The sequence below is a fragment of the Parasteatoda tepidariorum genome, chromosome 11 (assembly GCF_982258835.1).
Source record: "Parasteatoda tepidariorum strain Cologne lab strain chromosome 11, Ptep-v5.0, whole genome shotgun sequence".
Taxonomy (NCBI): domain Eukaryota; kingdom Metazoa; phylum Arthropoda; class Arachnida; order Araneae; family Theridiidae; genus Parasteatoda; species Parasteatoda tepidariorum.
The window spans coordinates 47,428,306-47,489,253 of NC_141765.1; the positions used below are offsets into that span (position 1 = coordinate 47,428,306).

The window sequence follows — 60,948 nt, forward strand, 5'->3', positions numbered from 1 at the left end:
AAAACAAAATTTCATATTCTTATTGTGCTCTTCAGAGCACGAAGCTATACTTGAATTCTGTTCCATTGCACTGTTCTGCTTTCCTTTTAAAACTCTGAAAAGAAATAAAATTCGGAAAAGCGATCAACATTGTTTCGAAAGACTTCAAGCATATCAACCCTTTTAACTAATCCATTTATAAACAAGACATTTACCATAAGAGTATAAAGAACCTATATCTGGTATTTTCAAGTGAATCGTTTCCTTGAAGCATCATTCTGAAGAGAATATTTATTGATGAGTTATGATTCTTAAACTGTATTGAATTGAAGCAAAAAGAAAACTTATATTGTTGTTATAAACGGCACTAGGCCCAATACCAGTTTTTAATTCTTGAAAGCCAGCTTTTAATTCTTGTAAAGATTAAAACTCTTAAGGTGAGTACCCTACTGTTATTAATGAATTTTGATATAAACATGTGTAATACAATATTAAAAAAAAAAACGTTTTCTTACTTTTCTTTTATTGAAAATCCGTTGTATAGTCAAAAATAGTTCTAATTACCAAATTTTCCTAAGGTTTAATTCATACATAGACCTTCACATTAAATTACGTTGTCATTTTAAGAGTGGTCTAAAGGGTTTTTCTAACAGAATTTTTAAGTTTTTGACGACAAAAAATGTATGTTACAACATCTTTCTAAACTGGAATCGTCTACAAACTCAAGTATTTTGATTAAATTTGTTAATTCAAATGTTCTAAATGTTTCTGAATTCAAAGAATTTCTAATTAATGATCTCATGTTTATATTTAGAAGCTTTGTCAAAAAATAAAAAAATACAAACATTTCTAGTGTTACTTAAAAGGATAAATAAAACTAGTTTTTGTTTATTATTTGTTTTGTTTATTTTGTTTTAGTTCATTTCCACTTCAGAGGGACAATCTGATCATATTATATTTTATATATTATATTATGATAGATAGATCGATAAAATCAATTTTATGTTTTCACATCTGCTACTAAAGAATTGGATTAAATGCCGTGTTTGATGGCCCAATATCCAAAAAGCACACGCTGCGCAAAACAAATGGTTTTAAAACAAACCAAATGGTTAAATGCATACTAAAAATTCAACGTATTGAAATACATGAAATTGATAGAACGGTACATAGCTAAACAAGTGCATTCGAAATTTAATAAAATCAGATATAGTTGTAGCATGATAAACCGTCAACATACAATTCAAAATTAATATACAATTGCGCATAAATGCACTAATGTTAGAATGATGGGTTTCATTCATTCATTCATACATAAAATAGAGTTAATGAAAAAGGTAAGACCTATTTGGTAATGACATATTTCAGGCGTAGACACATTTTAGAAATGTTTTCAGAAAAATATATTAATTTCAATCGTCACGTGCAAGGCTAAACCATGGAATCACGATACACCAAAAATTAAATAAATTTGATAATCTACTTACGTTGTTACTGTAACATATAATTGCATAAACAATGATTTATAAGACGTCATTCCATTTAATCAGCACATATTTCCAGTACGAGTGTTAAGTGAATTGAATTCTTAACTTAATGTCACAAGGAACAATAAAAAAAAACATGTTACGCCAAACAATTGATTTTGTAATGTAAGTAAATAAAAATAAATAAGTCTATTTCCAAATAAACATTGTACAACTTTCCTTCTATCATTTTCAAAAATTGATAATTTCTTTATCGAGACTAAAGATTATTAACCTTTATCTAATTATACTAATGGTAACGTCCACTTGATGAATAAGTTAGTAATAGCTGATTTATTATAAGAATCAAATCTAGCTAACAGCTGGTTAGACTTGAGTAGATTAAAATTAAATGAAGAAAAAACTAAATACCCTAAGTACGAGTTTTTTCCGAATAAGCCAAAAAATGTAAAGATTTAAGATTGATATAAGATAAGTCTTCAAGTATAACTGATAAATGAGAAAAAAAATAACTAAATTTAGGTTTTTAAAAAGTAATAAAATTTATTTAAGGTAATAACCAAACCTATGCAATGAGGTAAAATTATTATTATTAATATTTATAATTGAATGGGGGTTTAATTGCAAAGTCTAAGTGGGTAGTACTAAACAAAATTTATTATCAAGAATAAATATTTAATGATATATACTACCAGTTGTTTTAGGTTATTGATTTCTGGCACAAGAGCTACCTAAATCTTTTAAGCTAAGAATAAAATTTCTTAATTTAAAACTGAGAAATTATAATTTTTAATCTTTTTAAACTGTGAATATGGAATATTTCCCTATATCTTTAATGACACGTTGACTCGTCATTACACCAAAATTTTCAAAATACTTAAACCTCTTTAAATTAAAATTAGCCTACATCATGTTCTCTGGAAATTACGTACAATCTGTCGATAATAATAAGTGAAGCGAAATAGTTATTCTCCTTATCATACCAGTTTATCGACTTAAAGATAATGTGGATTACGTTTGAATGTGAGACAAGTGTAGCATTTCTCAGTTATCATAAACCGAAAATACTTTGTTAATGTTTTGACTCTCAACGGGATGTCAGTTTGATCTCCTTGTCTCAACCACATGTTCGATAAGTTTCGAAAGCTTGTCACAACATGTCTCTAGAGTTGCTAAAAGCCTGTAAGCTTCATTCGTTAATTTAATAAATACGATATGTTTGGTTTTTATATTTATTCTCATTATCGTATTCAATTCAACATTGTGAAATTAAATTTTTATGACCATTATACAGGGCAACGTGTATTAAATAACTAAAGCTTGAGCATAAAATAATTTATGCATTCATTGTCATGTGTACAGTTATATTTATCAAATAACCTTTATTTATTGAGTGATAAATATTGAAATATAAATAAAGATTTGCAACAAAAGTAACAAATTAGAAAACTAAAAAAAAAAGGTAAATATTGAACAAAAATCTGAAAATCGTAAATTATAGCCAGTTCGAATTCACTGTGTAATTAAATTAAATCAATTAATTAATTTTCATTGCATTTTTTAAAAAGCTATTATAGATATAACAATCAACGTGATGACTGACTATTTATTACAATACAAATGTCAAACTCATTAATTCACTTTCGCGACTAAATCGAAATCTAATTATAGCTCGTTTTTTTCTTTATTTCTTACCACAGAAATATTTCGATTGCATGGTTATACTAAATCTCAGTCGTTTTGGCGATTCGCCAAATTATTTTCAAATTTATTATTGATTATGAGGGGTTGGCTTTATTTTGGCTATGTTATCGTTCGATAAATCACCAACCATGGATCGCTTCGCATGCTCCTAACTGTCCGTTGGGAACAATTCACTTACTTTTAACTTCGAATTATTGGCGAGCAAACAAGGGAGCTTCGGCCTCTTAGATCCAACCGTTGAATTTTTATCTTTACAGAAATTCTTGTTAAGAGAATCCCTTTATCCCTTTGAGGGACTTCCTTTCTTTATTTCATTTTCCTAAGTATGACCTTATTCTCTAAATAATAAATCTATTTTTCTCAAATGAATTTGTTTATTCTTCTGGAACAAATATCAATTCATGACAAAATTAGAATGTATCTCACACGGCCTAAAATTATACTTAAATTCTACAAAGAAACTACTTCCACTGTACAGCAAAGAATTTGGACTAAACTGCTATTAAAGTTACTTTGTAAACCTACTTAATTTAAATTTAAAATACTGGACAAAAATGTTGGCACCGTTGTAAATGCATTATTTTTAGAATAACTTTTTCTCACTAAGTTTTAAATTTTTTCCCACTATTTTAGATTCTTGAAACTACTTTTTACCCATTGACTTTTCTTAACAAATAATTTTAGAAATGAAAAGCAAGAGAAAACAGAAATAAACAATTTTTAAAACTAATTTTCTACAAAAAGGGAGAAAAACTTCAATTTGATGTCCAAAAACAACAAGCAATCTGACAGTAGTGAACTTTTTCAATTGTAAAACTTTTTTCTATGCGGGAACATTGGTTGGTTTTTCAGTAAAATTGCAACCCTCGTTTTAATATGTACTACATTTTTTTGCATTTTGAGAATAGAAACAAACCTTTAATGATTTTTCGAAAACCTGAAACATTTCTTATCTGATGTTGTTGAGCGAAAAAGATGAAACAAGAAGGGAGAAAGAACTAATCTTATTTTATGTGTTCTGCTTGCATATAAATGTTTAACTAATAAATTGAAAGCCTCTCTTGGAGCATTTCGAATCCGGTTTAAGAGTTTTTTTTCTTCTTCTTTTGAATAAACTTTATATCAAATTTATTCCTTCGCACGAATTTCTTTTTTGACATAGTAAAGAGAAAAAAATAGTATAGGTTTTTTTTTTCAGCGAAAAAAAAAGTTATTAATTTTCTCATTTAAAAGAAATCTCAGTAAGTTTTTTTATAGGAATCCGTGACTTTTAATGAAATCCGATGTATGACTAATAGAATATATGTAAAACAATTCTTAAAATTTTAAATTTTTTTTTATTTGAATATAAAAAACATACCTCTCCTTACATCATAGAAGCTGATTTTTATTGGTTAAAGTATTAGCAGAGTACGATGCATTTAACTTATACATTTATTTCGTCTTTTCATTAAATATGCTGGTTGGTTGCTTAGAGCTTATTGGCACCAAAGCTATCTCCAAAGAATCTTGTTGCACTTGCTACTGAGTGTTATGTTAGGAAATAAATCTGGCATTACAAAAGTTGGAAAAGTATCCTAAGAGAATTCTTTGAAGCTGCATGAAATGTTATAATAACTAACAAAACTAATAGCAACTAACTGAAAGGTACTGCATTTCAGCCAAACTGATTTTCAGCCAAATACAGTTAGAAACAGGAGATTATATAATACTTCTATATGTTCTTTAAGAAATGTATACATCAGTTGGAATTTTCATCGTTCCCCCACAGAAAAATTTGCTCTACAACACAGGTCAAAAGTTAAGGTGCAATCTATTTTCAGTTTACAACTTGAAAACAAAAACCAAAAAATTTAGAGGAAATGTACACTAACTGCTCTTTCTTAATTGCCATATAAAAATTTACAAACGATTTATTATTTCCATGATTTGAAAAAAAAATAAAACTTGGTTACTTTTCAGAGACATCGCCGTTTTATGCGGAAACTACTCCATGAAACTTTAAGAAATGTATCCTTTTCTAACTGCAATGCATTGATTTTCTTTATGTAACCAATTAAACTATTAGGGGGGGGCTAGGAAACTAATATATAAAGTCACCCTCAATCAAGCTCATGAAACGATCGTGTTGGATGATTCATAGCAGCAGCTTTTCGCTGAGGTAATTGCAAACAGTCTTTATCGTATTCAGGCGCGGAGATCTGGTTGGCCAATCTCTCCCCCCCCCCGGGCGAATATTTTCACATTTCAGAGAATCTTCGGCGTAATGAAGTCAGTGTGACTGCGTGCGAAGTCATCTATTTAAATCAAATTAGAAACAACTAAATATTTAAAAATGTAAACAAAATCTCTAAGAACACATTTCTGTATCATACCTGCCAAATCTAACTGTTCCCAAAGATTACTTTCCTAAATGATCGTGAAACGGTAACCAAATTACAATTATTATAGAAACATTTTTATATTGTGCCATTACTTGAACAGTCCATCGAAAGATTAATGCGTGATATCTGCATATATATATGGGTGTGTGTTTAATTTTTAATGATCGATGATTTAAGTATTGATCAATATCACTTCACTATAAATCGGATCCATTAAACGAAAAATTAAAAGGAAAAACAAATTTTTCTAAATCTTTAAATATAAAGTTAAAATCTTCTGGAAAATCAGGGAGAATCGGTATGCTATACTCATAGAATTAACGGTGTTTCTTCAAAGGGGCTAATAATTTGGGTTCATGCTGTCATCCATCATGTTTTCAAACTTTCATTTTCCTTTCTTGGACAGTGGAGATAAAGGAAACCTGGCTCTACCAATTTCAAAGCATCAACAAGCGATTCTATGTCAAGGAGAAGGGGAATTAGCAATTAGAATTTAAAATAGTTATTTTATGATCAAAATTATTTTTATGAATTGACATTTGGTGCTCAGAATTCTCAAAAATTAATATGTATTTGCGTTTTTTGTTTGAAAATTTAACAAAAATCTCATACGTCACGTGCCGAAAAAAAAAACACTTCTACCAAAATTACACATTTAAAATACATATAATAACGAATTGCGAAAAAAAAAAAATTTTTTTTTTATTTATTTAAACATACGGGAGAAACTATGAAAAAGGCCCGAAAGAAACAAATTTAAAAAGATCATTTGCTTTTAAATTTTTTTTGGAACGAAATGTTTTAGAGAATAATTTCTCTAAGATAAACTATTACCCAATTATGCGATTTCAAAACACAAATGCATCTATTGAAAACATAGGCATAGTGCTGCCATCTATTAACTCTAAAATAATGTAATAATAATTTAAGCATAAATTTTTATTCCTTAAAAAAAGGACTTTTTTTTTAAAGTATAAAATTAGTGAATCTGACAAAATGAATATTTTTTTTAACTGATAAAAGAAATAAAATTATTAAGACTTAGGTAGAGATTTTTGACAATTTAGTACCACAATCTGAGCTTTTTCACGTGCTATACCTCATTTATGAAACTAGTATTCGAGCTAATAATAATTTATAAAAGGGGGTAAGAACTTAAGTTTAAAGTTTTAGAAAATTTAACATTTTGTTTAATTAGTCTAATTGAAAAAGATAATAACTACTCATACTCTTGGTAATTTTAAACTCATATACCTATAAATAAAAAGTTTGAAAACCATTTGAAGCAGTTTTCAGTGTTTATGAAATATTGTAATCATATTTTTTAATAAGTAATAATTGAAATCTATAGCAAAATTTAGATAAATATTTCGTAGATTGAAAGGACTATTCCAGTAAATTTTTGAACACTTAACTAATACATTTATCATTATAATTTAAAAAGAATGATTTTGTAACTAAATTTATCATTGGTACATATTTGCTGGATTCATGCGTCAATCAATAATCTTTACTTCAATAATAGTACAATTGGGTCAAGAGATTTCAGTGCAAAGAACGCTCACTATTGACATTGAGCTGATATGCTCCTTGGTATTGTTTCCAGATAGATACTAAAGAAGTTCCAGGAATTTCTACTGTATTAAAAGCACAACACACAGAAATATCTAATTTCCAAAACTACATCAACTAACCATCCAATATTTAAATAATACAAACAAGGCAGCATAATTCACAAGTTCTTAGTTATAAAATAGAGGACACATAGCTTGTAATCAAATTTTAAGTTACTAGAAAAGAAATTGTAAATCTGGAACGCTAATATAAAAGAAATGCATAAAATAATTAAATTCGTAATAATAATTATCAACTTTTGAGTGAGGTATCTAAATATGATACTGTCTTCTGTAATTTTCAAATACATATAGACAACAAAAATATTCGGAAGCAACACTTGCCAACTAGTGAGCCAAGCTAATTTTTCTTTTATCTGTAAAGGACACATTATCTAACCAGCTCACATTTTTAATTTTTCCCACATAAATTAAAAAAAGATTTTAATGTTCCGATAAAATTCATTAATATCAGTAGTATGCTTTTATTTTCTCGCATTTTAATAAGTTTATTGTCATCAATGTCGGAGATGGAACAGCAGCGTGACCATTTAGGAGTAAGAAAAGAGCAAGTAAATTTGGTTTTTGGAGCAAATGATTTTTATATTCAGTACAATAAATAGAGTGTTTGTAAAAATACACCTTCAAGCATTTAAATTTAACAGAGATCTGAAGAAAAAAAATTAAACATAAAGGATGTAACAGAAACACAAAAAAAGAATTATTTAAAATATATAACTGAAAAATTTACTCAACCGCTTTTCAGAAAATCTGGGAAAAACTACCGGTATAAAAAAAATTATACCGGCTTATGAAACACCGATTTCGGTATGATACTGGGTATGAGGAGTCAACCCCAATGGACCAAAATTGTGATGGCATGTCTTCGGTTCATCCTCGGAGATGCTTCCCATTGTGCAGTACCTACCTTCATAATACATATATATATATATACATATACATATATATATACATATACATATATATACATATATACATATACATATATACATATACATATATATACATATACATATATATACATATACATATATATACATATACATATATATACATACATATATATACATACATATACATACATATATGTATGTATATGTATGTATATATATGTATGTATATATATATATACATACATATATACAGTGGTGGCCAAAAGTGTGGACACTTTTTGAAAGTTTCATGTTTATCAACTTTGTGTGCTTGTAGAATATATTAATTTTCACTTAAATACAAACGTTTATGTATCAAATTGAAGGTAATTTAATGTAGAATTTAATAATAAATACAGTATTACAATATCTGCATTACAAAAAAGGTTATGCAACAAATAGTCAGATCTATCTTAGATTTGTATTTCTTTAAAGTGATACTTACACATGTCAATACTTAGTAGGATAACTCTTATTTTTTATGACAGCTTCACAGCGTCTTTTCATCGAGTGAACGAGTGTTTGGAGTTCATCTTTCGTAATCACATGGTGCCAAGAATCAATTATAGCTTCAATAAGTTGTCTTTTATTGGATGGACGTTTTTTTCGTACAAGAATTTTCAAACATAGCCACAAATTTTCAATTGGATTGAGATCAGGGCTGCTTCCTGGCCATGGTAATATATCTATGCCTTTATTTTGAAAGCATGCTTCGCATACTTTTGCTGTGTGGCATGGAGCTGAATCCTGCTGAAAAATAAATGGTGCGTTATTGGAGAAGATATCCCTGATTGAAGGTATCAATTTTGGTTTCAGGGCAGTTTCGATATATTTTTTGGCATTCAGGATGCCATCAATCACTTGAATTCGGCCCACACCATCTGCAGACATACATGCCAAAATCATGACATTTGTTGGATTTTTTGTAGTTGCTTCAATGCAATCAGGATGAAGCGCTTCGCCTACTCTACGTCTCATGTATTTTCTACCATCACTTCCAAAGGGCGATATTTTACTCTCATCACTCCAGATTACTTGCTTCCATTGATTTTCTGACCATTTAATGTGTTCTTTTGCCGACTTAACTCGTTTTTCGCGTTGCTTTTGATTTAAATATGGTTTTTTCCTTGGAATTCTAGCTTGTAGTCCAAATCCTGATAACCTTCTTCTTATTGTTTTTGAACTTACTGCAATACCAGCTGCATTCATTTCACATCTAATGGCATCTGATGACATTTTTCTATTTTGAAAGCATAGCCATTTAACTTTTCTATCGGTAGTAGCACTTGTGCATTTTTTCGGCCTGATTTGGCATCCTGAATGCCAAAAAATACATCGAAACTGTCCTGAAACCAAAATTTATACCTTCCATCAGGGATCTCTTCCCCAACAACGCACCATTTATTTTTCAGCAGGATTCAGCTCCATGCCACACAGCAAAAGTATGCAAAGTATGCTTACAAAATAAAGGCATAGATATATTACCATGGCCAGGAAACAGCCCTGATCTCAATCCAATTGAAAATTTGTGGCTATGTTTGAAAATTCTTGTACGAAAAGAACGTCCATCCAATAAAAGACAACTTATTGAAGCTATAATTGATTCTTGGCACCATGTGATTACGAAAGATGAACTCCAAACACTCGTTCACTCGATGAAAAGACGCTGTGAGGCTGTCTTAAAAAATAAGGGTTATCCTACTAAGTATTGATTGTGTAAGTATCACTTTAAAAAAATACAAATCTATGATAGATCTTACTATTAATTGCATAACTTTTCTTGTAATACAGATATTGAAATACTGTATTCATTATTAAATTCTACATTAAATTACCTTCAATTTGATATATAAACGTTTATATTTAAGTGAAAATTAATATATTCTACAAGCACACAAAGTTGAAAAACATGAAACTTTCAAAAAGTGTCCACACTTTTGGCCACCACTGTATATACATACATATATATACATACATATATATATATATATATGATACTGGAATATATTATATATATATATATATATATATATATATATATATATATATATATATATATATATATATATATATATATATATATATATATATATATATATATATATATATATATATATATATTTATATATATATATATATATATATTACCACAGTGGACTGATCGTAAATACGTACATATTATCGTAAGCGTATTACATTATACGATACGTTAATTATATTGCTACGATAAACGTATACGTATTATCGCGTCACTGGCTGCGGTCAAAAATCGGGTGGGTGACCACTTGGATCAGTCTGCGCAGGGACCGAGGGTGTGCGGAATCGGTCCTCGTTAAACTGCTCAACCGTAAAGTGCTCTACTTCGAATGCAGGTCACCGGGCTATCAAATCAGAGGAGCCATCCCCTCTGCTGAGGATCAAAATTGCTGATCTTCGAATCATCCTCAGAGAAATCACCAATAATCCATTTTGCAACTCTGTAACGCAAGTTGTGTTACAACTTGCGTTGTAAATAAAGTTCTATTATCGTTTTAATTTTTTTAATGATCCTTACACTATTGTATTGATATATTTTTACTTCCTGGCTTTTTAATGTAAACTATTTTCTTTTTAAAAAAATTTTACAAGTTTTAATATTTTTTAAAAAAAATATTTTAGGTTAATAATTTTTCTTATTTTCATTAATCTTTAGTATTTTCCATGTTTTAATTTATTACCTTGAGTCTGCCTTTTCATCGCAATTACGATTTTCATTATCTTAAATTAAAGTTAATGACTATGAATATCTCTTCACCACAGTGATTATATGATTTATAATTTTTTGTAATAAGTTTAACACCAGGCGAACTTATGTATTTTCCTAGGGAGTAAAAGTGATAGATGAAAATGCTACAAGAAACAAGATTTTCGTACAAAGTACCTAGCAAAGCATCAATAGCAAATCTAATATATAATTTGTAAATATATTGTTTATGCTTAAAAAAAACTGTGGAAGGAATCGAAAATTTGCAGAAGAAATCGAAAATTTGCAGTAGGAATCGAAAATCTGCTGAAGGAATCGAAAATCTGCTGAAGGAATCGAAAATCTCGTAAAATCTGTGTAATTGAAAGTACTGTGGTTGATCGCTGACCAAAATCATAGATACAGTGATCTCACGCAAACTTAAATGTCCTTTAGACCTATGTCTAAATTGAGGAAGTGCCTCATCGATGATATACCTCAACAGAGGTTCAAAATTTTAATGGCTGGCATGTTTTCGAATTGTTTAAGGAGCATTAGTTTTCGAGTAGAAAATTGATTTTTCTCCCCTAGTTTCAGGATCTGTCCCTTAGTAGACTGATCGTATAGAACACAGAAGTTAAGCATCACTTCCTAGGATCTGTAAGAGAGTGGGTGACCCTTTGATCAGTCTGCGTAGGGACCGAGAATGCACGGTATCGATAAACTGTTCTACTTTAAAGTGTCCGACTTTATGCTCTGGTCGTCAGGCTACCAAAGTGGAGGAGACATCTCCTCTACTGAGGATCAAAATTCTGATATCCTCAGATGAACTATAAATATGTTTCCCGGGAAGACAGTTGCCTTTACTGCAGTGTGCGTTATAGTCTAGCGCGACGTAAATAAAGTAGCTATCTACTACTGTTTGAGGAAAAACGGAGTCTGACATCACACCATGGTCAAAAGAGCGAAGTGAAGTGAACAAAATTGTTCCAAAACCAAAACAATTATTGTTTTGATTTATAGAGGATTAAAAGGAATGCTATTGTACCTTTAATCTTATTCAATCGAATCTACACGAATTACTGTTTTTTTATTATTTGTTTTGATTAGTAAAACAGCTTAATTATGAGTGAAAAACAACATTTGGTTAAGATTGGTTGGTTAGTTGGATTTTATTGGCACAAGAGCCAGAAATGGCTATACTGTGCCAGGCACTAGGTTAAAAGTAGGTCTCTAGGTCAGACTACTGTATTATTTTAAAGCAGAGAATATAATCCAATAGTTTTGATAAACTTTACTTGGTGACCCTATACATCACAACCTTTTAAAGATTGAAGATTAGGATAAAAGCTGCCAAATAGTTTGTTCCTCAAATGTTTGAATCGTTCGCAGTCGGTTAAAATATGTTTAATAGTAATGTCAACATGACATAGAGAACAACTAGGTGCAGGTTCAGATTTTAGTAAATGCATGTGAGTAAAACGAGAATGATCAATGCGCAGTCTATTGATAATAACCTGGGTTTTGCGATCAATATGTATTGTTTTGAAATTCTCGAGATTAGGGCAAATTTCGTGCAGTTCATTATTCGCTTGTTTGCACCAATATTCTTTCCAGGCCTGTTATATTGTGGATTTGCATATACGTTTGAAATCAAGAGATGTTATAAGGTTATTGCTTACATTTTGAGTGGTTTTAGCCGTAATATCGGCAAGGTCATTCCCCCTTATGCCAACATGTGATGGTATCCAACAAAAGTAGATATGGAAACCTTGACCACACAATTCTGTAAAACAACTTTGGATTTTACATATCATGGGGTTTCCCCCGGTGTGAGGAACACTTGATATAAAACTGCGAGAATCAGTATAAATTATCCACTTGCGGTAAGTTTGGTCAGAGATAAAATTTAGAGCTAGTAAAATAGCGTAGCATTCTGCAGTGAAAATTGATGCGTCTTGGTGCTATTGTTCAGATATAGTAAAATTTTCAATAACCGCACCACAACCAACATGGCGATCATGTTTTGAACCATCAATAAAAATTGGTTTAAAATCATTATAACTATTACGATGTTCATAAAATTTTTAGCTAAAAACACTAGAGTTGGTGTCAGACTTCTTGAAATTTCTAAAAATATCTAAGACACACATCGAGAGATTAACCCAAGGTGGGATAGTCTCTATATTAGCAAAAGCTTCGAAATTGAAAATGTTAAAATTATTTCAAATTTTTATGATTCTTAACCCAAATGAAGGGATGTAAGATGGACGTGAAGAGAAATGAGTGGTAAATTGCGGATTGATGACACCTGAATACAACGGATGACGTGGATTTGATTTAATTTTGAAATAATAATCTATAGTCTGTTCAACGAGAACTGATAGTGAAAGTAAACAAAGCGGCGTGCTATTTGGCGCAATACAGTTGTCTACTTGGCACCGGAATAATGACAAATAGCGCCAACAGTCAAGCAAAAACTTATTTTTTAGAGGGTTGTTTGTTTTGCCGTGGTGTCTTTTTGCAGGTGTTTCATGAGCAATATGGAAAATAAAGTTATGGATTCAAGTCCTCCTAAAAATCGGCAGAAGAAATCTTCCATAAGTAAAGCTGAGAAGGAAATAGTATTGAACATTTATAAAACAGAAGTGCTTTCAAAACCAGATGTTCCAATCATTGATGTGTCTGACCATGCGGCTTCTGCATCGGGAGTTAGCACAGCTTCTGTTTTCAGAATTATTAAAGAATATAAAAGGGATGGTATATTACATTCACTGAAGAGGACTAAACCACGTAAAAATTTTTGGATGACATTGACGATTTCGACAAAAATGCTGTAAGAAGAAAAGTTCACGATTTTTTCCGCCGCAACGAAATTCCGACAATAAACAAAGTTCTCAAAGCTGTGAACGATGATTCTGATTTACCAAACTTTAAAAGAACGACATTTTATTCCGCGTTAAAAAATTAGGCTTCAAACTTAGGCTATTTAACTTTTAATAATTTTTTTAAAAAAAATATAATTATGAAACTAAAGAGTATTTTTTTAACATATTACTTCAATTCTATACGACTTTTACGATGGAACTATAAAAGTTATGTTTTGCATAGATATTTATGCAAAATATATTTAAACTAATTTAATCTACACTTTAAAAAAAATGCATTAAAACTATTCTTAAAACAAAATTATGTGTTTACTGAAACAATTAGAAACGTATTTTCATGCAAATATTTTAATTTTGCACTTTCTTATCTAATTTTAAGGTATCAAAAACCAAACATCGTTTTTGTTTTTCTATAAAAGCAAAAGCTCTGTCGATTCAAATGAAAACGCCCATTCAGTGAAGAAACCGTTGAAGTGGCAAACGTTGGCGATCAAACAGCAACCCTTACGTTTACTTCCTCAATCAGTTCTCGTTGAACGGACTATACGGACAATTTAGAGCGACGAAAATAAAGAGATGGCTCGGAACATAACGCATACAGACTCTCAATTGGTGAAGTTCGAAACGCCCCAGACGACATTCTAAGACCTTGATGATGGATTGTGTCTAGATATTTTAAAACAGATGAACGAGAGGATGAATATACGGGAATGCCATAGTCTAGTTTTGAACGTATAACAGCACGATATATTTTAATCATTGCGTCCATGTCAAGCCCCCCCCCCCCACGAACAATTAGTAAGAACTTTTAAAATATTTAATGAATTTTTTTGAGTAGATAATGTAAAACCATTTTCTGTCGTCCATACTAAAATTGTATTGACAGCTAATTGCATTTGTCGTTCAATAAGTGACATATTAGTAGATCGGCATGATATCCCAAAGTCATCAACAAACAATTCACCATAAACTGATGCAGGAAGTTGAAGTAAAATGCCGTTTATTTTTAAAATGAAAAGTGTCACACTTAAAACGCTACCTTGAGGAACACCCTCTTCCTGGATAAAAATATCAGATAAAACGGAATTAATTTTAACTCTAAATGTTCTGTCTGATAAAAAACTTTTGATAAAATAGAACATGCTGCCACCGATTCCGCAATTAATAAGGTCCCTAAGTATACCATACCGACTTGTTCTGTCATATGCCTTCTCCATAGCGAAAAAAATTGAAACTAAATGTTGATTTTTAAAAAAGGCATGACGGACGTCTGTTTCAAGTCTTAGTAAATTGTCAAGAGTGCTTCGACCTTTACGGAAACCACTTTGGTATTCAGAAAGTTGATGTTGGGTTTCAAGTAGAAACATAAGGCGTCGATTCACCATTTTTTCAAGAAGCTTGCAAAGACAGCTGGTCAATGCAATAGGTCTATAGCTAGTAGTTTCTTCGGGGTTTTTTCCTGGCTTTAAAATGGGGATAACATAAGCAGGTGACCAGTTTTTTGGAAAAACTCTTTCGATCCAAATGCGATTATAAAGTTTTAGGAGAAGACTTAAAATTTTATCCGGAAGGTTTTGAATCATAGAGCAGTGAATATCATCAGGACCAGGTGTTGTTGGATGAATATTTTTTAGAGCTATTTGAATTTCGTTGAATGTAAAGGGTTCATTATATTTGTTATTTGTATTCTTAGGCTTTAGTTTAATTTTTTCTTCATTTCTTTTAAATGAAGCAAATGGTTCTGGGTAGCTGGAAACTTGAGCCAAAGCACCGGCAAGGGCGTTCGTAACATTGTATATATGTGAGATTAGGGATATTATGTGCTGTATATTTACCAGAAATCGTCCTTATTATATTTGATGGTGTGTCATACTTTATGAAAGAGATATAATTTTGCCAGAAATTTCTTTGAGCGTTTCGTCGAGTTTTTCGGGCCACTGATCGGACTTTTTTGAAAGCAATCAGGTTATCAGTGGTTGGACGTTTACGAAAAATCTGCCATTAATGTTTTTGCTCTTTTTTGAAATTCATCGTTCCACCAAGGTTTAGGATGTTTTGGTAATTTTGTGGATGACAATTTTGAACTATGTTTGGTTGCTTCTAGTATCATATCTGGGAAAAGATCAACTGCAAGATTTTTATACAATATTGAAGTATAAAATATTTTGTTTTTAGAAAATTATAAGCATCAGGATTTTGCAATTTTCTAGCATTTTTTTTTCATTTGTCAGAAGAGTTTTAAAATTTTAATTAAATTTAATTAAAAAATTAGATTTTCAAATTTATTTAAGTTCCTCTTTATTATACTTAAAGTTATTGAATTTAATTTCATAAAACCTGAGTTTTAATTTATTATTATGGTTTTATGCTGAAAAGTTAATTATTTTATTATGATGTTATATTTCTGGAAATGTATATTTGTGTTTATGAATGTTCACAATTTTGTTATTTACCTACTTCAGGTAACTTATCTCGTGGCAAAGATGTTTATTTGCACAATTTAATGCTGTGGAATAATGAATGGGAAAGAACTTTTTTGTAGAGTAGTTATTTTTAAAAAAATTGCCTTATCTGAAGTGTGAGATGTTGGCAATTTTTAGAAGGGAAAAACATTGATTCGATTTTAAATTTGATTTCTTAATCTTGACTTGATTTGTGGAAAAGATATTTCAAAGAATATCTCACATTTCTCAATCTACTAATGAATATATTTCTGAATGGTAATACATTTAGAGCATAACATATAAATTAAATTTAGGCTTATAGTCTGGAAATTTTTAAATAATAATTTTTCATTGCTTGCAGTTCTATTGTTAATGCATTTTCCAGCACATTCATGAAAAAAGGTGCTTTTTTTTCTGTAGTTGCAGAAACAGAAATCGTTTCTTTTTAGTAAACTTTACACATCATTTAAGAGTGTCTTATTTTTTGTAGATGGAACTTGCGCCTGGAATTTTTGTAACTAAAGAAAAATGGGAAAAAGTCATTGCTGGAAAAAATATGAATGTATCCAGGGTGGCCAGAAACCTTGCAGTTAGTCTCTGGGGTTCAGACACCCTATTAGAAAGAAGTGTTATAGGTTCTGCCTGCAGGCGTTTCAAAAAGGATGGCGTTGAGGCCAAGCAGGCCTTAACGCCCATCAGAGTGGATGCTTTACAAAGTTAGTTTAGTTTTAAATATTCTTATTTAGAAAACATTTCTAAAGACATTAATTGTAGTTTTCTTCATATTAATCTCAGTCCTCTGTTTCCTAGCTATTAAAGATTATTTTTTTACTTGTGACTTTCACTTATTATAATGCAATCCAAGGTTTGAAAACAACCTTTGTTCTTTGTATTTTATCTCAGTGCTTAATTATTATTATTTTTTATTTATATTAATTTTTTTTGCACCATTCCCAACATAAAAATTATTGTTGATAAATAACACTTTCCTTGATGTTGCAAATTTAAATTAAAAAATTCTCTTTAGTGTAGATTACTATTTACATGGTGCGTAGCGTTTTTAAAAAGTACTTATTTTTGATTTTCGTTATTTTACATATTTGATGAAAGTACTTGTGAGTTGGTATGTGCGTCCACTGAGCTTGGTCCCGTGAGATTATTGCCCTCCCATGTGCAACACTGCTGCATTTTGCAGGATATTCTCAATTTCATACTTCATTTTCCACCCTCTGATATTGAACAGAAAAATCTCTCGATCGTTTTATAACGGCTAATATAATCAAAAAAAAGAGTTCTTTGTCAGGAACTAGTTATTTTCGCATAATCATCTAAAGTCCTTAAAAACTATTTTGCATTTTGTTTGCTTAAAAGTATATAGTTCTTAAAAATATTTTTTGAGTTCTTCAAAAGTACTTAAAAGGTGCTTATTTTTTGTTGAAGGATTTAGCTACGCACCCTGATTTAGAATTGCGTTAATATTTAGTTGTGTCCTTCATTTTCGTTAGCTTTTTACAAGAAAACGCTTCGTTTTACTGCCTAGATTATGACTGATAAAATGTTTAAAAATAGATTTTGCATTGTTCTTACTGAGCTTCTTTGGAATCATTTAAAATTCTGTACATTATTATTCCTGCTTCCAGATCTATTTGACAATTAAGATTTGACGCTTTATTAAAAGTTCTTTTCCTGTTTCAGACGGATTACGATACTGGATTCTAAACAATCTGAATAAAGAAGAGGAAGAAGCAGTTAAGTTGTCATCAGCTACTGCAATCAGGAAGATGCTCTCTGACAAAATAATGGACTTGGCTAAACAAAAGAAAAAAAATTTAACCCAATCTTTACAAGAACCCATTGAATAAAATTCATTCTTTTTTAATTTTTATGTTTCCTACTTTCAGTTAAAATTTTCTAGCAAATCCTATTTTCCGTAAATATATCTACTTTATGCATAAGTAATCAGTATTGTAGCATAGTTTATTATAGTTCCAGTTTAAGGGTGTAGATGGTATTGTAGCTATTTCGGTAATAACTATTATGGTTTGGGTCTATGAAACACTGATTTTGATATAATTCTGGATGTGCTTCTGAAGTATTGTATACATACACTGCTATTTTATGAAACATAAGTTCTAGTATGAAATTAGATTTTGTGTCATAGTGGAGTCAGTATGCAATATTGTTTCATGAAATGCTGATTCTTGTATAATAAATAGATCTGATATCATACTGGAGCCAATATGCGATCCTAGCCTATGAGAAACCCTTGCCGGTATGATACCGGGTCTGGGATCATACTGTAATAAATTTGATACCTGCTTATGAAACACCGGTTCCGGTATGATACTGGAATGATCCTGATACCGGCTTATGAAACACCGGTTCCGGTATGATACTGGAATGATCCTGATACCGGCTTATGAAACACCGGTTCCGGTATGATACTGGGTCTGGTACAATACCGGACCCAGTATCATACCGGAATCGGTGTTTCATGAGCCGGTATCATTTTTTTAATACTGGTAATTTTTTCCAATATGGAATATATATATATACACAGTCAGACCTCGATATACGGTCATCCGCTTATAAGGTCACTTTTCCAAAGTCCCGGCTCACTGAATAGGAATTTTTTGTTACAGATTATCGGATATATGGTAAAGTTTTAAAAATCGTTATCGCTTATAAGGTCATTTTTATCTGAGGCGTAACATGGTGTTCACCACATGCATAGCAAATTGTTTTCGCCATGCTGGTTTTGTGAGTTCTCTGAATATCGTGGATGACGAGACCGAAGAAGGAGACGATATTCCTCTATCTGTTCTGATGGAAGATTTTGAAAATCGTGGCCATGCCATTGAAGGGGAGGCTGAATATGGTTTGATTGATGAGGAAATAGCCACCACTTCTGAAGCTACAATTTCTGAAATTGTTTCACAAGTTGTGGACAATGACAGTGATCCTGAGACTGTAGTTGTATCCCAAAGGAAAGCCTTCAATGCAATAAATATCGTATGAAATTTTTTTACAAACCATGAGGGAGAGGAACATTTTGAGAAGTTACAAAATCTAGAAAACATTGTTCGAAAAATGAAACCGAAAACGAGATGGACCTGCATAAACGATTATTTTAAATAAGGTTAGATGTAATGTATGTATGTACACTTTGAGGAAATTTGTAAACAGCTTTATTTGAAATCAAAATTTTTTTCAGAAATCTAACTTTCTTTAATTCTTTATTAATTCTGTTAAAATTTATTGACTCAAATAATTAATTTATGGCTGATCGTTTGTATTACCATTTTTAAAATATCATAATGTGTACTATTTACGTGCTTAGTTATGAACTGCTAATGAATCGGTTAAAAGGTTACCCCGCTTATAAGGTCACTTTTGCGATGTCCCTTAGGGTGACCTTATATCGAGGTCTGACTGTATTACCACAGTGGACTAATCGTAAATACACGATTACAAAGATGCGTACCGTAAATACGAACATATTAATGTAAGTGTGAATACATTATACGATACGTTAATGATATTGCTACGATAAACGTATACGTATTATCGAATACGAACACCGAAGTCAAGCGTCACTGGTTGCGGTCAGAAAGCGGGTAGGTGACCACTTTGATCAGTCAGTCTGCGCAGGGACCGAGGGTGTGCGGAATTTATGTAATAAGTTTAAGACTAGGCGAACTTAGAAATTTTCGAAGGGAGTAAAAGTGATAGATAAAAATGCTACAAGGAACAAGATTTTCGAACTAAGTACCTAGAGAAGCATCAATAGCAATCTAATATAAAATTTGTAACTATATTGTTTATGCTTAAAAAAATCTGTGGAAGGAATCGAATATTTGCAGAAGGAATCGAAAATCTCGTAAAATCTGTGGAATTGAAAGTACGGTGGTTGGTCACTGACCAAAATCATAGATACAGTGATCTCACTCAAACTTCCATCTCCTTTAGACCTATGTCTAAATTGAGGAAGTGGCCTCATCGATGATATACCTCTGAAGAGGTTCAAAATTTTGATGGTTGGCATGTTTTCAAATTGTTTAAGGAGCATTAGTTTTCGAGTAGAAAATTGATTTTTCTCCCCTATTTACAGAATTTGTCCCTTAGTAGACTGATCGTAAGGATCCGTTTCCTTATAGAACACAGAAGTCAAACATCACTTCCTCGGATCTGTAAACGAGTGGGTGACCCTTTGATCAGTCTGAGTAGGGACCGAAAGTGCACGGTATCGGTCTTCATTAAACTATTCTACTCTAAAGTGTCCGACTTTATGCGCGGGTCGTTAGACTACCAAATTGGAGGAGCCATCTCCTCTACTGAGGATCAAAATTCTGATATCCTCAGATGAACTATAAAGATGTTTCCCGGGAAGACAGTTGCCTTTACTGCAGTGTGCGTTATAGTCTAGCGCGACGTAAATAAAGTAGCTATCTACTACTGTTTGAGGAAAAACGGAGTCTGACATCACACCATGGCCAAAAGAGCGAAGTGAAGTGAACGAAATTGTTCCAAAACCAAAACAATCATTGTTTTGATTTATAGAGGATTAAAAGGAATGCTATTGTACCTTTAATCTTATTCAATCGAATCTACGCGAATTAAAGTTTTTTGATTATTTGTTTTGATTATTAAAACAGCTTAATTATGAGTGAAAATAAACATCTGGTTAAGAAGAGGAAAAAATATTTGGAGACTGATGCTACGGACCAGAAAGCGATTGTGCCTCGAACATCTGTATGGCGAGGTCAGTCATTGATTGTACCTAACAAAGTGCTAAATTTAGCCGAAGAGACTATGCAATAGGAATTGGAAAATGTTCTTGAAACGGTCGGACAGGCTTTCGGCAATTTTAGACCGGAGAACGAGCAGAATCTAGATCTCCAATTGTCTGACGATGACTATTTAAATGTTGACGATCCCTGTTGCTTCGATGGTGAATGGATGCATTCGGAAGACGAATACGCTGAAACACATGAAGAGGATGATTTCTATAATGATCGCACGTTTAGATCTGATCACTTGGCGAAAAATTTGAAGAGTTTTGAGAAGCCTTTGTTTCCAAATTCATCGTCTAGTACTGCCGAAACTCTATTAATGATATGGTCTATGCAATGAAGCACAAATTATCTTGAACTGCAGTTGAAGATTTGTTGAAACTATTCAATACAATTTTCGGCAAATTTGTGCTTCTCGAGACAAAGCAGTCCTTCAACAAAATCTTAGGGACTGCAGATTCTATGACATTTCATTTCTATTGCAATAATTATTAGGGGAAATTTGAAGGTTAACTTACCGAAGAATTTAATGACCCTATGGTTTGCCCCAATGTTTTGTGCAAGAAAGTTCACAGTTGAAGCTTCCTCGCACACTTTTCGACGTCCGACGTTCTCGGTAAGTTGTTGACATTGGATAAACAAAACACACTCTGAGATTGTTTTAAAATTCGAAAAAAAATTTGTAGTAATAGAAGAGACTTCTATCTTCAAATTCCACACATTTTAACGTGAAAAAAAGCATAATACTGAATAGCAGCACTTGAAAAGTGCCTAATTCGAATTTGCACAAAGTAGCCCCACATGACGGTAGTGTTTCCTGTTCATTATTTTCACTGTTTATCAATTATGATATTGGTTTCCTTTTGGTCTATTCATTATGGGACCTCGGGGCACTGTCAGTTTTGGTTATTCCACTGACAACAGAAAGGCTCCAGTGTGTCCCCTGAAGAAGTGCTGTCTTACAAACACACATGTATATTTTAATTTTTACAGATTTTATGTATGTCTGAATTTCTAAATTATAAGAAGTAAATTTGGTTTTAGCTGCTTTTCCAATTTGATTTAATAGTTTATTTACTTTGTCTCATTTTTTGCTTTTGTAAATTGAATTCATTTTCTGATTAGATTTCTTATTTTCATACGTATGTGGATTTGCTGCATTTGCGCAATCTTGTTTGGAAATTATTATGTTTTTAAACTTCATAAATTGTGTTTTTCATGATTTAGTAATTTTTATGGAGTTTCTGGTCCTGTTCCCGTAATGGTTAGTTTTATTTCATGTATTGGATCATTTTATCTTGATATGAATAGTAAAATTACTGATATTTTTATAACATATGACCCGTCGCATGGGTTAACAAGGGGTCCTGCAGATAAACTTGTTCAGGGATCTACTGTGGTTAACAGGCTACCTGATCAATTGTTTTGTTACCATTCAGACCAAATTTCAGATTCTAGGAAATTTCTTTTTTGCAAACAGAAAAATATCCATCTTATTGAATGTAGAACGTGCTCACTTAAATGTATTGGACAAACAGGTACTGAGTTAAATAAACGAATTAATAGTCATAGATCAGTCATAAAAAAACTTTCAAAAACATAATTCTGATATTGAAATTGTTCATTTTCAAAAGCATTTGTCGGCGCCACTCTCGGCTTTGGCTTCATTTTATCTATTTAATTTGGCGAAAAGATCTCTTGTTGTTTTATTGTTCTGTTATAGTCAGACGTCTGCAGTATGGCGTCATTCATTGTTTCGTTAATAAACATTTTTAAATAGTTATCGTTTATCCTTAAATTATTCGTAATACAGTCCGTTGATCGTGAAGGATTACAACGAAAAAGACGTGTTCAATGCGGATGAAACGACTTTTTTTTTAAAATGCACTCCAGACAAAACTATGAACGTAAAGGGTGAAGCATGTAATGGAGGCAAGAGAAGTAAAGAGAGATTAACTGTATTGTTTTGCGCAAATATGAATGGAACAGAAAAGTTAGAACCGTTGATGATAGGGAAATCGAGAAAACCAAGTTGTTTCAGGGGCATAAAATCATTTCCTTTAGAATATGAAACTAATCGAAAAGCTTGGATAATATCAAAACTTTTTGAAGGCTGGCTTAAAAATTTAAATAAGAAAATGAAAACAGGAGAACGGAAAATTGTGCTTTTCGTCGATAACTGTACGGGGCACAATACCATACCAAAAATGGAAAGCGAAAAAATTGAATTTATCCCCCCCAAACACTACCTCAAGCCTTCAACAACTTGATCAGGACATCATCCAAAGTTTTAAAGTACAGTAGTGTACAAGTGGTTAAAAAAATGTTGTCCGAAATGGAAGATGGGGTTTCACTATCCGGTGTTAGTGTTCTACAAGCTATGCGAATGGCTAACAAGGCATGGAATGATGTGTCTTCCTCTACGATAATGAATGGCTTCAAAAAGGTTGGATTCGTTAAAGATCACGAAAGTAGTCAAACAATCAATATCGTTAATTCTGCTGAAAACTACACCGAAAATGATTGGGACAGATTGACCTGACTCATGAAGCTTGATGGCATAGAATTTCATGACTTTGTAAACGTAGATGATGCAGTAACAGTGTGTGGTCAGTGGGATGACAATGATATCATCGCTCAAACGAAAGCTTCTTGTGAACTATCAGAAGAGGACGAAGAAATCGAAGACTTACCACCTAATGTTACTAACAAACAAGCACTTTCTGCAGTGGACACTGTGATGAGATTTATTGAGAGGCAGCCGAATATGACAGAGGAGACATTTAAAGCTACAGTCCACTTAGAAAGTGTTATAGACAAACTTACTTACACATCTCTAAATCAAACAACAATTGAAAAGTGTAAAAAGTGATTTTAGAATAAATATGGAATAGTAAATAAGGTATGTAAAGAGCATTTTTCTTTATTCTAACATGCGATTTTCGATAATTCGACTTTTCGGTATCTTGAATTTTTTCTCCTCTCCCTTCAAATTCGGCAATTTAAATTTTATTTCATTTTAATTTGATGTGATTTATCTAACTGTAACTGTTACTATATTTATATTCAGAATGAGGCGTTCCTATTGTAAGTCTCACTTTATGTATTTTAAGTAATGTTTCCTGTTTATTATTTACAGTGCTTTTCAATTATGATAATGATATCCTTTTTGTCTATTCATTATGGGGCCTCGAGGCACTGTCAGTTTTGGTTATTCCACTGACAACAGAAAGGCTCCTGTGTGTTTGTAGACAATGTGTCCCCTGAAGAAGTGCTGTCTTACAAACACATTTATATTTTAATTTTTACAGATTTTATTATGTCTGAATGCCCAACAGCATGAGGCTAAAAGAAATATGTTTAAAGATTCAGATATCATTTTAATAATGAACAGGGATGGAATTCCTGTTTTTAAATCATCGCGAGCCAGTATGTGGCTAATTCAGGCTCTCATCAATGAACTCCCTCCTCATCTAAGATGGGCACATTGTATCGTTGGTTTGGAAAAGGCCATCCAAACATGAAATTATTCATGGAAATATACATAAAGAAACTCACTGATCTCTCTGAACAAGGCATTCGATGGAAAAATGGAGACAAATATGTCGAATCTATGTATACAAAGTATGTGGATGTTTTGATTCTCCGGCCAGATGTGCAGTTCAGAATATGAACCAATTTAATTGTTATTTTGGCTGCTCCTGGTCTTTACATCCTGGAACATTGATAGAAGAAGTAATGAAATATAACACCTTAGAGGAAAATCCAGAATTGAGGACAGAGCAGACCGTAGAGATCATGAGCAGAGTTCTGGATGAAGATAAAGGCAATATAAACGGTGTTAAAGGGTCTTCACCTTTGATTCTTGCTGAAGGTTTGGACTTAATTCGTGGAATTTGACTGGAGTATATGCACGCAGTTTTGCTTGGTGTGACACGGCAGATCACGGAAATATATTTATCAAGTGTAGGCGGCAATTTTACGTAGGATCTCCCACTGATTTGCGGCGTATTGATAGACGCTTGCTAAAAATCCAACCACCTCATGTAATGAAACACTCGACTGCCAAGGTCTATCACGGAAAGGAAATATTGGAAAGCTAATGAGTGGAAAACGCGACTCCTTTTCTATGCTTTACCATGCCTCCGTCGTATCCTTCCGGGCAAATACATGCAATATCTTCTTGCTCTTAAAAGAGTTAGTTTCTATCGATGACATTAGAAGTTAGAAACCTGTTAGCCTTTGTGCACCCACAACAAAAGGTCAAGTTCCTCCCCCAATGCTCAAAATTTTTCAGTATAAAAAGGAAGTGGAAAGGTCAAACAGAGTGCGATGAACACCTGTTTTCTCACTTATGGAACAGCTTCTGAGTCTTCATTGTGTTAAATCTTCCCCCTACCCTCCCCCCCTTCTTTTTTGAAAGTGCAGGTGTTTGGAATTCCTGAAATCTTATCTTTTAGTTAAAGAATTGGACACACCTGTTTAGATTTATGGCCTTTATGAGAAGAAAAATGTAAAAAAATGGCCTTTATTGGAGGTAGTCAGGAAAATGTGGCCCTTTAATGGGAGGAAAATTAGCATTATGTCTATGGGGAAAATTTTCGTTCCTCAAAATATTGGCCCTTAATAGAGGTGGCCTTTAGGAGAAGTTTCACTGTATTTTAAAGACAACGGGGAAAAAAATACTAGATTTTCTTTTCTACAGAAGTGAAATTTCATCAAAGTTACTGTACAGGGAAACACAGTCTGGAGGCCTACCATAGGGCCCTTTCAATTGTAAGAAATATTTGGCAATACACATAGAAATTCTATACCTATCAGAAAAAGTTCATAAGAATGCCACTGTAACCATGTGCATCATAAGTGTATAAGAAACCATCAAATGCTATAGTAATGCGATTCAGTTTTGCTTTGAAAATAGGAGTATTTTGAGGGAGGAAAAACACCCAATTGCCAGATAGTTGCAAAGATGAAGAGTTAACTAAGATTACTATACAGTTTTAATACACATATAATTCTAATTACTTCATATGTTTATCAATTTTGGAAATATAAAAGAAAAAAATTAGTAAACTAAAAAGTTTCATAACTTCTACTCACTCTGATGGTAATGCATTTGAATCTGATAAAATTATTCACCACTAGGTGGCATCGTAAAATGAAATTTAGAGCCACTAGTTGGCGTCTTATAATGTAAATGTAATATAGATTGGTTTAAGAAATCAAAGCTCATCTTTGAATTTTACAATGCAGATCATTATAGTAAAGTGTTATACTACACAAAGTGTATATCGTATATGTATTTAAAGTACCAAAAAAAAGGTGTTATAAATTAAGCTTTACACAAAAGTGTAAGAGGAGAGATCACTAAGGTACCTCGGAGTTGTGAATCCCGTATTTACCTAAAAAGGTAAATACCCTGAGTATAAATATATACGAGGGCTGCTTAATAAGTATTAAGACTAATTTTAATATAAAATTCAGAGCCATTAAATGAAATATTATAATGCAAATGTAATAGATTGTTTTAAGAATTCAATGAAGGCAGGTGCAAGACTAATGTACCAAAATACATTTTTGTTATTGGTTGAAATGAGAGCTTATCTTTGAATTTTACAATGCTGATCATTATAGTAAAGTGTTATATTGCATAAAGTGTATTTTAAATTTAAGTAAATTTAGACGATTGGTTGGTTGGTTGTTTGGGTTTTTGGCGCAAGAGCCAGTTTTGGCTATATCGCGCCTCCAACTAGGTAGATATTCTACAGCTAGGTTCACAATTCTGTTTTGGTTTAAAAACTAGATAGATGTATAAATGCCAATATCCTTAAGGTATGAGAAAATGTTAGAGTGAAAATCATCTCCAATTAGTGAAACCAATGACGGATGGAAGGTACCAAAATGACGCAGTCTCTGGTTTTTAAATTTACTGCATTCTATCAAAAAATGTATAACAGTTAAAGGTTCTTTACAATTTGTGCATTCTGGTTCTGGTTCGCTTAGAAAAAGGTGTTTATGAGTTATTCGTGTGTGGCCAATACGCAAGCGGTTTAAAAGCACTTCAAGTCTTCGACTGATGTTTAACTGTTTATAAGGCTGTATGTAAGTTTTAATGGCGTGTAGTTTGTTATTAGTTTCATTGTTCCAACAGTTTTGCCATTGTAATTCGAGAATATTTTGAATTGATTTTTTTACGTCAGAATAAGTCAGTGGATTGTTCGATAGATTGTTTGTTGATTTTGCTATTGAGTCAGCAACTTCGTTTCCTGTTATATTTGTATGACCTGGGATCCAGCAAAAAGTTATTTTATGTCCATCCTGTAACAAATTATCATAAGTGTCTAAAATTTTATTGAAAATGGAGTGAGGATTAGGAGATCGGTTATGTAGCGCTGCAATGCAACTTTTTGAATCAGAATATATAAACCATTTCGCGCGTTTCTGGGTTAATATGTACTGAAGAGCTAAGAGTATGGCATGAGATTCAGCAGTAAATACTGAGCAGTTTGGATGAAGTTTTTCTGAAATGGTACAATCAGGAAATTTAACTCCGCTTGCCGTGTGACCTGCACTTTTAGACCCATCGGTATAGATAGATTTATAGTCAGAATATTCTTCTCTATGAGATTTAAAAGTCTGTTGATAAATGACATCTGTAGTTTGTCCTTTTGTCAAATTGTTAAAAACGTCTAGGGTTTGAACCTGGGTCAATTTCCAAGGAGGTTTTGGCGGAAAAGTCGGTAAGATACTAAAATCCTCCAGATTAAGGTCAGCTAGAAGTTTTTTCATCCTCAAACCGAAAGTTGGTATTGAAGATGGTCTGTTCATAAAAAGTCTTTCGTAATTGGGCATTAAAATGTTATGATAAATAGGATGGTAAGGATGGCTCTTGATATGAAAATAGTAATTTAATGATAACTTTTTTCGCCGCGTAGAGAGGGATGGTTCATGATAGAGTACATTTAAACTCTTAATTGGAGAGGTTCGGAATGCTCCAGTGGCAATACGTATGCCTGCGTTGTGAATTGTGTCAAGATATTTTAGAGCTGATTTTCTAGCAGAACCGTAAACAATACAGCCATAATCAAGTTTTGATCGGATAACACTTCGATAGATTTTTAACATTGAATTCGTGTCTGCCCCCCAAGATGAGTTTGTTAAAACTTTTAGTAAATTTAGTTTTGTGTTACAAGCTTTTCTTAAATATTGAATATGGGGTTTAAAAGTTAATTTTGAGTCTAAAACCATACCAAGAAACTTTGTCTCATTTAAAACTGGAATGCGAAATCTATTCAGGTAAAGTTCGGGATCAGGATGTAGTCCTCTTCGTCTACAAAAATGCATACAAGATGTTTTACTCGATGAAAAGGTAAAACCATTTAATTCTGCCCACTTCAATAGTTTATTAATGGAATTTTGCAATTGTCTTTCAATTGTGTTCATGTGAGATGCTTTACAAGAAATGCGGAGATCGTCAACAAATAATCTTCCATCCACTGTGGGAGGTAAAATAGATAAAATTTCATTTATTTTTATTAGGAATAGCGTTACACTGATTACACTGCCCTGAGGTACACCTTCCTCTTGAATAAAAGTATCTGATAAAATATTATTCATTCTTACTTGAAATATCCTGTTAGTTAAAAAGTTTTGTATAAAATAAAACATATTACCGGTAATATCATGGTTTAAAAGGTCTCGTAAAATTCCATATCGCCATGTTCGGTCGTAAGCTTTCTCTATGTCGAAAAATATTGTTACGAGATGTTGTCTCTTGAGAAAAGCCTCGCGAATGTCTGTTTCTAGGAGTATGAGGTTGTCAACTGTGGAGCTGCATTTGCGAAAGCCGCTTTGCTTATTTGATAAAATTTTTCGGGATTCTAATACGTATACTAATCTTGAATTTATAATGCGTTCAAGAAGTTTGCACAGGCAGCTAGTTAGAGCAATTGGTCGATAATTTGAAGGATTTTCCAAATCTTTTCCTGGCTTAGGAACAGCAACAACATATGATTTGCGCCAGACTGAAGGAAACTGTCTTTCTAACCATACTTTATTGAAAAGACGTAAAATTGAGTGGAGTTGAGAGTCTGATAGATGCTTAAACATATTATTATGGATATTATCAGGGCCTGGGGATGTTTCTTTGCATTTAATTATAGCAGATTTTAGTTCATGCATCGTTAAAGGTGAATTATAATCGTCACTACGTAAAGGGGGTTTTAGAGCTATTTTCTCTATTCGGGATTTATAGTTTTGAAAGGATTGGAGGTAATTTTCTTTACTGGAGACGAGGGAAAAGTTTTTGGCTAATGTGTTAGCGATTTCTTTAAGGTCTGTGATTTTATTACCGTTCTCTATTAAATGTGGAATTGGAGAGGAAGTATACTGTCCAGAAATTATTTTAATTTTCTTCCATACTACTGCTGATTTAGTATTACTTGTTATTTCACTTACATATTTAATCCACGAATCTCTCTGACTTTGTCTGCGAATTCTTCGAGCTAGTGACCGCGCTTGTTTAAATAGTATTAAGTTTTCAATTGTTGGATTACGACGAAATTTTCTCCAGGCTTGTCTTTGTTTTCTAATGGTTCTATTACAATCTTTATTCCACCACGGCTTAGGATATTTTGGTAGTTTTTGTGTTGTATACGGAATGGATTTTTCGGCTGCAGATATTAAAGCGTTTGTAACATATGATGTGGCTTCTTCAATATCGGTATTATCAATGATGTCTTCATTTAGAAAAAATGATTTCTGAAAAAGAGGCCAGTTTGCTAGATTTATACGTAATTTTGGAAAATGCCCTGTAGTTGCAGATCCAGGTTGTGAAACTTTAATTATGAGAGGGAAATGATCACTGTGATAGAGATCACCTCCGACAGAAAACTTCAATACTGGATAAATACGAGGTGAGCATAGCGTTAGATCGACAGCGTGAAATGTTCTAGATGGGAAATGGAAGTGCGTTTTTTCATCGGTATTCAGTAAACAGAGTTGGTGATCGTCAATTAACTTTTCTATTTGATTGCCGCGTGAATTATTATCATCACTTCCCCACATTACACTATGTCCATTTAAATCTCCTGTGATTATGAAAGGTACTGGTAATTGAGTAACTAGTTTGTCAAGTTCTAATTGTGTAACAGTTTGGTTCGGTGGGAGGTAAATACAGCATATTGTTATGAGTGATTGAAACGTTATTTGTGCTGCTATAGCTTGTAATGGAGTTGAAAGAGGAAATTTGGAAAATGGATAATTTTTTGATATCAAAATTGATACACCACCGCATGCTTTATTACCAGTTATACAGTCTTCTCTTATGTGGGTATATCCTTTTAACGTAGCATTTTGCTCTGATTTCAAAAATGTTTCCTGGAGAGCAAAACAGACGGGATTGTGTTTTTCGATAATGTCTTTGATATCGGGCAAGTTGATATAAAAGCCACGACAGTTCCAAGATAGTATTTTTTTTCCATTATTTATTTTTTAAATTTTGTGTTTTTAGGGCTTAGGTTAACAGGCGTTTCCATACCCTTTTCAATTTGCATTTCCGAGTCGGTGCCATCTTCATCAGTGTACATTTCGTCAGATTGAGAATCTTTTTTGTTATTTATAAGTTTTTTACGGTTTTTGTCAAAACGATTTTGTCTGCCTTTAGAAACAAACTTAGCTTTGCTAATCATTGGTGATTGAGATAGTTTTTTATGCAAGAAACTTGCTAGTTGAGGCGTAATTTTTATATATTGATTGCTACTAGGATTCTTTTGCGAAGGAGTCTGTTGAGAGGGTTGTGGAGAGGGCTGAGAAGGTAATGATTTTGAAGTGCTGGGTGTCGGTTGAGTTGCTTTTGACAATTTTGTTGTGGATGTACTGACAAATTTTTTGGGAAGTAAGGTTTTAAATTTCGTATTCTGTGGGTCTGTTTCTTCTTCATTGTATTGTATGCCAATGGATTTCGTTGTTTTAGAGTTAGATACGGCAGCTGCATATGAAATGTTTGGGCGCGGCTGTGAATTTAGAAATTTTGTCTTAGCTTCTGTATAGGAGAGATTTTGTGTTACTTTAATGTTTAAGATTTGCTTTTCCTGCTTCCATTTTTGACATAATCGTGAATTAGCAGAGTGAGATTCATGGCAGTTAATACATAGTTCAGGTGATGTACATGACTTGAATATATGCCCCGTTTGGCCGCAGCGGGAACATGTTTCCTTCCCTCTGCAATTGTTGGTAGAATGGCCAAACTTTTGGCATTTAAAACAACGTAATGGATTGGGAATGTAAGGTCGGACTTTGCAATTTCTATATCCAGCTTTTACGTCAGTGGGTAATGTAGCTGTGCTGAAAGTTAATATTATGTGTTGAGTTTCAATAATTTCTGAACCTTTTTTAATAGTTATGTGTCGGGCATCAATAACGCCTTGAGTAGAGAGTCCTTCAATGATTTCAGATATAGGGAGATATTGAAGAGCTTTATCGGATATGACACCTTTTGATATATTTAGAGTATTGTGTGGAGATGCTGTTATAGTAACATTGCCAAGTTTATGAGCTTTTAGTAGTGCAGTTGTTTGTTTAACAGACGAAGTTTCCACTAATAAATCCCCTGAGGGTAGCAGTCGGACATTTTTAGGGTTTCCCATGAGTGATTCTAGTGATTTTTGTACGAGGAATGGAGACAAGGTAGAAAGCTTCTTTTCGGTAGAACTAAGTATTATAAATCTTGCTTGTGTTGGGTCGTAATTTGTACAATTTGAGAGGTTAAAACTAGGTGTGGGTTTATTTTGATTGTGTGAAAAAGTTGCTTTCTCCATAATGCAAGAGGTTGTTCCGCTGGACACTCCCATGCCCACCATCGAGCCCAACGAGGGGAACAGAGATATCGGCTCTGAATATTTCAGCCTCGGCACTCTGTTCAGGGTAGCTCCAGTTATAGCACTACACCAGAGGAATGTGGATCCGCCAAAACTATTATAGCTCAGGGGCATTCCAATGGCGCAGCACGTAGTCCCAAGCAGGGTGCTGTTAAGCATGCCCCACCAGCCGGTTGAAAGAGAGGGGGACCTATCCTCCTTCCACTCGTCTACAGTGAAGCATGGGCCAAAGAGCACGCAGTCTACTAACTCCAAGATGAAAATGCCCCCTTGGGCGCCACACTCGTATGAGAGAGCAGACAGGTTTCTCCAGGTTCCCCTTTTCCACCTTACGAGACGCAGCACACGGCAAACGTGCTGGTCAGCAAAAGCTAACGTTCTTAGTCTGTTTACTTTAGGGGAAAATTGGTTATTTAAAATTAATAGGTGAAACATCATAAATCAGGAAATCCGGCAAAAATAGTATAAAACAAACAAAAATCTAAAGATCTACCATCTGTAAATGATAAGCAGTGCTTCTGAATGAAATGAAATAAAATTCGCTCACTAGGTCAATATAAATATTTGATAAAATGTCGGAAACTCAAAACAGGACCGTCGCAAGAGAGAAATGGAAAAATGCTCAGGTCCAGCTCGGGGCCCCGGGTGCGCCGTGCCCGTCACACAAGAGTGTGCCCCTGGGGGAAATTTAGACGAAAAGGGTGTAATTAGAGTCAGGGGACGCCTACAATACGCAGAAATAACGGAAGATGAAAAACATCCCATTTTATTGTCACTGTGAAAGAATTGCTCATGGTGAAGTAACAGCTACTTTAGTACAGTTAAGATCGTATTATAAGATTATAAAGGCTCGAAAATATCGAACAATTGGGTAATTTGTAAAGATACACGGTTAAGGCAGTTTTGGAAAAAACTGCTCCACTTCCTGTTGACAGAATGAACATGCGTGCAGCATTTGATGTTACCGATATTGACTTTGCCGAACCCGTTTATCAAAGAACTTGGTTCTTACAAAAAGGCCTACATTTGCTTATTTACTTGTGTTTTCAGTTCGAGCAATTCATTTGGAACTTGTCTCCGAGTTACTAACTCAAACTTTCCTATTGACTTTCAAGAGAATTATTGGCCGATGAGGACTTTGCAGAACTGTTTATTCCGATAATGCCGCAACATTTAAAACTGTCGATAAAGAATTGCAACGATGGCTGAGCAAGAAATCTGAATTGCAGGAATATTTTGGCTCTCAAAAGATAGAGTGGAAATACATTATTCCCCTTGCTGCCTGGTGAGGGCGATTTTGGGAACAAATGGTGACATGTTTAAAGAAGATATTAGGAAAAGCCTTGCTTACATATGAAGAAGTCCTAGTCGAGATTAAAGCAATACTCAATTCTTGACCTTTGACTTACACACGATGCTTTGGAACCTACTCCATTGAATCCTAAAAACTACTGCAGTTATTTGCCATCCATTGCAGTTGCTGTATGATTTAGAGATTACATAACGTTTTTCTTTTGCATATCAATAATACATATTTGGCAGATGTTTTAGGGAAATTGTATTTAAATTCATAAGGTCGAAAATTTAATTAATTCAAGAAAGTGCTGCTAAATATAATTTTCCAGTAAGTAATTTGAAGTTAATTTTTATCAGGGCTAAAGAGAATAGAAGGGCTGGTTCACTCCTTTGAAGTATCTCTTGCCGCGCCGATCCTCCTACGTCACTCTAGTGACGTCACTTTGGCGCAAAGCTCGCACTTTTACTACAAGAACGGAGCGTTTGGCCTTGCTAGCTCTAACTAATATTGGATCATTTCTCTTTGCGAGATATTCTAAGACATTTGTTATTTTCTATAATGACTTTCCTCAGTTTTTGCAGTGAATTTACAAGAATTTAAAACTATTATCGAAATGCCAGTTTGCGCGATTGCAACTTGCAAAAATTCTGATATAAAAACAAAAGGAAAAAGTATAATTTTTCGCGTGTTCCCTAAAGTAAATGAACAACTATGTAAAGAATGGATTCCGAAATGACACAGTTAATATAAAACCGCAATACGTTTATTCTGTCGTAAAGAACTTTTATAAAAATTCATTATATAAATAGAAACCGCCTCGCTACTTCATAAAGAAAGGCAGGTGAAAAGAATTAAAAAATAGATAAAGTCAAAGAAAATTAAAATGTAAGTAAAAATTATAAATGAAATATATAGTATATTGTTGAAATTCTCCTGATTTCATAACATATTTTTTAATGTAGTTATTCTAAATATTTATGATTTTTTTAAAAAATTATATTCTCTTCAATTTAAATATCTATATATTATATCATCGTGAATTTAAATGTCTATAAACAATTGTAAAATTTCTAATGTCATTATGAACCTAAATTATTATTTTGTTTCAGTAATTAGCGTTTAAGGTTGATGTTTCCTAATGATTAAGTATGAACAAATTGCTATTAACGACATATTTTAAAATCAGGGATTCTAAATTTAACTTATCTTTATAAAAGAATATGTAGATAAAAAAAGTGTCGATATATGCCTTCATTTTTCTTAATAGTTAAAGTTAAAACTGAACTTTTTAAAATAAAGTATTTATCGCGTCATTTTCACCAACTAGCAAAACATTTTTATAAGTTTAAAATGGTATTTTTTTAATATAATAACCAAGCAAGTTTTTTTTAAACTATGTTTATGAACGGAAATAATGTGTTAATTACGTAAAGTTTGAAGGCTAATAACCAGAAAAAGTCTAACTTATTTTTACAAGAGAAAGATGCAAAGTTACCATATCTTTGCTTGCGATCTCCGAGATCTGTAGACACAGTGACGTCATGAGGAGGGAAATCGTAGCTTCAGCTCTAAGAGCGGAGTGAACTAGCCCTTGTATTCTCTTTAGCCCTGATTTTTATAGCATTTTATGTTCGTTATTGTTAATTTGAAGTTAAATGAACTTTTTAGTTCATTTTTTGGGGTGGTTGGGGGGAGAGATTGTAGAATCTGATATAATTATGCCACTCAATAGCATCTTATATTGAAAATGTAATTCAGAGCCACTAGAAGGCGTCTTATGCTGTAAATGTAATATAGATTGATTTAGGAATTCAATGAAGGCAGATGTAAGCCTAATGCAACAAAATAAATTTTTGTTATTGTTTGAAATGAGAGCTCATCTTCGAATTTTACAATGCATGCCGGAAGACTAAATATGCAGATCATAATAGTAAAGTGTTATACTGCATAAAGTATATATATATGTATTTAAAGTAACAAAAAATATGGTTATAGATTAAGCTTTACACAAAGTGAAAGAGGAGAGATCACTAGGGTACCTCGGGGTTGTGAATCCCGTATTTACCTAAAAAGGTAAATCCCCTGAGGAAGATAGGTATATAGCTTAACTGCAAAACCATTGATGATAACACCATTTCTGAACTAGAGTTAAAGAATAACGATAAAAAAAATGTTAACTTCATCATGTGTATAATTATGCTTGGCTTTTACGGCAAAATTAGCTATGTATGTGCAGAGAATATAAAAGAAAAAATTTCAGCACAAATCAAAAATATGATGCATTTTAGCAATTCTTTTTAAGCTATATCATAAATAGGCATGCACAGTAAAAACATTCAGATAAATATTTATTACTCAACTATAACTAGAACAACAAACAGGATTTTACAAATAACTTCAATAATCACAATTAAAATATTTTCGCAAATTATGCCATTAAGATTTTTAGCTAAGTTAAGCAAATATATTCCAAGTTCATTGACAGTCTTAATTTCTTTCTCTCTCTGTCTTTTTTTTTTATAATTTCACTCAGGTTATGCAAATTCAAATGAAAAATAGTTGGAATGATAATATTCCAAATAAGCTATGACAATGCTTTCCAAAAAAGTAATTTAAAATATGCAAGATAAAACACTACAGGATGTGTGAATTTTTAACTAATAAAGGATGACTTGACTTATTTTAAAAATTCCACTAAGGTTAATGTTTTTGTATTGCATTAGGGCTACAAAAAATTTCCAATATCTAGTAGTACTAAGAATAAAAAGGTAGAGTAGTTATCTTCCAAGAAAACATTACCTTTTGTTATGGCAAACTTAAAAGTTTCCAGTATTGTTATTGTAAAGTAAACTTAAAGGCTAATTATTCAATTTCTTGTCATTATTAGGGAATAAATTTTCTAGGGTAAAACCATAGCTGAACAACAGGGATGATTTCTTGGTCACTGCTATTGGATATTTTGAATATAGAGGGTAAAATAAGGACACATTGTTTTAGCAATAAAAGAAAAACAGACACGCAATAGACATTTGTCAAGTAAATGTTTATTTAACCTTCAATAATAACTAAAAAAACAACTATTCATTATAATTCGGGGACATAAATGTTTTTATTGATTAATTAAGACATAAAAAAAAAATATATAGACTCTTTATCAAGAGTTCTCTACACATACATATATTTAAATAAATAAAAATAAAGCTATTAAAAAGTATTAAGGAAAGCCTTGATTCAGAGGCATTTGCAAACACTGTTTACAAACAGGATATAATTTAATATTTTTTCTTTAACCAGCTTAGAAATACTTCGGTATAGTGCTTTAATATTCTGGCAAAATGATATAGTGATTAGTAAAACAAATAAGTCCTGGAGTAATGTGGGATAAGCATAAATTTTAAAAAAATAAGAAATAAAGAATGATTTCAAAGGTATATAGATTAAAAAAAAGTAATGCATATTATAAACTTTTAAAAATGAATAAATGTTTAGAAAGAAAATGCTTTATGATACTACTATAAAGAAATAAAGTCTTTAAAAAGTAATCAAATTATCTCCAAACACTGAAAGGTTCTAACTTTTTTGCCTCACACATTATGGTCTAAGATTTAAACTTTAAATTTGCTTGGAAAGCACCAAGCCATCCAAGATGATAATGACTTTAGTTTGATTATGCTCACCTTGATATTACAAGTATATGCTTTTTGGAAAAATAAGCAAAAATAAAGCTATCAAATAAATAAATACACCTTGTATTAAATAAATACAGATACCCTAAAAATAGACTAATAGAACAGCAGATTGCTATCAAGAAGTATTTATAACTAAACTTTCTGACAATGTTGATGATAAAGGAATAACAAATAACTTGGCAGCAATACTTGCATAATATAGTGAATTAAATAATTTAAGTAAAGATGTATAATGTAGAAAATTAAGGTCTAAGAGCAGCTGACTAGCCTGTGTTGGGGTTAGGGAACTGGTCTTGGGTCAGAAAGGTTCTGGGTTTGAATCCCGGGCAAGGCATAGATGTTCTTTCATTCTCTGTACTATCTGTGCTTAACGTGGGAGCAACGTTGGCCCATCTAATATGGTGCCCCTGAAAGAGTGGCCAACAAATCTGTCCTTCAAATGCCTGCATGGTGAAAAGTAGGCATTGTAAAAAAAAAGTTCTAAGGATATCATACTCTGCAAGAGTTTTAAGACAAATTTGATAAATTAGGAATTTCTCAGACACCAGTACAAGGTGAGTTTGATTGGATTTTGTTGTCTTTACCAGATTTTGTACCTTCAATTCCGTAATTTTTTTTTTTATCTAATTAGATAAATTGCAAATTTGTAATAATTGCTAATAATTTTTATTTATTATAACCTTTTCATTGTAGTATTGTTATATTATACTTTGTAATTTCCCTCCTGTCTATTTATTAATCAAGTATGGTTTCAATCATTCTCCATTGCCCCTTTGGGTGGATGATTTGAGCCTGACCTTTAAAATATAATTTACTGAGAAAAAAAAACTCAATAATAACCCCATAGATTCCGCAGATTGTACTATAAGAACAAATAGAAAATTCAATAGTCTAATACTAACAGCAATATAAAATTTACTCAATCTTAATATTTCTGTTTAGAACAGCAAATAACTTTTTTCAAAATAGTAGAACATGACAAATAACTTAACAGTTATAGTAAATACTATAAGCCTCTCAAAATAATAAAAGCTTTGTCTATGCATTGTTAGTTAATTGCACAATATATCTTGAGCAAAAAAATTCAAGATTGAACAAAAACTACTGTTTCAACAGGGCAAAAATAGATAGAAGAAATAGGAAGAACAAAAAGCTAAGAACAAGTGAATCAATGCTGTATTATTGCTCTCCAATAGTAAAATAAATTATCAGAAACAGCTTAAGTTTTAAAAATGAGATTCAATCATAACAGCATTAAAAAATTGTATTGGTTAACTGTTAGAGCATGCAGCAGTTTTATGAAGTTGAATCAAACAATTTAACTAATTAGGATTCTTCAGATCATAATAATAGGTTACACTTAAGAAAAAACTAAAAGTATAATAAAAGAAAAAAATTGAAAATAGAATGAAATATTTCCTACTTAATTTGCATATAGTTTATTAAAAGTTATGAACCAGTAACATATATATTTAATATGAAGTTTAATAGTAAATTTCTGTAAGTCAACCAGTGACAACATATTCATTTGTTAAAAATTAGTAAAGCTACAAAATGCATAAAAGCTAGATAAATGCAATTAAAAGCATTTATCTACAAAGGCAATAAAAGCATGAAAATATATAAATGTGTCTCATCTAATTCTTACTACAGAAGTAGCTACATTTTGAAAACAAAAAAATGGTAAGAGATATAAGCAATCATTACACTCTTCATATATAAATTCAAACAATATACATGAAATGTGTCTTAAGGAAAAATTGCTTCACCATTTCAAAATACTGTTAAAACAACATTTATACACCTCCTTGGATAAAAATGTTACCTTGCTCAAAGATCTGCTACTTTTCTTTCTTACAACATTTTAACCACATTTTTTAAGTTATAACAAACTTTTAACAAAGCAAAAACATAGAATAAGATTGATATAAAAAAGAACACAATGGAATAAGTATATGCAACTAGTCAACTTATATAACAGAAATACACTTCAACAAAACAAAGCTACAAAGCTGATGTCACAAAACAGAAAGCCACTTCACTTATGACTAGTTCAGTCTTATGTCTGTGACATTTTCCACAATTAAAATTTTCTAGAGAGTTTAAATTGTAATACATGATTAGGTCATCCACAATATAGCATCACTAATACACATAAATGGTGCTTAATAATTTGCAAACAGCAAAGATATAATTACAATGATATAAATAGTTCAATAAATTTAAGAGTTGGCAACAACATTATCACCAGCAATGGCATCATGAAGATTAATGATTTGAAATTCATTAACTTTGTTGCCAGCAAACTCCACAAATAAATCTTTACTTGATGAATCCAAACTTCTTTTAAACACTGAAATATATTTAAAAAATTAAAGTTTAATAAATACTGTTTTCAGCGCATTAAAAATAACAATGAAGACAATGGAACAGGAAAAAAAACTTTGAATAAATTAATAATGCTGTAAATATTTTTTTAAGATTTTAAAGAAAATATTTAAAAAAATCTATTTGTTGATCAGTATAAAGCAAATTATCCATCTTTTTAAAAGAAAACTTGAACATAATCAAACATAGTGCTTTTAACTTCTTTTACTCCAAGCAAAACTACAATTTTGACAAACTCTTTTTCAAAGCTAAAGTGATGTATGCAATCTAATGTTTTTAAGATATAAGTTATTAAGAGGTTTATTTTCTTTTAGTAACAGCAATGGTGGATTATAGCTACCAAAATGGTTTTATCTTTGAATTTCAAATTTACCACATTCGATCTAAATTTTTTAAACGATAAGCAGTTCCTTACAAACATAACATTTGGGAGCAGGTTCAATTGACAATAGGTGCAAGTGGTTTAACCGTATGAGTTCGAAGCACGAGCAATTCAAAAGTATTTAAAGTTACCAACTGATATTCAGCTGTTTAAAAGGCTCTATAGTAGGTTTAATGATACATATATTGCTTATATTTCATTTACTCAATTATTTTTGCTAGTATTAATTAAAATTTTGGTCAATAGATATTTAAATGTCTGAAAAAGTATGATATATCAGATATGCAGGGGTTGATATTGCCATGAGTTATTTTGTTATCCAGAATTTCAGCATGACCTGAAACTAAACAGAAAATGTTTTTATATTCGTTTTGGGACAAGTTGTCATGAAACTGTTATTTTTAATGCTATGTAGTGAGGTTTTAAATCTTTGTTCTGTAAAGCTTTAATGCAACTTTTTGAGTCTGAATATATAAACAATTTTGTCACATTTTGAATAGAAATATATTGGAGATTTAAAAATATTGTTTAGCACTCAGAAGTTAACACAGAGCTCGTTGAATGCAATTTTAGATTGACCAGAGACAATAATTGCAACACTTGTGACAGGGTCATCTTTTTTAAAATAGCGTGAATTTGAATGGTGGATACAGAATTTTTATAAGGTATGAATGTGAATGACAATGTTGGGTTTTTAAATAGTTGAATACAGTTTGCGATATTCGAAATTTAAACTGTATTAATACGAATCATGACAATTTACTTTTAAATCACTTGATATTGAATTTCAATGTGTAATTTTTTATATTGTGTGGAACCTAATTACAATTTTGAAATCGTATGAATATGAATTGCACTAACTTGAAAACAAATTGCTATTTGCATATGAAATGTGGTCAACTAGAGAACTCAGAGGTCACAAATGAGATATGCAAAAAGAAAATAAATTGCAATATACAATTTTTAAATGTTTTCAATACAATTTGAAAAACATGTTAAGGAGTCTTAAATTACATAAGTATTAAGCGTAAACCATGATGGTAATAAATCATTTTTTAAGACCACTTTAATGCCAATTGGGATGTCTGTTTTGCATATTTTATGAACTTTTTAGCATCGAGGGCATCGTGGAATTTGTATTGCCGTAGATAACAAAATCTGAACTATTTAAGGAGAAGGCTGAATGTACAATTCTTCATGTTCATAATAAAGTTAAACTAGAGAGGAAGAAAAACAATTAGTTCCTGCTACATCCTGCTGCAAATGAGAAATGTAGACTTATCGCCTCATAAATTATTGAAATTTCACAATATAATACAAATTTGAAGAAAATCAGTCTGGAATAGTCAAAATGGCAGAAATTTACCAAACTAAGATAATCAAATTGACAGATTTTCACAAATAGACAGAAAAATCATAAGTATGTTAGATCCTACGATTAGATTCGATGAATTCATTAGACCTGATTCGGGAATAGATATTTAGATATAACTATTTTTATTTCAATTTACTAATAAACCAAAGATGCTAACCTTTCTTGAATAGCAGACCACGAAAAAAAATAACCAGCATTAGTAAGGTAAAGCAGAATTTGTAGATTGATTTTACATTTTTAGATTTTATTAAAGTAATAAGAGTGGCCATATTTCATTCATAACTTTACTTACTGACTGAATGAAAATAAAACAATAAATCAAGATTGTAAAGCAATTTATTATGGCATATATCTATAGAATTAGCAATTATTGAGAAATCAATACTATTAAATTTTTATCATCCTCATAAGTTAAATTTAACTTTAATTTAGAAAACAAATTTTATTACTAAAGTTTTATTTTAACGTGATTATTTGGATTACTGGTTTTACATAGAAAATTTTTATTGAATGTCTTTTTGATCAGAATCATAAAAAATGGCACGTAATGAATGCTGCTTACTTCTTATTTTAACTGAAAGAAAGTAAGCACTGAACCAATGGCAATAAAAAAATTTGCGAAACAAAATTGTTATAATAAAGTGCAGGCTTCTATCTATATAATAAGTATACAAAAAAGCAAGATAACCAATAAAAAAAAACAATTAAACTTCTTAATACAGATGTACAGTACGGAACTGATTAACGATCGGGACCATCTCTATTCAGGATAACTGATTTCTCCCGTTTTCTGAATCGCTACAAAAAGCAGTTTTTTTTATTGTTAAACCCAACTAAAAGAAAAATATTAGGTAATGATCTTAAAAAGAAGAAAAAACAATGAAGTAATACACTTATGATTATTTTCAAAATGATTGTAAGGTAAACATCTTTCAAAAAAGAAAGAAAAATCCTAAAAGTTTATGAGGAAAAAAAAAAAAAAATTTTTTAAATGGCGGGAAAATTTATCGAATTTCGTTCCAGTTTTTTGGTTTTCCGATTTTCTGAATTCCGGATAACGGGTTCTGTACTGTATTTGTTTTCTCCAGCTGATATGAAGATTTCCTTTTTTTTTGTAGAATTTTTATGCATACATAATATTTTATTAGTCAATATTTTTATCAGGTTGAGTAAACAGTTTTTGCCAAAAAAAAAAACAATCCTGCAAAATGATAAATAGATAGAAAATCAGCAAAGTTAATGAGGATAGTAATCTCCATTCAAATCAACAATAGTCTGTCAACGTTTTGGCAACTTTTCAATCCCTTCTGCGAAGAACTGGGAGGTGCGCGAGTCCAGAAAGCGATCAACCTCATTTATGACCTCGTCACTTGAATGGAAGATTGTGCCATCAAGATGCAGCTGCAAATGTGAAAACAGATAGTAATCTGAAGGTGCCATATCTGGACTGTATGGTGGATGTTGCATCAAATCCCACTCCAGAGTGTAGAGGGTCCAGCCGGTCATTGCACTAACATGTGGCCGGGCGTTATCTTGATTTAAGAGAACCACCTTCCTTCTGAACTCGTTTTTCGTGAATGGCATCGCTAACTTTGATTAGCATATTGCTGTATATTGTACTGTTGATAGCCTGCCCGTTTTTCAGGTACTCTTTGTAGATAATTCCACGACAATCCCACCAGATACAGAGAAGGACCTTCTTGTTAGTTAGCGTTCGTCTTGCAACCGAACCTGCTGATTCCCCAGGTGCTGACCACCCTCCTTTACGTCTAGTACATATTGTTGTAGTATACCCATTTTTCATCACAGGTCACAATTCTGTCCAGAATGTTCTCTTTCCTTTGATCTCTGAGCAGAACCAAACAGGCCACTTTTCTCTTGCTCTTGTCTTCAGCAGTCAATTCGTGAGGCACCCAGCGGTTAAACTTAAATGTTAAATTTATGCGTTTGAGGGCATTTACTATTGTTTTTTGGCAAACGTCAAGCTCTAACGCAATAGTTCGTATTGAAACATTTCTGTCTTGATCAATAATTTGCTTTAATTGGTCACAATCAATCTCAATAGGGCAGCCAGAACGTGGTTCATCTTCAATGTTGAAATTTCCACTATTAAACTTTCGAAACCAAACTTTTACTGTATCATAAGAAACAGTATTGAAACCTAAACTTTCACACATTTTCTTGTGGCATTCAGTTACACTGAGTTTATTTCGGAACTCATAGTACATAATCATTCTGATCTGCTTACGTGATAGCTCCATTTCAAACACTTTTCTGGTGCACAAGATGATAAAGTTTTGACAAACAAATTACACAGTTGTGTAGTTCCAACATTTAGCTTTAAAATGCAAAAGCCCATTTCAGAAAAGGTTAACTACCACGGGAATGGCTGCTGCTGGCACGGAGGTATCTCCCCTTGGCGGAAAACTTTTTACTCAACCCGATATTAATAGGTACAAGGGACAAGCTAAAATAATTCACAGGACACCGGCTATGCTTTGCTGAACACAATCAATACATTTTATAATAATAGATACTTTGATGATGGGTTATGTTAGGAAAAAAGGGTTTCTAAAAGGGTTCCACACAAAGAGATGGCAAACAAAGAAAAGTATAGTGAAAGGAAGATGGCAGGAGTTCTACTGAGAGTATTGATTGGAGAGGAATTTCAAAGAAAAAACTGTTCTTGGCCATTCTAATTTCCAAATTTAATTTTTTCGCAACATCAAAAATTGCAAGTTTTGCAAAAAATTGCAAATTTGAGATTTTCGGGGAATGTAAATAAATGCTTGTGATATTCATGTATATTTTTACGTTTACAATTTTAATTTTATGCTAGCTCCTTAAGTCTTAAACCTTTAAATTAGTTTTTTCTCAAAATCAGCTTCATGGTACAAAAGGACAGTTTTTCTCCCTTTGTCCGGATTTTAAATTTTCAATGATCACACATTTACCCCTTGATTTAGGTAGTGATCAGTTCTGGAATAATTGATGATCACAGAATGTTTTTTTTTTTTTAAAGTGAAAAGAGATTTTAAAAAAGACTATACAACAATTATTAACAAATAAAACATTAGATTAAATAAAGAAACCCATATGACCTAGTGAAACAGCAGATAAAAGGGTTAATTAAAAAAAAAATTATCACTTTGTAGGTAACAGGAAATCTTTTGTCACACACAATAGGTAGCTAAATCAGAAAGTTCTGTAGGAATAAAACAGTTCCTCCATATTTTACTATTGATTGATTTTATTAAGTTAATTGAGTGACAGTGTATAAGTAGGAGAAAGGAATTTTAACAGCTCTAGTAATAGCTTTTGCATGCAAATATCCATTTTTTTAAAGATTAATTTTTAATCTCAAATTCATATTATCTTTCACAAGTCTTTCACCATATTTATCAGGGAAATTTAAATATTTATTATTCTTTAAAAAAATCTGTAAACAGTGGCCAAAACAATTAAAATATATATTTCTGATTTAATTTATAATGAGAAATGACATATTTATCTATAATGATCAAGAATCACCCCAGATATAATTATTTCTTCCTTTAAACAGAGAGAAACTCCTTTAGAGGGTAACATTTTTATATATTTCACCATAATTAAATTTATTTAAAAGCTTACAAATTTTCTAAATAAAATTTTAAAAAAAAATAGTAGCACAAAATATTAATTAAGACAAAGAGCATCTATGTAAAACTGCACAATATTTAGGAAGCCATCTTTGAAGTGGCAAATACAGTTAGTGCTCAATTTTATAAACTATAAAACTCAGTAAATGTAATTGTAAAACATATGAGGATTTCCTAGTCATTCTTACCCCAGAAATGTGGAGATGAAGAATTACCTCTAGGTCAATTTTATTTAAAATAGTGGCACTTTGAAAACCATGTAAAAATGTCGACAAAAACTATAAATAACAGTAATAACTGCTAAAAACAAACCTTAATCTATAACAATGGTGCATGTCATGAAGTGATAACTTAAATCTGAAATTTATAACTACCTGCTATAACATTGCACTAAAAATATCTGTCATTAAAAATAATAAATAAAAAATAGTTAATAGCTAAAAAAGACTGGAAAACTACATAAATTTTCACTGGAATTATCACGAATGGAATGCATAAGAAAGTGATAATTAAAATTCAAAATTCACATGTTATAACATTGTTTTTAAAAATAATTGACTTTGAAAGAACATGTGGAAACAGCTGAAAAATTTTTAGAAACATAGATTTGCAAATAAATTTATTTTAACATATAGGGGTATGCAATAAATATTTTTTTTTAAAAAAAATAGAAGTTTTATATTGTAAGGGTAAATATGCTCTGTAAAATACTCATCAGCTGAGAATTTTATTTACCTAAAAATACAGAAAAACCTGGATTTTGCTTTTAGCATGTAAAAGGTAAAATATGTAAAGCTTCCAAGAAATCTGGAAGAGTTTTTAGTTTTGTAATTATAGTTAAGTTCTTTTTTTTCCATTTTGAAAGAAAAATATTGCACACATATTAGCTGCACATTTGCAATTAACTGCATTTTGAACATCTTAAAAGTTAAAGATATTGAAAAATGCTGCATTATCAACAACTCACCCAATGAATTAGCTTTTTCTAACATATATATTGGCATTTGAGCACAATCTCTAGCAATGAATAATCCCACATTTTTCAAATCACTAATAGGTGGTGTAACAACTTGCATTGTATGCCTTACAATCTGGGTATCAGCATCAAAATATCCAGCCTAAAAATAAAAAGTTTTAAAAGAGAAACATTCATGTTTGAAATGCTGTGCTCAAACTTACCAAATACATATATATATACTTACTCTCATTTTGGATATTTGTTCATATAAAACACGAGGAGGAAACACATAGTTACGATTTAACACCATCACAAAGCATCGACTATTTTCATAGTCCACAATACCGGTTTTATTCTAAAATCAAAAATACAACTGCTTAAAATCATTTAAAAATGCAAATAACAGTTTTTTTTAAAATAAGCAATAAAATAAACATGTACAGAATATGGAAAAAACTCTGAATAATTTTTGATCCAATGATCAAATTTTCACATACTTGAACTTAATTTTAATGGTTAAAAGGATTTACCTCAAATGATAATTTGTGCAGATATTTTAAATGACGAAAGCAGTCACAAAAACATACTTTCTCTAAATAAACATATCTATTTTGGAAGGATTCTAGATTGGAATAACAAGTGCTTTTAAAAAAAATTTTTTTGTTTAAAACAGGTTCTTTTGGTTCAAACTGGGATTTTTGGTATATTTAACATAAACTCCTGTTTGTGAAAATTGCAACATCATGAAGGAATCGTCATAATTGAATGAAATTTAACACACAGTTGAGTGGTAGTGGTACAAATAAATGATTAAACTTTCAAAGCAAACAAACAATAACAAAAGATCGAAATCAGTATTTTGTGTAGCCACCACGCTCCACGATAAGTGCTGCCACGCAACGTGGCATGGAGTCAAGCAAACTTTGAATGTGTGTCTGAGGAAGAGAATTCCATACTGTTCGTATGCGTACCCAAAGTTCGTCTGTAGAAGCAACAAGACGAGGATTACGAGCAAGACGCAGACCAACGAAACCCCACACAAGTTCAATCGGCGACAAATCCGGGGAATACGCCGGCCAAGGAAGAAGTTGTACCTGTCGCGATGCAAGGAATGATTGAACAGTCCTAGCAATATGAGGGCGGGCATTGTCCTGTTGAAATACAGCACCTGGCAAGGCTTGATGGAAGGGAACAGCTTGTGGCTGTAGAACTTCACTAATGTACCAGTTGCTGTTCAGATTACCCACAATTCGCAACAATTGAGATTGTCCATGATATGCTATAGCACCCCAGACCATAACTCTAGATTCAATAACATGGTTAATCGGCGACAAATCCGGGGAATACGCTGGCCGAGGAAGAAGTTGTACCTCTCGCGATCCAAGGAAGGATTGAATAGTCCTAGCAATATCAGGGCGGGCATTGTCCTGTTGAAATACAGCACCTGGCAAGGCTTGAAGGAAGGGAACAGCTTGTGGCTGTAGAACTTCACTAATGTACCGGTTGCTGTTCAGATTACTCACAATTCGCAACAATTGAGATTGTCCATTATATGCTATAGCACCCCAGACCATAACTCCAGGTGTTCGTCCACTATGGCACTCGATAGTGCACTCCGGAAGATGGCGTTCACCGGCATAGCGTCTGACACGAATGCGGCCATCATGGTACCACAAATTGAAGCGAGATTCGTCAGAAAACACGACACTCTGCCAATCAGCACGCCAGTCCCTACACTGGTTGGCCCATTGCAGCCGCAGGCAGCGAAGGTTCAGTGTGAGGGGGATCCTATATAAAGGAGTCCTTGCGCGCAGCCCACGCTAGGGCTGGACGATATAGAAATTTCTTAAATCGATATAATCAACCCTTTTATATGGCGATATTAGGTTATATCGATTTAACAATCTAAACGACAAAACTAAGAAATAAATCCACAGTACCCCTTCCTCTATTCAAATGTATTGTTTTTTTTTTTTTTTAACTCACTTACAGTCAACTCCTAGTCCACAGAAATTTTGACAAAGTTGTTCTGATTATGAATAATTTTTTGCAGATATTCAAAAGCTTATTTAAATACTACAATTTACTAATTTTACTCTGTAACTTTTCACTAAAGGTATTGGAGAATATTGTTTACCTTTTTCTTTTGCATTTATTTTATTAGTAAAAAAAATTAAAAACTTTCACTTTCTCTGTACATATATAAATAACTATACATTAATATTTTTATTGAAAATATGCTTAAATGAACTAAGACTAGTTTAAAATTCATCATCATGCCTGCGCTCTAGTTTTTAGATTACACCTGGAAATTTCCCATTCCTATCATAATTTTTTTACTTTAATAAAAAATATACTTTGTAACAAGTCACTTTTGAAAGTTTGCTGTTAAAATATATATATATATATATATATATATTGAAATGGCAGATTTCATATTTTTTTTCTGAGCAATGAATCAAACTATCTTACTTGATTTTATAAAGTGTATTACTATTTATAATTTGTAGTAAGTGGACAATTTTTAAAAGTATCAGGAATATAGTGCTGGAGAACTTTAAATGGAATTCAGACTTTTTATTATTTCCAAAGTAATTTAAATCATAATAATAAAGATTTTATTTAGTATTCAGCATCTCCAACGACGAAAAAAAGGAAAAAAATATTTTTTAACAGCCAGTATAATCAAAAACTGTAAATGTTTTTAACTTTTACAACATGTTATAGCTTTGATAAAAAAGTTTGGATGAATTTCAACAGAAATAGCATGTATTTTCACGAAAATATAAACATTTTTTTTTTTTACTTATGTTCATTGCTATCTCTTTGTTTCAACTAAATGATTTTTTCTGAAAAAGGAAGGTGCAATTTTCTCTAGTTACCAAAACAGCAATTATATGTTTGGGACACAGATTTTAAAATTTAATGAAGTGAATAGATTTAGTGATAGATTCACCCCCCCCTTCCCGGCAATGACAAAAAAGAAGTATATCAGTAATAAGATGCAATTTCCTTTTATTCCAAATTTAATTTTTTAGTTGTTATTATTGTTGTTAATTTACGTCGCACTAGAGCTGCATAATGGGCTATTGGCGACGGTCTGGGAAACATCCCGGAGGATGATCCGAAGACAAGCCATCACAATTTTGACCCTCTGCGGAGGGGATGGCACCCCCGCTTCGGTAGGCCGACGACCTGCGCGCAAAGTCTAGCACTTTACGGTAGCACAGTTTAACGAGGACCAATACCGCACACCCTCGGTCCCTATGCAGACTGATCCAAGTGGTCCCCCACCCGCACACTGACCGTAGATAGTGATGCTTGACTTTGGTGATCTGCTGAGAACCTTGTCTTAACGATCAGTCCTCTGCGGGACTTAATTTTTTAGTAAAATACGTTTAAGGTAAGATTTTCCATATCAGCACCAAAGTAATCGCTAAGCATCGGTGACTTCCGGCAGCAGCACGCAAGAAACTAAATAAAAACAACACCACAAAAAAAGGCTAATTTGAAAGTTAAAAATCGTTAACTTCCCCTTTCAATATTTTTTTACAATTGATTCCAAGTAAAACAAAACTGCAACTTCAGTTGACGCAAGAAAACAGGTACCGAACAATACGAAAATAGACCCGTAATGCACATGCCTTAAAAAGATAAATCTCTAAACTTAACATTATGCACGCGAGAAACTACAAAAAAAAAAAAAAAAAAAAAACATCACGATACACTCTTATTCGAAAGGTGAAATCTTTTAACTGCGCATGCATTACGGGGCTATTTCCGAACGATACGGAAATAGCCCCGTAATGCGCCATAAAAAGATAAATCTCCCAACATTTATAATAAACACGCGAGAAATTAACGAAAAAGAATAATAATAAATAAAAAGATCACAAAAAAAGGCAGTTACGAAAGATAAAATTAGTAAATTTCCTAAACATTTTTTTACAATTTATTCCAATTAAAACAAAACACCAATTTTATTTAGCGACTTCAGTTAGCGCGAGCAAACAGAAACCGAACAGTACGGAAAGAATTAATGTAACATACACGCTGAAGGAAAACCCGGTAAGATATTTAAAGATATTACGGAAAGAAACCTATTTCAGAAATCAGGATATGTAAAATTGAAGATGGGAATTTTCCCTCCTGCACGAGCAAGATATCCTAAAATCGGAATTCTAAAGAGAAGACAATCACATACACTTGGTGGTAAAAAATCCTCCGCAAATATCGATATAAACTTGAAATCTGAATGAGGAGATTCAACTGCACCGATCCCTGCTATATCGATCTGAATGAGGAGATTCAATTGCACCGATCCCTGCTATATCGGAGTTTTTTTTTCAACCGCCAAATATCGATATAACCTAGTGAATTAGTTTTGAATGAAGAGATTCAATGGCCCATTCCGATTTAACTATACCAACCCCTGCACCAGATGTGATTTGGGCAAATAGCCACGTGTTACCAAGAGAATGAGTTGATAGTTGACCTTGAATCTTTCCCTTACGCTACGGCAGATCGGACTCTGTTCTGTACATTCTCGCAATGATTAAACCGGTGTTTCACTACATCGGAGAGAGCAACATCGATTTAGCGTTTGCTGTCATGAATCGATTTAGTAGAGTCGAAATGCTCACTCCGGAATTTTGTTGAAGATGAAATTGATAAATCGGTATTACGATGTTGGAGTTAAATCGATATATTGTCTTACATCGGTATAAAGCCCAGTCCTAGCCCACGCTGCAGCAGACATCTACAAATTGATAAAGCACACAATGAAACACCTGTAGCTATTGACCACCGTGCTGCCAGCTGTCTAAAAGGAGGCGTACGGTCCGTTAGCGAAACGCTGAACATGTGTTTATCATCGCGAGCTGACGTGACATTTCGGGGTCCACTCCTGGATTTCCGAGTTGTCCGACACTCGTCCATCCACTGCTTTCAAACACGCATCACTGTGCTGCTGTTACGCTGCACACGAGCGGCTACTGCACGATAAGACAATCCAGCTTCACAAAGGCCGATGATTCTCCCCCGTTTAAACTCGTAAGTTGTTGAAATATTGCTCTCTTTCAACGAATAGGCATAAGTAATGACTAAGCTAACGTTTACCACTAGCAGATAACCACCGATAACCATACTCGCTTGGCTACAGCCGTCTATCTATTCGGATCCATCCGCCGTACAGAGGCCGCTGAGTCAGCATACGCATGCGCTACGGGTCTGAAATTCTAATCATTTGCATATCATGCTCTACTTTACATTTCCTGAAAATTTCAGCGCACTCGCGTAAGTCCTTCATGGTGTTGCAATTTTCACAAACATGAGTTTAAAAATAATAATTAGCACTAAATTAAAAGGATTTAAGCTATTATAAGGTATAATCTTGAAGATTGTCTTCAACTGTTAATAAAATCAATAAACAATTCAAAATTATTTTTGAATATTACTTTACTTTAAATTTCAACTTAACATGTAAATAAAAATTTTGTATAAAAATAATATATTAGTAATGTGTAAAAGATAGCTTCCCCTTTGTCAGTATATGAAAAATCTCATACTTAAATTTCAAAATTATTTTGAGTCACTAATTAACTGTATATTTACGTTTCTATCAATTTTATTAATAAAATGATCATTTTCTTCCTGGATTGAATTAATACAAACTTTAAAGAGAGCATGGAAAATTAAGGGTAATATATTTTTCCAATTCAAAAATATTTGAAAATATTAAAATGATGAATAGAACTAAAAACACCAAAAGTGGCTACATACGTATGTGTATTTAAAATAGCAAAGGTATGCTTTACTGCAAATAATTTAATGATAAATTGGAAGAAAAAAACGCTTTCTCATTTTTTTAACTAATGAAGCTTGAAGAATATCAGTATCCTTCTAAAGCATTGAATAATATACATTACATTTAAATAATTTTTGAATATTTTTTAATATTTCTTAAATATGCTCTATAAATTTTCGACCAAAATTGCTCAAATTTTGTATACTGCTAATTAAAAATTATGTTTCTTAAAATGATGCAAAAAATTAGGGAATTATCTTTTGATAAACAGATTTCATAATCATGTTACAAAATGTTTCAATTCACATAAAAAGTTCGAGAGTTATGGCAAAATATGCAAAAAGTTAAATTAACATTAAGGGGTCTAAACTTTTAACTACTTGTGGGGAGTTAATTATAGACTAGTTGATTCATGCTATTTATATCAATTTTGCTCATTATATATATTCTTCATAGCATTTCACTCATTATTATTTTTTTCCCTTCATTTTTGTTTTATAGCATTTCCCTCATTATTTTTTTTTCTTCAATATTGTTTATTAACCGTGAGACTTTATTTACTTCACCGGATTTTTTCTTCTTTGAGCAGTATATTTTTAAGCAAATCAATTGTTTTAATGTGGATCATCCATCAATATTGACAAGTTCCTATCACATCCGGAGGTCACCAATGAGGGGAATTATAAATCTACTATGTCAAACTTCATCTATCAAACGGTACCTCCAGATGGATTCAAGTTAACATGTCTTATATACTAGTGATTTGGTATTTAATATTTATAGTGGCAGTTACGCCACACACTCTCCTGACCAAACTATTAGGACCAGATATATTTTGAGGGTAAGGAATCGAAATAAGTAAAAAAAAATGTTTAAGCAAAGAAAGTAAATTTTTCTGTCTGATCTCGTAACTTAAAATAGTGTAGACTAATTACCATATTTGAGATCACAATCTTGAATCATTAAGATTGAGTCCCAGTACATAAAAATCTGATCTATAGATCAAAAGTCATTCAGGGTGGGGATTTTTTTTTCTTTCTTTTTTTGCAAATTGTACACATAAGCATTAGCAACTAATATTGAAAATTAAAATGAATTACACAAGTTTCAGATCAAAATATTATCAATGACCACTATAGTTTCAGTTAAGCTAGAAAATCTGCCTAAATTACGGCATAAAATTAAAATCAATATTTAGATTGATATCAATTAATAACTCATTATCAATCTGCAAAATAAAGTGATTAGTTAAATAAATCAAAAAATTATCCTAAAGTATAAATACTAACTAGTTTTTTGAAAAAGCCGTAATTAGTTTGAATAATTTTGGCTAAATCTTTTAAACATGATATATGACTCATAATTATAGTAGCAATTATTTAAACAATTATGTAAATTGACTTTTAATAAGATGTCCCCAATGACATAAAAGAAACGTACGTAAGGTTTTTGACAGATTTTTATGTGTTACATCAAAAAACAGTTTTTGCAAACTAAAACCTAACGCTGTAAATGTAACCTGCATACATGGCATTTTGTGGACATGACCTGACACTACCATGTATAACAATCTCATATTACAATGTCCCGCTACATAAAAAGACAGGGGTATTTTTATCAAGCATTGACAGTACCTAACTCAAATATGGTAAATATTCTTTATACAACTCCAACCATAGGCAGGAACATAAGTTAACCTTATATCCAACATAATTCTGCTGAAAAAACAGATTCAGTTATTATATTTTTTAAGAATCTTTCCACAATATAAAGGAAAAAACTTTTCTCCGTGAGAAAATAAGCGGGCCAAAATCCTTTATTCAAAATTCCCTTATAGATCAAAAGATAGAAGGAAAAAAAAACAATCAAAAAGGCAAAATAAAATAATTTTAAGACTAAGAATATCAAGTAAATTCAATGTAAATTTCACTATACAAACATACATGTTTATGTAATTTATATCAAAATGTTTAACAAATAAGCAAAATAAATCAACATAATATTTAGAATTTTTCTAAGTTTTTTTTCTAAAAACTTACTGCTACAAAATCGTGCACAAACTGAGCATGTCTTCCACGTTCAAATGAAGGGACTTCAATTCTTTCATACTGTTCGAATTTCACATCAATATCTAGTTCTTCCTCAAAAAAATTTACTTTAGGAGAATTCACTTCCAATGCTTCAGAAGCCATTTGTTTCAATTCAGATGATACAGGCTTGGGTTCTGGTTGAACATCTGGTAAATAAGGTACAGAGCACCATCCACGGAAATGACGAAGCTGAAATAAAGGTAAGTGGACAATTAGTGATAAACTACTTCAAAATATAAAGCACATTACATAAGTTATTTTTCAACATTCAAACATTGCCCCAGAGTTTAATATTTTTGTAAAAACTATGTTGCAGTCAGAAAAGTTAGGAATAAAGATAAGGGTTATATAAAAGCTCTAATGAAAGCAAAATGTGAATCGATACAAAAGAAACTATTTAAACAGAAGGAAAAAAACAGCACAAGAAAATAGATCAAATGCTTTCTTAAATTGAGAAGAGATTAAATTATACTTAATTATAAGACCAAAAAAAATAATTAAAAATACATGTCTTATTAAATTTAAGATAAGAGGAGAATAAATAAAACCAAATATTTTGAAAATTTAAATGGGAAAAAAAATATTTTTGCTAGATTTTTATTAGCCTTTAATTATACTTCAAAAAATGAGTAAATTACAATTTTAATTAAATACCCTGTTTCAATATTAAGTAATTTTAGCATTTAATCATTTTTAGTAAAATTAAAAATTTTTGAAAATGTAATTCTGGTAATTCTCTGGTATCACAACTTGAATAAGTTTGAGACAGTCAACTTGAAGTTTTAAAAGATTATGACTTTAGTGTAAATGTGCAATAAGGAACTTAACAAGTGAGGCACTAAAACTAATATTCGGCAACATTATTAGCAAACTTAATAAAAAAAAAATTTACAATTAAATGGTGATATGTGAGAGCTCTAGTTGTTATCTACCATTCCCTTTTTGTTTATTTACCTTTTTCTAATGTTTTTTTTTTTAATTCTAAAAAAAAAGTTTTCCATCACTGATTTAATTTGAAAAGTAAACTGTACCAACTTTAATTGAAAGTTACAAGTATTTCCATATAGAATTTTTTCTAAACAAAATTTAAGTGAAACATTTAAAATTGATACTTAAAATATTGAAGCAATTCATTAATGAAAGTATTATCTTGTTTCCTATTTAAAATATAGTAACTGAAGTTAAACAATGCTTTGTATTACAAAAATATCCCGATCAAAAAAAACTTATTAAAAAAATTTCAATAAATTGCAATTAATGAAAAAAATTTAATAAAAATGGAAAAAATATAACATTATTACAAACTAATATAACTGAATGCTTAAACAAGTATTTCACTTTAAAAAGTAACAAGTACTCACATTTGCACTTTGTCCAACCTGAAAATAAGACTCAATTTTACTGATTTATGGAAACTAACACTTAAATATTTCACAGGGATGATTGATAAACCAAATGAAATCTTTGAAAATATTGAGGGGGTTTCATCTGGTATTTGGTCCCAAGGAGATATTTAAAATTTCAATAACATCTTTTCTGCCCAGAAATTCCAAAAATGACCATGGAAGGTAATACAAAACGCTGGAATTATCTTACAGCACAATCACCCCTGCATTTAATTTTTTAAGTCATAAATGATATCAAACTACTTTAAAATATTGTAACCTAAAGATTTATAATAACATTAGTCTAAAAAGTTTCATTGTTTATGAGTAAACCTTTATAATTTACACACAAGGTACAAGGTTATAATTTAAAGAAACTACTAAAAAGATACTATTAAATAGATGAGATATTTCAAGTTTAGACAGACTTAAGTTAGATTTTTAAATTGAACACTAAGAAATGAATAAATAAAATTTTCATCCATCTATAAAATTTTCCAAGTGATAATATATTTATATTAGACTTCAGAAATTTCTTCTATCCCTAAACTCAAAATAAGTCTCATTTAACTTAAATTAATAAGTTTGGAAATTATTACTATTTTGAAATATTGATTTTATAGGCCAAGATAAAGATAAAATAATTCTAAATACAAACTTTCAACCCTTAAACAGAGTTCAGTTATCTAGGCACTTATAGTAGCATGGAACCAATTTTTTAATCCAGATGTTATAGATTTTTATATTTTACCTCTAGATGCTGCTTTATAAGATTTGGAACAGAATGTGTCCATTTTCTAAATTACTTTTTTACAAAAAACCATTTTCATATTATTGATTTTACCTTATATGGAATTTTAAAAAACCTATATAACCTAATAATAATTTACTTTTTAAATGGGATTTATGTTATTCTTATTTCCCTTACTAAATATGCACAATAATGAACTTTTAAAAGAATTTGTTCTACTTGAGTTAGAAGAAACCTACTTTTTTTCCAACTAGGGAAAAAACTTGCTGTCTCTGATATAGATGTTTATATTTGTTCAAAGAATGTTATTTTAACGATCAGCACAACTTATATATAGGGACGTAGCTGATGGGTCTCTGGACCCCTATTCCCCAATATAAATACACATATATGTACAGTTCTCAGTCTTTTTGCCTTCTAAATGTTGTAAGTTACATAATGATAAAGTTACTGAAATAATTCTTTGTAAATATAAAGCATACTAAGTTTAATTAGTTTAAAATTATAAATTAACATAGTTCGCTTTAAAGTTAATGAATGGAATTTCTAGAAGTATTATAAACATTGAAAAAAAGAACTCGTGTTTTTGTTGCACATGGTATGTTCATTTATATTTTTTAATATATGAATTCTTTATGCTTTACAACATACTAATCAACTTTTATCTTTATTAAATTTTGCTTTTGAAATGAGTGAAAAGAAATTTTGTAAATTAGAAATTTGTTTCCTAAGCATTACAAGTATAAGTTTAAGATTTTAATTAACATGCAGAAAGGCTCATTAAATTTAATTACGTATGAATGAACACAACAAGAACAACCAACATATACAATATGCATTCACATTTCATTAATAAATAATTAAATGTTGACTATATAATTTATTCCTTCGTTTGCAATTAACAAAATTTTTATCAATTAAAATGTTAACAAACAAAACTAAGATTCACAAGTTTTAAAAAAAATACATTTTTGGTACTTGTTAAAATTTAAAATATAAATTTAATCTTAAGTGTCCTGACAATTTTATGAAACTAAATCAGAAAATCTCTATTTCTTCTCAGAAAATATTTGATATCAGAAAATCGATTTCTTATCATATTGATTGAAATATTATAATGAAAAATTTCTTTGAAATATTTAAACATAATAGAAACTATAGTCCCACAGCGATTTCACAATTTGTAGTGAACAAATCTAAATTCTTCCTATTCCAGCTGTCACAAGAGAAACAGAGAATAATTGAGTAATTAGATGGGGTTTTTTTTTTTTTTGACTAAAAAATTTATTTCCATATTTTTTGTCTAAAAAATCATTCATTTTGTAATATTAGATATATGTAATATAGATATGTTGGTGTATTTTAACAAACCCTTGAAGGGTTTACAATCCATACAAATTATTCTATAATTATTATGTGTATGCATATTACATACAATTTGTTTTATAGATAAGTAATATATTATAACTTAGCAGTATGTTTTTTTAATCATGTACTTCATACTTTCCTGTATTTAGCTCATTTGTTCATCATAATTTTGCTTGCAGAAATCAGATTATTGATATACGTTATAGTTTATATAATTTTGTATAAATAGTTACTAAGTTAAATTTATAAAACAAGTGATAATTTCAAAGAACAATGGTTTGATAATTGCAAAGAAAATTGATTAGAAACAATAAAATGTGAAAAAAAATAACCTATTTGGTAGGTATGAAGATTAATTTTTTCAAGAGGGCCCAATCCGAAAAAAACCCACTGGGTTTTTCTAGGCTGGGCTCACCTTTGTCACAAAATAGTAATAAAAATAGAAAATGTTTGAAATATAACCTTATAATGAGCAAAATGGCGATACAAATACATTCCACCCATGACACCAGTTGTTAATACAAGTAGTGCAGTAGCAAAGATACAAAGAGTAGTTAAAGAGCTCACTCTCCTAACATGAGCGTGCATAGTAACCACAACAGGTCGCCCCTCTTCCGCATCCTTTATATTTGCCTGAAAGATATTGATATATAATAAGAAAAATGCATAAGACCTTAAGAAAAATTCATATACATCCTTAAAATTGGAGAAAAAGAAATTCTTCCATTTTTAAGAGCTGCAGAATGGATTAATGAGACCTGATGAAATTCTATTATTAAATTAAAATAATAAAATTACTCAAGTTAGTAAAAAAAAGTTTCTGATATTTGTATGAGGATAATTTAATATGCTTAAAAAACATTTTAAAAAATTTGCAAATATAGAATCAAGATATAAGCATGGTAAAACAAAATTTCTGTGAAGCAATTCAGAAAAAAAATGTAACAAAAAAAATAAGTAAACTTAAGATTTAATGGAGTTAAAATATTTCATTCAGTTTTCAGAATCATTAGCAGTTACATAACAAAACAGTTGTCTGAGAAATAACATTAAATATAGATCTGCCATTATATAGTTATAAAATACATGTTTTTTGTTAAACAAAAATATATAAAGACTAATTCATACGAGAACATCAAATTTCACAGGGTTGCAATATTTGTTTCAGTTTTCGGCATCTGACAAAGGCAGCGTCAATAAAAACATTGCCAAACATTAAGTACAGGTCTGCGATAAATCAGTTTCTAAAAAAATTTTATCTAAAATTAATGTCATATTTAACTTACTGTTTTAATACACTATGATTCAACCGATAGGTGAGATTTTGTCATAACAAATTCCAATTTTTTTCAAATGTGTAAAACAAACAAATAAAGTAAGAATTGTTCAATTGGAAAAAAAATTCTGTTAAGATTATGCCATGCTTTTCTTTCTACATTAAAAGCTTACAAGTAACAAAATCTATATATCTTTGATGCTTACTTATTAAAGTAATTCAATGTTACATAATTGTATTTTAATATACAGCCATAAATATAACATTTAAAAGGCTGCTGGCAACTATTTTTATGGCTAAATGCAATCAGAAACTTCTTGCACTCCACAAACATATGATCACTGTCATTTAGAAGTTTGATTTACTATGATCTATGAATTCTAAAGACTTACCATTGTTGAGTTAAACAGAAATGTATATTTTAATTTTTTAATCCCCCATATTCTCAGAATCCAATTTTTTCACAGGCAAATGAGAATCTGACGAATGAAATATTTTTACCTACAAATAACTCTGACAAGTTTTCATTCACATGCACAAAAAAATTTCAGTTAGAGAAAATAGATAACATTGAAATAAGTATATTTGAATGTTTCAAAATTGCATACAAGTTTCAATGCTACATCAAATTATTTTCAGTGTAGAAAAATATATTCTGCACTGACAATTTTGCTGTATTCAATACTATCTTTCTTTATACAACTAAATAATACTTGTGAATTTGAACAGTGTCTAATGTCTTATTGTTGCATGACTTATAAAAATCATACCTTCTTTTCTCTAACTCTAACCCATTAATTTCAAGCAGGGCTCGAAATTAACGGTGGTCCGTTGGTCCGTGACCACTAAAATCGGAGTCGGACCAGCATAAAATAATAAACAGTGGTCCGCCGGACCACCATCCGCCGCAGCCGATCTCCGTTAATCTATTCTAGCAGCCGATTTATTCTCGATCTTACGAAACTTAAACGATCTTACTTAAAACTATTTTACAGCTTATTCACAATTTTTTTTTAAAATTTTTTATACAAAATTAATATTAATCAAAAAAATGCGATTTAAATCGAAAATTTATGATTTTTTTAAAAAAAAAATCATGATTTTTTTCTATCAAAAATTTTAATTTTTTTTTTATTTGCAGCTAATAGGAACGCATAGACGGACCAGTAAAGTTTTGTGCGGACTAGTAAAATGTTTTAGTTACTGGTCCTATGGACCAGTAATTTTTTTTAAAAATTTCTACCCCTGTCAAGCATATGGTTCTTCAAACAGGGTAAAAATTTATTTCTTTTGTCAAAAGGTACAGAAAAACTTATTTTCAGATAACATTCAGCAATCAAAACAAAGCTTTTTTTTACTTATTATTTTTTGATTCTTCAATGAAATGAATAAAGAATATTAAATTGTTTTTGATGTTGTAATTTAAAGTCATAAAAATATAAAACTCAAATTATAACTGTAGTCTATGTTTCTTACTCTAATCATATTTTTAACTGCAGAAATTCGAGTGTGGTACAATTAAGTTTGATTGTATGCTAAAATTCTTACTAAAATGTAAAACTCTAAGAATACTGACAAATTTCAGAAGAAATGCAAGTCTGGTATTGGCACATCTTTTTTCGAAATACAGTCATTTGACTAATTTATATTAACAAACAAATAACATGGTGACAAATTTGTCAGTATATTTCAAAATACTTATGTTTGAACATAAGCTTTCATTTTCATAAAGATTTTATGGACAACGATTAGTCCTAAAAAATTAAGAAATTTTTAAAAATAGTTTATGTTGCGTCTAAATAATAATAAAAATCAATTCTCCACATTTTCTATCATAAAAATTTTATATCACTCAACATTATCAATTTTATTATCATTAAAATTGAATTGAGAATATGTTGTTATCAAATAATTGAACGTTTTTGGAATGATTTCGCACAGTTTCAGTAAATATATGTGGTTAATTAATAAAGTATCGGAATTTAAAGTAGCAGCAAAAAACCTTACAGCTCCCCACTGCGCACTTAATTTCTCTAGTTTTTTTTAAATAAAAAGTGCTGAATGGAAATATTAGTTTAGCTGAAATTATTTCAAAAATTTAAATGTCAAAAAATTGTAATCAATTAAGGCCAAAGCAGTCATAGAAATTAATTATGAAAATACATAAACATTCAAGTACCGACCGGGGTCTCAAATGGTGGTACCAAGGGTTCCTCTTGCTGTTTACAAGTCTTTTTTCCAAGAAACTGCTGAGCAATTGTCATGTTTTATAATATTGCTGAAGCAATTTGTCTAAAATTAAATATCGAATATCAGAGCTGATACAGTTTTTTTATTAATTCAGCCACCAACGACTATACCGCTTTTGATTACTTTTGCTTTCTGCGAAACTCCCTACCACTTTTGCGAAAATTCCCTATAATTCCCTAAATATATGTTGTTGCCATATATATTTTAGTCATAAACAAATTTATGACAAGTGATAAACCACATCAGCTTCCGCCGCAATTCTCACTGCATGGTAAGGAGCCATTCACACTGCATCTAATTGTCCCAGACAAGCGCACGAAAGTTCCGAAACTACATTATTCTCACTTCATGTGTTTCGCATATGTGATCGTACGCGCATGCCATACGCGCATCATTCATCTACATGTAGTTTCACTCGCACGATTGTCTGGGAGGATCATATTAAGTATAA

The 60,948-nt window shown here is 31.3% G+C and overlaps 1 protein-coding gene and 1 pseudogene across 2 annotated transcripts; one reads left to right on the plus strand and one right to left on the minus strand.

The window, feature by feature from the left end:
- Positions 1–23,302: 23,302 nt before the first annotated feature.
- LOC147801802 (uncharacterized) lies at positions 23,303–25,182 on the plus strand (annotated as a pseudogene).
- Positions 25,183–36,165: 10,983 nt separating this feature from the next.
- On the minus strand, positions 36,166–60,678 carry LOC107439189 (integral membrane protein 2B). 2 transcript variants are annotated; one of them, XM_016051696.3, is made up of 7 exons: positions 60,431–60,669; positions 57,434–57,604; positions 54,829–54,846; positions 53,417–53,656; positions 45,816–45,926; positions 45,581–45,731; positions 36,166–39,183 (listed from the first exon to the last, which is right to left on the minus strand). In XM_016051696.3, the coding sequence occupies exons 1-7, from the start codon at positions 60,509–60,511 to the stop codon at positions 39,053–39,055; spliced, it is 903 nt and encodes a 300-aa protein (XP_015907182.1). In that variant the 5' UTR covers positions 60,512–60,669; the 3' UTR covers positions 36,166–39,052. The 2 variants fall into 2 exon arrangements, with proteins under 2 accessions (XP_015907182.1, XP_015907183.1); XM_016051697.3 differs by lacking the exon at positions 54,829–54,846 and having other exon boundaries at positions 60,431–60,678.
- Between the last annotated feature and the right edge of the window lie 270 nt (positions 60,679–60,948).

Coding starts and splice junctions, on each gene's coding strand:
- LOC107439189 (XM_016051696.3), bottom strand. CDS start 60,511: ATGACAATTGCTCAGCAGTTTCTTGGAAAAAAGACTTGTAAACAGCAA. Junction 45,927..53,416: donor TTGTGCACGATTTTGTAGCA/GTAAGTTTTTAG, acceptor TTTTGATTTTAG/AATAAAACCGGTATTGTGGA. Junction 39,184..45,580: donor AGAAAAAGCTAATTCATTGG/GTGAGTTGTTGA, acceptor AATATATTTCAG/TGTTTAAAAGAAGTTTGGAT.